General features: G+C 38.1%; 1 protein-coding gene across 1 annotated transcript; it reads left to right on the forward strand.

Moving 5' to 3' along the window:
* Window positions 1-10,844: 10,844 nt before the first annotated feature.
* On the forward strand, window positions 10,845-45,115 carry MBOAT2 (membrane bound O-acyltransferase domain containing 2; the record flags this gene model as incomplete). The annotated part of the gene is made up of 10 exons (XM_008938181.1): window positions 10,845-10,940; window positions 14,622-14,677; window positions 25,338-25,392; window positions 26,209-26,392; window positions 32,306-32,498; window positions 35,336-35,439; window positions 35,785-35,849; window positions 40,634-40,766; window positions 43,269-43,420; window positions 43,972-45,115. Coding segments are annotated over 10 exons (1,261 nt in total), but the record flags the coding sequence as incomplete, so codon positions are not given.
* Between the last annotated feature and the right edge of the window lie 9,753 nt (window positions 45,116-54,868).

The following is a 54,868-nucleotide window of genomic DNA, read 5'->3' on the forward strand; positions in this document are numbered from 1 at the left end:
CCAGTCCCTGTGACTCTCCTCCCTGACCCCATCATCCCCTCTGAAGAGTACCTCTGTAGAAGAGGGCATTTTGTTGTGAGAAATGGTTTAAAAGGAAATATGCAGCCATGTTACATTAACACAAACTCCTGGCTTTCCTTTGACACTGGTATCATTCAAATATTCTGTTCTTGTAACTCGATTCCTGTGGCCTTTCACTGTGTGTGCTCCAGTTTGCAGGGTTTTGGGTTGTTTATTAATCGGCTGGCTGCCCTGAGTGCTGATTCTGGCTGCACAACCACCTTCTCAGCAAATCGCATCCCCTGTGCTTCCCAGCTGCTGCCATCCTTAACACATGCAGAAAATGTCTCCTGGCTGACCGAGCACAAATTCCAGCTGGCATCACCTCAGGACTGAACCAAACTCCCTCAGTGTCTCCCAGCAGCATTGCAGTTGTGCCGTTTCTCTCTCAGGTGTTGTCTCCAGGCCAGGATGTGGGGTTGGAGCAGAGCTTGTGGGGCAGAGACAGCTGGGAATCTGCTCTGCAGGAAGGAGCAACAGCTGTGGCTTGTGGGGATGTAGGTGGGGCAGGAGGGGGAGTGTGCAGCTAGAGCAGGGTGATGAGTCCGTGCATGAAAATAACAGCTTGCTCTTATCTCCATCCAAGGTGGTCCTTGCCAAGTACCGTGTTTACAGCAGTAACGGGCTTAATGATTGACCTCACCGTGGTTTTGCCAGCAGAGAACTTGCTCGGTTTTACTGAGTCCTTGTATGAAGATTCATGGTCCATTGAAACTAAATGATTTAGTCTTCCAGAATATTTTGTATTTAGCAGTTCTAGTTTACAGTTGCTAAACCGTTATGACTAGTAGGGCTGCACTTCAGAACAGTACTTTCAATAGTCCTGTTGTCAATGTCCTGTAATAATAGCTTTATTTCGTTAATATTCTACAGAAGTTGTGCTGCTGCCTAGCTCCTTAAAGGAGACTGTTTCCTGGTTATGTGCTCTACGGGTTTCTGTTATTTTGTGCTGGTGTTTGAAAAAAGATTACTTATGGACTGTGGGAGAAAGAGGAACGATAAAATCGCGTGCTGTGATGCTGAAACATCATTTAGCTAGGCAACTATTATACAGAAAAATGAATGAACAGATGAAAATTCACAGCACTGGCATTTAAGTGTTTACCAAACTTAATAGCTGTTTATTTCTGAGTCGTGAGCCCTCATCTTTGTCAGAAGATGTCAAGAATCTTCTTCCTTTGGGCTTTGTGAGTTGGATTCCAGCACTAGGGAGTGCGTTCTGCCTTTACATATGTCATGTTGTGAATTTGTTAAGCTTTCTTCTTTGTGCGTGTGTTTAAGTTCTGTGTACTGTTGTCAACTCTTTAAAATATAAAGGTCAAATCTGATGCTCTTATCTACTTTGTTTACTGTTGTACTTTCAAACAATTACAGGAATAGGGGTTGATATGACATGTTGTGATTTTTCAAGTGAGAGAGAACTTAGGTGACCTCTCATGTCTTACCTTAGTTTAACATGAAGATTTTGGACAGGGTCAACTTCAGCACTCATCTTTGCATCTTATAAAGGATAAAATCAGTTTTTCTTCCTACTTTTCCTGGTTCCACATTCCTCTTTGGAGACGTAGAGGAAGAATGAAATGGGCAACGTGTTTCTTCCATCCCAGGGAAGAAATGAAAGCACCTTCTTCCCTACCCCAACTTCAGTTCTAGATGATGTTTCTCCCTTGTATTAGAGCCTGAAACTGACCATCTCATCCTTGAGATGTTCTAGATTTGGAGTGCGGTAGGAGGTCAGAAAGTGTAAGAATATAAACTTAGGGACCATGTGGAAAATGCAAGATTTTTAGTTAGCATTTTTGACAAGAATATCTGTTATATTTGTCATATATTAATGTTGCAATTGGAATATGGCCTGTAGCTATAAATGGAGTGATTGTTTAATTTAGCTTGGTTCAAGATTTACTTTACCAAGCCATTATGTTGTCATTATGTAGCAAAACTTCACAATACTTTAGGCAAGTGATAATGTGTGCATGGAATCTGTAGTGTAAACAAAACTAGCAAAACCAAAGCTTTTCACTTCTGGCTGAGCAGAACACAGCATAGACACTAGCCAGGGCCCGGAGGTGTGGGCCTGACATGTGGCCAGCATGTGCTGACCAGCCCAGGAAGCCATTGCGTCGTACAACAGGCAGGCCAAGCAAGTGGCGTTGGAGGCCACCTGCAGCCCATTGTGCCATACGTTGTGTAGCGCTGTTGTGGTGTCTAAATGTTGGAGAACTCTGTCTGTTTGTTAAATTTGCTTTAAAATGGCTATCAGACACAAAAATCTTCAACTGAGGGTTGAAGAGGGGTGTAATAGCCAGATTGCTGATTACCAAAGCATGGTGGTATGAATGCTTCCTGCTCTGGAAATGGATGCTTAGGCAGTCTGGATTTGTCTTTTTGTGCGATTTTTCCAATGCGTTTTGGATCTCTGCTTGAAGTAAACAGAAGGGACAGACTAGTGCATGGATCAGAAGGCTTCCAGTTGGCTCAAAAACATTACTGCTCACATTTTAAGGAGCGATTGCTTGACGTGCAGAGAGGATTGGGACTTGGTTAAGGCCATGCACTCTGAGTCTGTTACTGGTTCCATCATAAACTGATCCATATTCTAAGTAATGTTGATGATGTATGTCAGGAGCGCTTCCATGGCTTGGACAGGAATCATGTAAATAGGAATTTCTTGATGTAACAAGCAGGTTGGGGCACACCTTGTGACTCGTAGTCAAAACTAAGCTCATTCTAATCAGTATTTGTATTGGCTTGTACTTGACAATTACAGAATTAGATGTTTAGCTTGGGCACTTTGGAACTTTTTGCTTGACGTCTGTTTTTCCCCCTGTAGTTTTGCAAACAAATATTGTATGTTCTAACTGCAGAGAATGGGATTTCTCTGTGTGAACAATGAAAGCTAGTTATATTTATTAGAATTAAAACTGTATAGCTGCCTTTGATAAGAATTCAGTTCTGACCCTGCAGACAACAGTTTCTTTTTTTAGGTTGGCACAATCAGTAGGGAAAATAAACCAACCCAGGCAACAGCTTTCAGCACAGGGCATGGGAAAACTCAGAGGCTATTCTGTCACCTTTTCTAAAAATCAAAGCAGTATAATGTTACATGGTAGACAGGTCTGCCTTTTGAAACTGAATAATTAAACATTAAAAAAAAAGTATTATTTCCTAATGTAATGGAAGGAGTGGATCTTGATTGGACATGAAACCTTTATTTCAAGGGTGAATCTGTAGTACATGCCAGCTAGCTGGTGAAAAAGTGCCCTGTGTTGATTGGTTTATTTAACTTTCTTCCAGCAAAATAGCATTCTGTGCTTTTGCCCTTGCACTGCATGGGAAGAGCCTAAAATAAAAGAAGCTGTTGTAACATCTTCCAAAGTGTGCCTTTGTCAAGGTCACAGTTCCATTTTTGCTGCATTCTGTGCAGAGATAGGTACAGTAGGTACTTGGCCACAATATTTTATGACTAAGATGCTGAGTCTCCCAAAAATGTGGAACTAAACAAAAATGCAACTGCCACTACTGGTTATGCAAATACAGTCAGCTGGTGTAAGCTAGCCTGGGCCTGTGGGCAGCCTGCCTCACCTGTCAGCAGATACAAAGCTCTGGAATCAATCTAGGGATGTTCTTTTTATTTCTTAGCAAGCAACTCAAAATTTCTGAGGGACACAGGTAAAAGCTGAGGGCTCTGCTGTTAAACCACAGAATATAAAGCTATAGAAGCTTTATATAAGCAAGTTCTGCTGGCTCATTCTGTGCTCTCAAATTTGTACATAGTTCTGCTGAAAATGTGGAAATGGACAGATCTTTCTTAAGTGTACTTGGAGCACCAGAGGGTGGTAAAGATGAGGGTGTGCTATGGAGCAAAAAGTTGATTGAGGAGTAGTATGCTGAGGGTTGCTGAATGTGTGTATGCCATGCTTGAATCCAGGTCTTTAAGGTGCTGATGGTTTGAGTCTGGGAGAATGCTGGGAAGTAGTTTCTGTGCTTGTTCTCCTCATCTGCTTTCCTGGGCATCTGTATTTTAGCTGCCTCTTTGGGGAGGGAACAGTCATGGATTCTGGGCTAGATGGAGACTTTGCCTGACCTAGTACTTCCACTCATGGGGGGTCTTTACGTGCTTCTTGGTTATAGGTGGTGTGGTGGGCAGGACAGCAGGTGTATCATCACATGGTATGAACTTACAAGGCAACACTGGATAAAAAGGCTTTGTCTGTAGAGGGAGGAAAAAAAATCAGCTATTCAAACAAAATCAAACCCCTTTGCACTGAAGATGAGCAGCACTGGTGTGAATGTTCTGTTGGGTCTGTTAAACTTCTGAGGGCAGTAAAAAAGAGGGATAGTATCAGGGGTGACTTTGAGGTTTTTGGTATTTGGATGTACCATTTCTACTAAGTCTAATGTAGCCACTCCAGTTTAGCAGTAGAAAGTGTTAACAGAAAATATATATTGAATTCCATGAAGATATTCAGAAACAAAGTTTACGTAATGTGAAAATATTGAAGCGTGTGTGTCCCATGTATGCATATGCATGTGTACATACAGATGTAAGGAATCTTTTTGGCTTTATATATATGCAGGTAAAAAAGCCTTAACATTTATGTTGATTCATGTACTTGACAAAAAATGACCTGACGAGAAATAATGATATAGGGCAATGCATTTTCTTGTCTGATAAGCGATTCTTTTAAATTTTTTTCCCCCCTTATATAACAGTTCTCTTAAGCTCCTTCTGTAGACTTGGAGAGGCTGCTTACTTAGTATTTTCTTTGTGTGCTAATATATGCATTTATAGTTTGTTGTTACATTTTCTGTATAAAATGTTAGAACATACTTTTAAAGAACTTTGATTATTTGCTTTTTTTTTTTTAAAGGAATGATAGAATTTTATGGCTTGAACATTAAATACTATTTTCAGCATTACCCCTTGGATGTTCAAAATAATAAGGAATTCAAACATAATGTGGCAGACTTGTGCAAGAAAAGTCCTCCTATATAATAAGTTATCCAGTATTGTTTGCTTATTTTTAAAAAAATTTTAAATCAGACATTAGACATATCAGACAATTCTACTTTGTGCTACTTCAGTATGGCAGTGTCTCCCAGACATATCTGATTTTGTTGCATCTGTTGATAAAATAAGGTCACTTTGACAAAGATCCTGTGAATTAATCTTAAACCTATTCTAAATAATTGTCTGTCTTTTTTATTATATATAGTTCATTATGGGTCAGTTTGTCTTAAAGTTATTTGTAATAATAACAGTATTGTGACTTGCTTCTAGTTCACGACTGTGAATTATTTCTGTCATTCTGCTCACAAGAACGTTATTCATCAAGTAGCAGGTATAGACTAGCATTGACTTTGAAGATCAATTGCTGTTCTACTGGAGGAGGAAAATTTAGCCTTGGGTAAAACTGTTGCATTCACATACAGCCTGTAATTAACTTTGCTGTAGTTGAGTAAGTCTGTATGGTTGAGCTCTGCAAAACCTTACTGAATTTTCTGATCTAAGGGGTGGTTTTGTGAATGAGTTTTTGAAGAGAGTAGGAAGCATGCAGCAAAACTACTTTTGGAATGTTTTCAAAGCATTTTCAGATTTGTTTCAGATTTAAGTAAACCCAGATCTGTACGAGAGTCAAGCTGATCAGCGAGCTGCGCCACAAACCTCCAGGAGAAACAACAGGAATGATGTTGTAAACCTCTTAAATCTCCTTCAGGGAGAATGTGTTGTTGTACTTTCCTTGTTACGTGACGTGTCTCATCAACAAGGGATGTGATGTGGCATGGCTAAAGTGCAGAGATGGACTTGGAAGATGAAAAGCATGATATGGGTTTCAAGTTCCTGTGTTTTCCTCATCAATTAAAAATTTGATGTCTTCCAAGCTGTGTGTGACTTGGAGCTGGTGGCTGACATAGTTGAAGATAGTTAAAATTCATAGCTGGGTTTGGTGAAAGCAGCGTAGCAGCAAGTTTTACTCCACTGTGAAGACAGCTTTTATTTTAGATTGTAAAACAGGATTTGGCATCTCAGCAAGAAGTTTAGGGGGTGTTTTTTCTGTCTTCCGTTTCTGCACTGTAACTTCAGTGTGGATATTGATAGTTGTGAGAAATCCCACCATGTTGCTCATAATGGTGAGCATCTACCTGGAAGGGTACCTGGAAGTACCCAGGTGGCTGATGTTTTGGTCAGCAGATACCAAAACCAGGGAAATGATGTATAAATGTGAAGGCAAGAGAGAATGCACTCATTTTGTTGCTGTTCTTTCTAACTGGACTTTTCATAGTACAGTTACATTTTGGTTTGGAAGAGGGTGTTGGGAAGGATAGCAGATGCTAGATCTGGTAGATGTTTCTGGCTTTCTTCAAAGCAGTGTGCCAGTTGGGCTTCTGCTCATGTGTCATTTGCTATGACACTTTCTCCTTTAAATATGTTGGGAAAGCTCTGTATCTCGCCATTGTCCCTCCCCATTACTTTCTTTCCTGCAAGGGTGCATTGCTGGCTCATGTTCAACCAGGTGTTCACCAGGATTGGACCCCAGGTCCTTTTCTGCCAAGCTCTGCTTTCCAGCTGGTCGCTACCGGCATTATTTTGGTGCCTGGGGTTGTTCTTCCCCAGATGCAGGACTTTGCATTTCCCCTTGCTGATGGTGATGAAGTTCCTGTCAGTCCATTTCTCCAACCAGTCAAGGTCCCTCTGGATGGTAGCAAGACCTTTAGGCGTGTCAGCCACTCCTCCTGGTTTGTTGTCATCAGCAAGCTTGATGAGGCTTGAATGAATGTTGTAAACAAGATCAGACCTAGTATTGACCCCTGGGCTACATAGATAGTTACTGGCCTCCAACTCAGCTTTGTGTCAGTGATCACCACCTTCTGGGCCTGTCCATTCAGCCTGTTTTCAATCCACTTGACTGCTCGTCCAGCCTGTACATCATCAGTTTGTTTATGAGGATGTCAAGTGTCAAAAGCTTTTGTGAAATCCAGGTAGACAATGTCCACAGCTCTTCCTTCATCTATCAGGCCAGTCATTTAATTGTAGAAAGTTAACTTGTAGAAGTTGGAAGGTGTTTAAGCTGCAGGAACCCACAAGTGAAGAAGTAACCTTTAAGCTGCTCTACACATATCACTCTGATCAGATAGCAGTGCTGCCTCAGTCTGTGTTCCTAGGTGCAGGACACCACAATGTGGTTTAAACTAACTCAGCCACAGATACCATCTTTCACCTTTCATGGAAAACCTGTGGGTAGATCTGTCGCAGTGCAGAGCATCTCTGTGTGTAACTGAAATGTATTGGTGATGTCCTTCCTCTCAACTTTAATAAAAGCTAGGTTTGCCCAAGAATTGACCTTGCATCTCTTCCTTTTGGTATTCAGACCCATGTAATCTTTTGTTTCTTAACTTCCTCATATATGTAGAGCTGATGTAACACTGAGTATCACTAAAATTCATCTTAAAGAGGAATGTAGTTTTTATGAAACGCTTGAATGCATACAGAGTAAATGAGGAGGTGCTCATGGGGAAATCCCAAAGTTCTCAAGTGCAGCATGTGAAAGGTATGCAACAAATAAAGTTACTGGATGTGTCTTGAACTTGAATGCAAAGCTGTTACAAGATAGTAAGAATAATTATTTGTTTCTTTAATGAGACAGGTATTTACAGTTGCATGTTGATATAATGCTGCAGGACTGTATGGTAAAGGCTATGTTGAAAAGAACTGAAGGTTTCCTGACTTCTCAGTGCTTCTCTTCTTCTAGGCTATTTTTTTACTTTTTCTTCAGTTGTACTTACCAGCACAGGTTTTCTGCTTGCAAAAGGAAGTCTTCATAATGTCTCCCTTAAAAACATTGCAAATATTTTATGACATAGACACCAGTTTGCACCTCATACAGTTTTTCTTCCATCTGAGGGGTTATGTACCTAGTACACTAGTGTATTGTCTGTTTCTTGTCCCTGCAAAGTCTGTTGCTCCTGCTGTGGATAGCATTATAAGTTACAAAATCTGTAGTTAGTGTTACTTTTGTAATTCTGTTTATTCTAGACTTACTGCCAAGTGCTGTGTCCTTTGTTTGGGTCACAGTAACCCCGTGAAACGCTACAGGCTTGGGGAAGAGTGGTTGGGAAGCTGCCCAGCAGCAAAGGACCTGAGGGTGTATCGATTGACAGCTGTCTGAAGGTGAGCCGGCAGTGTGCCCAGGTGGCCAAGAAGGCCAACGGCATCCTGGCTTCTGTCAGAAACAGTGTAGCCAGCAGGACTAGGGAAGTGATTGTGCCCCTGGATTTGGCAGTGGTGAGGCTGCACCTTGACTAGTGTGTTTGGTTTTGAGCATCTCGATACAACAAAGACTTTGAGGTGGTGGAGCGTGTCCAAAGAAGGGCAATGAAGCTGGTGAAGGGTCTGGAGAACACATCGTACAAGGACTTGCTGGTGGAACTGGGTTGTTTAGCCTGGAGAAAAGGGGGCTGAGGGGAGACCTCCTTGCTCTCTACAACTACCTGAAAGGAGGCTGTAGTGAGGTGGGGGTCAGTCTGTTCTCCCAAGTTACCAAGCGATAGAATGAGAGGAAATGGCCTCAAGCTGCACCGGGGGAAGCTTAGGCTGGACATTAGGAAAAAATTCTTCACTGAAAGGGCTGTCATTCATTAGAACAGGCTGCTCAGAGAAGTGGAGTCCCTATTCCTGGAGGTATTTAATTAGATATGGTGCTCAGGGACATGGTTTAGTGTTGGACTTGGCAGTCTTGGGTTAATGTATGAACTTGATGATCTTTAAAGGACTTTTCCAACCTAAACGATTCTCTGATTCTGTTGCAATATACTGTGAGTAGGTTGTTGTTAATAAATACTTGATTTTGCTGGTGGGATAAAGTGAGATGATCTTAAAGAAAACGTATTTTAATTTTCTTGGCTTTTTAATATACTATCTATGGATGGGTTTGTTGATATCTACATATAACAAGTTACTTTTAATCTGGGATTGTGTAGTATGTGAAACAAGAGGCTTGTAAAGCTGAAAATCATATCCAGTTTTCAGTGAATGGAAGGAGTGGGACTGATTTCAGTGTGGGCAAACCCATGTAATCCTCATTAGTGTGAAACATGGGTGGTTGGGGTAGGGAGCCAGAGAGTTTCTTAAAAGTATCTATCTATATATAACAAGTTACTTTTAATCTGGGATTGTGTAGTATGTGAAACAAGAGGCTTGTAAAGCTGAAAATCATATCCAGTTTTCAGTGAATGGAAGGAGTGGGACTGATTTCAGTGTGGGCAAACCCATGTAATCCTCATTAGTGTGAAACATGGGTGGTTGGGGTAGGGAGCCAGAGAGTTTCTTAAAAGTATCTCAGGAAAATTTTAATTACAAACTTTTAAAAAAAGAGCTCTACATTATATCATACTCTTGATATCTGTAGTCCACTACATACTACTTAATTGTGCTAAATTGTTTTTCTTGCTGAAATACTTTAGTATAATTATGAGGCAATTATTGTGTAATTTTATTGGATTCTTGTTATAAACACTTTTGTACCAATTAGCCACCCCATATAATTTTGTTTCTGGATTATTAATTTTAATGAAAACAGAATATAAAAAATTGCTAACACCTTGTTAAAAAAAAAGTAACGAGAGGTTTAATGTCGCAGTTAATATCTGTCATGGTTCTTAATTGAAAGTTAAACTATGAGTGTTCTGTGGCAACTCTCAGACTGAAGAATAATTTTGAAAACTTTAGAATTTATTAACACTTTCTTTGCAAAAACATGTGGAAAAGAGCAAAAACGCATGTGCCAAGGTCTTCCTGTAGTGTCCCTCAATACCTCACCTAAATCCTGTCCTCGTCATGATTTTCTTTCTCGCATATGGCTATTTATATTCCAAATGGATTTTGACTGTGTAATAATAGTCTGCTGTAAGGGTTGCATATTAGTCTTGTGAACATGGAACAAATTCTTGATTTCATTACCATCAATGTTTCCTAAGTTATGTGGAAATCTCCAAGATTGTGAAGTTCATAAGAATTAGTTAAGTTCCTGCTGCCATTCACCATCCATTTTGGACTGCAAAGAATATCTGGCAGATTTTGTGATCAGTGTACTGGTGTATGTCTTTAAGAGGATGGACACACAACCAATCCTGTCCTGAAAAGCTGATATGTGAAATTAAATTTATAATATTTGCATGATGTGTTTCTCATCTGTTTTTCTTACATTTGCTGAGGTTCAGCTTTAACAGGAGACATGAAGGTATCTTTTTTTTTTTCACTCAGATTTGTTTTAATATGTGTATTTGAAAGCTAATTGCCTTTTCTTGTTCCTTTGAAAACAACAGCAGTGGGATTTGTGGTGCTGAATTTTGAATGTACAGAAATATGTTCAATGGAAATGTTTGATGTGTAATTTGCCAAATTTGTATACTCATACACGTGTTTTGAACTAAAAAAAAAAGCTTAAATTAATTTACTCTTTTATAGGTCTTCCAGTTTTTGCAGTGCTGTTTGAAATTATAAATCCTATACTGTATTTATGTCATTAAATATTTTGGCTAAAGACAGTTGAATTTCTAAGTTAGTACTGCACACTTTAAAAAAAAAATGTCTGTGCTTACAGAGAATAAATATTACCAAAAAATCCCAATCAAAATGAAGGTGTAATTATACACTGCAATTATGTAATATTCACTAGGAAAAAATGGTAACTCTACTTTAAAAAGTAATTTATTCAATGGGGAAATGTTTATGGTTTTTAACTCAAAAGGTTTTTTTTTTTTTTTCTTCATTTTCCTTCCAGGTATTGCTTTGTTTTTGCTTTGGGATACCTCACTGTGTGCCAAATTACTAGAGTCTATATCTTTGATTATGGACAGTATTCTGCTGATTTTTCTGGGTAAGGAGAAAAATATTCTTTCCATTTTGTCCTCCTAAGTGATACTGTGTCTCTTCTTATTTTGATTTTCTTTTTTCCAAGTTCAATGGGTCAACCTGTTAAACTTTGGGAGAAAGCTGAGCGTATGCATGTGTACTGGCACACATATATGTACCAGTGCTTTAATCGTGCAAACTGAGAATTTTGGGAACGGTTGTTTGTTAGAACCACACATGCATAATGGATTTGGTGGCTGTGGGATTTGTTTTGCTTTTTCCCCTAAAATCTCTGTTACCAACCATGCCAATGTGATGAAACTTGAGTTGTATCTGATATACTTGCACACCTGGCACAGTCAGATACCATTTTGTGAGGAAAGTATGAATGTTTTATGGAATTTAGCTTTCAGCTTCTTTCTGGTTTTGGTTTTATATTAGAAGTTCCCAGAGGAGAAAGCTAAGGAGAGAGGCACCTCTATGGTGGAGTAGTCACACAGCCCCTGGAAACAGAAAGTTTCATCTTTGTGTGTTCTCTTTTTATGTAATCAATTTAAACCTATATTTGACTTGAGCTGTAGAGGAACAAAACAGAATTAAAAAGACAAAGTAAAAGTTAACTGTATTTGTTATTCTTTGTACTGTAGACACAGAGAAGTGAAGCACTTCGTATTTATGTTTGCTATTGTGATGGTGCTTTTGCCGATTTAAAGGAGAGTATATATTTTGGAAAAAAGAGATGGGGAGTGTTTGTTAATCTGCTTAAAAAAATGCATTAAATACGTTTCAGAAATACTATGAATGGCAGTGGTCTTTGTAGTTTAGTATTACTTGTGTTGTGTGGTAGAGTTGTGCTTCTTAGCCTTGTTGCTTCTCAGTCTTCATTGGTAAAAGGCATGTAGTCTAGAAACTTAACTTGTAGGGTGAAGACAAAAAGGTTTTATGGTTAAGTTGATATTTTTTGTCATCTTTAGCTGGGTCTTGCCTTCTGAAACATTTATGCCTACATCCAAGTGTCTGCCTTCAAGCCAGGTATCTATGTTCCACCTGTAGTGGGTGGAGATCTGATCAATGTAGACAGTAGAGCCTGGAGGGCATTTCAGCTGACCCACTGCTAAGTAGCTACCCTAGTATGAACTGGGTCGCTTGCAAGATACCCCTGACTCTATTGAATAGATTTCCACTGGCTATAATGAGAACTTGCAACATAGTCATATGCATAATGACACTTTAAAACTAGGTTTATTTTATTTATTTTCCATTGAATTAGACTTAATGATTACCAGTGGAACTGTAATCCAGATGCTGTCCCTTCCAGTTCACTGCAGGGACAAGGTACAACTTTGGCAGTGCTCAGAGATCTGAGCTGACTCTGGAAACAGTTTAACTGGACTTGTTTGTTGCTGCTCTCAAAAGTACTAGTAGAACTTGAACACGGCATTGCTCAGATGTAACTGTGCTGTGTTCATGTAGCAGCTCTCTTTGTGGCTCTGTTGGTTTGGTGTTAGCTCAGAGATTTCTGATAGGTCTAAACACACCCAGAGATTTGGGAGAGTTGTGCTCTGGATAGAACTGTTCTGAAGCTTAGGCCCAACTCTCTGATTGTATGTTTGAGCTGTCTGGTTTAAACTGTATTCTTTCATGCACTAGTTTAGGAGCTTGCTGTGTGCGTATCACATGAAATCTCTGACACAGCTCTAATCTGCTCCCTTGAGACCTGAGGCAGAGGTTACTTTCAAAACAGGAGAAAGCAGATGAAAAGAAGGGGCTATTTTCTGCCTGTTTTCTCAAGTTTCAGGGGAAGAGAATAAGCTCAAGAAAATGACAAGAGTTTCTTAACCAGCTGTTACAACTCCAGCACCAGCAACTTCTTCAAAAGATGTTGGCGTGGATTCATGTAGTGTTTAAACCTAGAAGAGCTCTGAATGTCTGTTTACCTAGGCATTTCTCCTGGAGTGCCATGCCCATCTGAGGCATCCAAGCCCAGACAATCTGCAAAAAGTTTGAAGGAAGGTATCAATTCACTGACAGCAGCAAAAGCCGAGGAGACCTCATGCTGGAGGTGCAATAGCTTGTGCAGAGCTGTGTGGTCCTGGCTCAGTACTAACAGCTCCTTGCTGCCAGTGAGCCTTCCATCACTTCCTTTGCATTTCTGCCAGCACCTAAAAGGAATCATTAAAATCCTGGTTTGCAGCCTCACTGTTCCAGGAAGAACTCTTCTTTTACTCTCTAGATTGTTGCTTGTCAGCCAAATCTTTCAAGATACTGGAATAGCTGCTTGAGAAGAAAAACCATACCAGGGGCTGCTATGATAACAATGACAGATGTATCAGCTAGAATTAATGTAAGGTCTGACCAAGCTCCTCCTGGGCTCCATCCCTGCACCAGGCAGGATCCATGCTGTTAGATGTCTGCTTACAAAAAGAAAACTCATTATGTTCAGAATCAATTGGGGATTTCTGCCAGCACTGGGCATGTCTGCAGCTTAAGTGCTAGAAAGAGATGTGAGGGATTTCCCAGACTGTCTGTTCTCATTTAGTTTTCTTCCTTGCTGACCCTTGCCTGTCATTCTAGTCTTGATATCAGGATTTTGGGGCACTGATAATACAGTAGAAAAAAAAGTTTTTTCTTTGATTGCATTTTGAGGATTGGAAGTGTGTGCTTTTGAAATAACCATAGCCTAGAAAAAAAAGTAATTTGACAGACTGAGCCATCTGGCAAAATACTGGTATAGCTCTGTCAGTGAAGGAGGACTTGATGGCTCTTGGATTTGTTGTTCTGGGCCAATTTAAATATGTTATTAAAAGGCAAAGTGCAGTCAAAAGACTTGAACAGAATGATGTGCCCATCCTACAGCATTATTATCTTGTTGTGGTGGCTAAATACAGTTAAAAATGTCCCTGATGTATTTTTTGAGATCTGATTTCAAAGTTAAATTTCTAAATTCTGGTAGCCTGCTTTATGCTCTCCCCCATCCCCTCTCTCCCCCTAGTTAGGGGGTTAACAAAAAAAATCCTAAAATACTACAAAAATGTTATAATTTCTCAGTATAAAGCTGACTTGCTTAGCAAGGAAAGAATATCTCTTGGACACTTGAAGATCCACTGAAGTGCACCAGATTTGAAACAAACTAAACTCTGTTGGAGCCAGCATAATTATGCTGGGCTTTTGTTTCGTCAGCTATGCTTACTTGAAGCAAATAATAATCTGCTTGGAATAACAGATAGAAAAGTTAAGCACAGGACCAGGTGTCAGTAGAAACAGTGGAAATGGTCTGCATATCAAATAATTTCTAGTACTGTTGAACTTTGTTACAAAGTTTGTTTTATTGTCTTTTGCTTACTGATGGTTTAATTTACAGTCTACATAATTGTGCTTTCTGCCCTTCTCTACTTTTCCTACTGTAGAAAAAAAATGTTAGTAGAAAATAAATGTGAAACACTTGGCTGTGCTTGTGGAATCTGATGCATCAAGAAAAGGCATGAGCTATCAAATGCTCTATCTAAGGATTAAATTATTTTCATTGCATTGAAAACTCTGTAGTGGTTTGAGCTCCAAAACATAATCACTTTGTCCTTACATTGAAAATTTTCCTGTTGGGAGTAATTAATCTGGACTATTAATATAAACTTTCTCTGGTATTTACATGTGAAAGAAAATCCTGAACTTTTTTCTAAATTATTCTTTCTTCCTTTTTTTGTAACAGTCCAATGATGATAATTACACAGAAGATCACTAGTTTGGCATTTGAGATTCATGATGGTAAGATTTCTTTAACCTATGTTTAATATTCCATACAAAATAAAAGGAGCAAAAATTAGTCATGAGTCAATGAGTTACTTTAGTCCAGATTCCATTTTAGGACAAAATATATTTTTGTTTCAATTGATTCTTTTGATATTTACTGATGGAAGTACCAAGAAAAGTTGCTCAGACACTACAAAAGCTCTGAAAATGCTTAACATTGTGCAGAAGATGCTACTTATCACAAGACTAATGACACTTTTGCTACCAGTGACCAAAGACCACTGACACTTTTTTGGGCTGGGATGTTGATCATCAGAGTTAAAGTTCTAAATTCAGAGATCACTATTACTTCCAGATGTGTAGAAAAAGTACATATAATTTCAGCTGTTGAGAACCTCTTGTTTTAAAATGCTAACTGTTAATCTTGCTGTAGTTTATGCCATATATGCTGATTTTTTTATAAAACTGTTCTATATTTTTTTTAATTATCATAATTGCACTTACTGCTAGCATATCAGTGTGAACAGGGGGATTATCTTCTTACGTTTCTGTCTTTTCTCCTGTCAGATTTATCCAGCAGATAAGTGGTCCCTAGTTGTGACAAAAATGAATCCTAATGTTGGTGTTCTGTGGGTGGGGTATCTAGACTTTTAGTTACCTTTACATTTGGAAGAGTAATTTTAAAGTTTGAAAATGGCATCCAATAGACCTAGCCAATAAGCTTGAATCACTTGGAGCTACAACTGGCAGTTGAAGATTTGGGAGCATAGCCCCAGGCACCTGGATCAAACCACCTGTTTTTCTGAAATTTCTTTAGTGACATTATGTATGGTGTTCAGTGTATTTTTGTCTCTTATGTGTCCTACCTTTAGTGCTGTTGGTGTTGCAGTTTTTTCCATCCTTGTTAATTTACACTGTCTAGAGAAGCCTGTAGGCAACAACATTCATGAATATAAAAAGTTGTGTAAAAAACTTTTTATAAGAATTCTTGTATGAATGAAAATAATGTTGGGCATATCTAATTCATCAAAGAAGTTGATGTCTGACTTCCAGAGACAATACATTCACAAATATTAGTGTCGTGGTTTGGCTGGGATAGTGCTGATTCTCAGCAGAAGCTGGGAGGGGAGCACAGACAGGGGAACCAGCAGATAGGTTATTCAATACCATGCTGCTGTCATGCCCGTGACATAAGTCCTGGGAGTGGGCCAGGCTGAGGTGGTGGGCTGGCAGCTCTGAGCCTAATGCTAGAGGAAACAGCTTATTGTAAAGAAGTAGCAGTTCTAGTATCAAAGATAAATGTTTCCTCATGCTGCTATTTTGTGAGGGGAAAGAGCTATTCTTGATTTGCTGAGCTCACACACAAATAGTGGAGTTGTGGTATGGGACAAGCATGTGAGTGTTCCTGGTAATCTTGAGACAACTGTTTCTTCTAGTCAGCTCTATTCTTAACTTCCATCAGAGCTAAACTAGATTTTTTTTTTTTTTTCCTTCTTAAGTTGATTCAGAGAATTTGTATTCTCCTCATAAACCTATTTTATTTTCTTCTGTCTGAATTTCTTGTAGATATCATTGGATTCTGAGTATTCATCTTGAAATTTTACTTCTTGTTAATGTCATATTGGAGATTCTCTAGAATTGCAGCATTGTTGGGGGAGTGGCTGATTTTTCCAGGATAGTGAAAAATTTTCTTTCTGGTTGTATTGGCAGTTTAGCAGAGCTCTTGATGATCAGGAGTTGGATGATCACCATTGCTGGCAGCACAGTGTGAACATGACACACAAGTTGATGTGACCAGTGTGAACTCGGGAGCAACTGCTAATCTGGTGTTAGGAGATGCTAAGAAAAGATGCACAGAGGAAACTGGGATTGTATTAAAATAATGATTTTTAACCATAGACAACTTAAAAGGTGCCCACCATGAGACATCAATGAAACAAGTCTGCTGTCAGTGTGATTCGGTTGACTGCATAAGAATCCATGTTTCCACTGGACAATAGTTTTAGAGATATACTGATAGGGGGAGGAGGTGGTGTGGAAAATAGTTACACTAAGTACTTTGAGTCTATGGTCACACCAGCTTGGCTATATTAATCACCAATTACTTTATTCCCCTCCCTCATTTTTTACCAGTATGTGCAAGGAGAAGTAATGAAAATAAGCAGCTGAAAGAAAGGTTTTGGTGTGTTGGAAAATCTTCGTAAGCTTCAAGACTCTAGTAGTAGTTAGGTTGGTTTAGTGGTAAAGGCAACTCTTCTGGACTTGATCTTTTGCTGGCAGTCTGTTGTGTTCAGCTGGTTTGTGTTACATTTGAAGGTCCTGGAAAGAACTGGACATGAAGGCCCCTCCCTCCTGCTGCATACTAAAGAGTCTATCTAGTGATGTGGGTGTGCTTGATTCCAAGCTGAACGCTAGTGTGGAACCCTGTAAATAAATAACAAATACTCCTGTAAATAGCTACAACCCTCTGCACTTACTGTGGGCTTGTTTTAAGCAGGAAAATCTTATGCAACTTGCATAGGACTAATTTAAGCTTGCTGTGTAACACTGACTTTGAAAAGGTTGCATGGATCACAAATGTACACTTGAGCAAACCTGGACCATGCCTTTGGTGTACTCTGATTTACATATTGAACTTAAGTCCATGCTAGTTCTTGCCTACTTACAGCTCCTTGTTATTCAAATGAGCACTGCCAAAAATGAGTAGTCAGTATGTTAAAATTTGCTTTGTATTTCTTGCTGATTATCTTTGGCTTCTCGCATGTATCTTCTAGAGGCAGAAATGTTTTTACATGATTTGGAGACTGCTTCTGTCCTTATTCATTATTTATGACAAGATTTAAGTTTATTTATGCAACACTTTAGGCATATGATGGAGGTAAAGGAGAAAAGAAATTTTTTTTTTGTACTTCAGTTCTTATATTCTGGAGTACCTTTTTCAGTCAAATTTAAAACCAGGATGTTTTGGAGAAGGAAAGATTCATTGCAGTTACTCTAGAAGCAGGGGGCTTGTCTACAAATGCAGTTTAGAAGGGTTATAAAATGGAGGATTGTACTTGCACAAGAAATTTCTAGGTAAGAGATGGTGGCAAGTAGAGAAGCTTTTGCAGTTGTAAGTTACTAAAAGTTAAGCAGTGGAGAGGAAGAGAAACACTGTCACTGCTGAACTGTATATTGCAATGAGTTCATACAGCATTCTCCCTTTTTTTGATTATAATCCACTCATCCCTGCAGACCCTCACTAATTTTGCTGCAGTTCTATGTAAGATCAAGGATTTTTACATGAAAGACCCATATCCAAACCTAACCTCACTCATATGCTTTGGCAGCTTGTTTTCTATTCAAGTGCTTAATCTTACACAGAGTCTTTTTAAATGTTTGTATTCATAACCCATTAAGGTTCTGGAGTTCACAGTCTATTATTAAATCTCCAAGAGATTCATCCAGCAAAACTAGGGAATGTTGGACTCAGTATTTGATGTTATAAGGGGGAGGGAATACCACAGCTTCTTCCAACCTTTTTTTTTAGATTTATTTTCTCTGATTTAAACTAAATAATACATAAAACAGGAAAAAAACGGTCATTTTAAAAAAAACCCAAAACTTAATACCCATCTACTAAGCATGAAATCTAGTTGAAATCTTCCAGATTATTTCTTCTTATTACTTGTCCATAAAAATGTGTGGCTAGGTACAGGTAAGAAACCAGAACACTCTTCTGTCAGCTGCTTCTTGGTTCCTAGGGACTTACCTCACATGCTTTCCAACCACAAAAAAATAAGCTTTGGCCCTTTGTGTACCCTTCTTCCATCCCTTATGCCTGCGGTTTCAGCTGTATAGTTGCTAATTTTTAAATGTACATTTCCTGGAATGCTGCTTGCCTTTTTTTTTTCCTCCTATGTATCTGGCACTCACCATTTGTAAAAGCAATGGAGTAGACATTGAGGTGGATGTGGTGAAGCACTTGTGTTCTTGCATTTACTGCAAGAACAAAAAAGAGAGAGTACAGTGAATATGCAACTTGAAAATGTTAAAAAAAAAATATTTTTTTTACATCTGCATTTTAGTTTGAATGTTATATTGGTGAAATATAGCTAAAGGCTAATCTTACGCCACTGTTTTAGGTCTCATCTGCTTTGCTCCAACAGCAGGCTGTTAGGACAATGGCTAGATTATTTTAGCTTTTGTACAATATGGCCCCTGAGAGGAGAGCGATTTCATTGGATAGATGAAAAGCATGGAAAATGGGAAGGAAATGAGGAAAAAGCAACAGTGGCAATGTTGGAGAAAATTATGTGCAAATGCTCTATTAGTTGCCATGATCTTCATTATCTGTTGCTACCTGCCTGATCGGGTTGTGGTACTACACCATACACTTGGGAGTTTTTTTAGATGATTTTTTTTTTTAAATTTTATTATAAAATTAAAGTAAATCTGTTGTTCACTTGCAGCTCATGAGCAGTCTCATGCAAACTGCAGTACTTGCTACTGTGTCAGTACTAATGATTGTTAGCTTGTTCTTGAACAACATCAGAAGTATTGAAGAATGCTTCTTCACTTAGTTGATATAAACATTTCTTCTTTATTTTCAGTTAACTAGATTCTTTGTGTTTTGGTTTTCTTAAGAGCAGATAATTCCCATGTTCAGCACTACATCTTTCTAAAGGCTTGAAGACAACTCCAGTATTGGTCTCCTCTGGCTTTTAAGGTGGAAGTGTGGATGTGCTGAAGCACTGAACAGATTGTGTTTCTGCACATTAGATGTGATATTTCATATTTGTTTTAAATATCTACAAAACCAGAATAGGATTACCAGGCTGAATTTCTGCTTGTCACAATGTGACACCGTGGTAAAAGGGAACATACTGTGATGTGGTCAACTTACCTTTGCAATTCAGGGCATTATTTTCTGTTTTAGTGAGAGCCAGTTAAGAAAGTTATGTTTATGAAAATAAAAGTATCATAAATTTCTGATTTCAAATAGGTCTGTTATTATAATGTCCTTTAAAAGTGTATTTCATAGCATCATAGACAGTTTTGGGTTGGAAGGCACCTTAAAAGGTCTAGTCCAACACCTCTGCAGGGAGCAGGAACATCTTCAACTAGAGCAGGTTGCTCAGAGCCCCATCCAGCCTGAACTGGAATGTTTTCAGGGATGGGCAATCTGCGCCAGTGTTTCACGACCCTCATTGTAAAAAGGTTTTCTTCCATCTAGTCTAAATCTCCCCTCTTTTAGTTTAAAATCATCACCCCTTGTCCACCTGTAACAGGCCCTGCTGGAGAGACTGTCCCCATCTTTCATATAGGCCCCCTTTAAGTATTGAAAGTCTACACAGAGGTCTCCCTGCAGCCTTCTCTTCTCCAGGCTGAACAACTCCAGCTCCCTCAGCCTGTCTTCATAGGAGAGTTGTTCCAGGCCTCTGATCATTTCTGTGGCCCTCCTCTAGACTTGCTCCAGGTTGATGTTTGTCTTGTGCTGAAATTTGGATGGTTGCTGTTTTGAAAGTATGAGCAAGAGAAAACTGAAAAACCCTTGAGACAGAGAAATGTGCATTTATGTCCATAGAATTAAATATTCTTAAGGATTTTTGCTTGGCCATCATGACCTAGTTCCACTTCATAAATGCTGGCACTGTGAAAAGTTGCAGCTGTTTAAATATGTTGTTTTCTAATTAATCTGTGAATTATGTCAGTAAAACTGTCATAATGTGGTGGTGTATGGGTGTGGCGTTTTGTTGTTTGGTGTGTTGTTTCTTTTTCTTTTTTCCTTTCCTGGTGTGGTGGTTTTTTGATAACTTGATGCTTTTTTCTTATGTCTAGGAATTTGTTCTAATGCTCTTTCCAATAGTCTCCTGATCTTTTTTTTTTTTTTAAAAGCACTCCCTCTTGTGTTAGTAACAGCATGGTCTTTATTGTTTCAGTCATATCAGTTACCCAAATCTGTTTGATAACAGTATATGTGTCATTAGTGTTTAACGGAATTCTATTGTATTTCTTTTTTCCTAAGCCTTCAAATGTTTGGTTGGTTTTTTTTTTTTTTTTTTTTTTAAAGCCCTATGCTTTGTTGCAGAGCTTTGAGGATATCAAGACTTCTGAATTTTCCTCCTCTTTGTAGTTTCTTTACAATTTTACTCAGCTGGCATCTGTGCAGCTTTTGTTGCTGCCAATGTGCTAGTAACAACTGAGACTGTTATTGTCTGTCTCTCTTCTTCAGGTCTTAAAATGTTTTAGTAACAGCATGTATTTGGGCTCAGCTGGTGATCCATTTCAGAACCTTGAATTGAGATTTACTGTAGTTACAACAGAGCCTGAGATATCATCTCCATGTTAAGTGTTGTTAATGTGATAATAATGAAGCATGTCTATGCATAAGTCTGTGTAAGCATTATCAATGAGTCACTGGTTAGCCAGATTTCATGTAAATGCAAAGGTGGGTATATTCAAGCAGATTAACAGCAAAGCTGGGGTTGTTATGATATGATTGTAAACATTGTGTTATTGTGCTGAGAGCATGGTAGTAGTCATAATATGCCTTAATAAAGCCTGTAGGCAGATAGTGGTGTGTACCTAAAGCCATTGATTTTGTTACCTTTAGGGTGTGATCTGAGGAGGAATGAAAAGATGTAACTTCCTCATGACATAGAGAACTGGGGTTAAATTTTGTTACTGATGATTTACAAAAGTCTTTTACCAAGGCAGGAACATAGGATTATTTCCTACTTTACAGGTGAGAACTGAGTTATGATTGCCGAGCGACTAAATGATTTCACCTCTCTTACAGAAAAGCCCATTTTCCCTCATCCCCACCATGTAGCCACTAAAAGCTGTAGCTGTGGAGGTAGTCTCCAGCTTTAGGACAGTCGTAAGCGATTCTGGTTATCCCTAGAGAAAAGTTACAGAACTTCTTGAGTTCACTAGCAGGAGCATGCTGCTGAAGTGGGGTTTCTTCATCCCCAATGTGGAGAAGGTAGGGAATAGGTATGATTTATGAGGCGTCTGTTCCCATGGGCAGATACACTGCTGGCAAAATATTGAGTGTATAGATAATGATTCATCTCATATTAGATAAGCATCAATGTAACAGGACCTTTTCCATGTGTATTTTCTGTGAACTTAAAAATAATAGTAGTAGCTTCCTGAAAGCTTTCAAGAGTGTGACAGAGCTCAATAGTTCTGCTGTTTGTGTGTGATATGTGAGGTTGCTAAATGTCTTCTCAGTTCCCTGAAGGCCCATTTAAAAAAAAAATAATACAGGGAAATCTAATGAACTGACCTCGAAGAAGCTGCTGGCTGGAGGGAAGTCTTAGGGAAATTAAAAATTAATGGAGGCTTGCTTGTATGTGTTATGTTTGAGGCAGAAAGCATATTTCTCACCAGGTTATTTAGGTTTAAGTGACTTCTCATGTATGTATGTATATAACTTGAACTCATTTTAAATATGCTAATTCTTTGTGCCTCACCCCTCCAAAACTATATTTCAGTAGTTAGGTTCTTCTGTTTCAGGTTTAAACGTTTTTTCCTCCTTTTTCATACAACATAAACGATGTGAAATCTTTCATTTGGCTGATTACCATTAGCCATATAGTGGCTAAGTCTAGCTTTATGAAAGTTCATTTTGGCACACTTGGTGACTTTCTTCCTCCTGACTTAAGGATAAAATACGTAGAATGTAACAGTGAAGGAGGCTCCTGCTCTGTACTACTTCCTTACACTAGTCATGTCGTGTGAGCTACAGCTATAATCTTAAGGCCTTAAAGGTTAAAGGACCTTCAAAATGCTCCTCCCACATCTTTAATTCAGTAGTTATCAGTGTAGTAATCTCTACTGAAGCACCAAAGTGATGTGAAAATGTGATGATGGTGAAGAGAAAGTGCTGCATGAAGTTAGGGGTGATGCTTTGTGCTTCAGGTTCTTAACCTTGAGTGGGTATGAATCAGGGTGACTTTCTACTGTGAAGGATCAGGATCAAGGAAGGTGTTTTTCCAGGTCATATTGTAGAATCATTAAAGTTGGAACAGACACGTAAGATCATCAAGTCCAACCATCAAACCAACCTTGACCACTAAACCATGTCCCAAGTTGCTACATCTACATGTTTTTTTTTTTTTAACACACCTGGGGATGGTGACTCCACCACCTCCCTGGGCAGCCTGTTCCAGTGCCTCACCACTCTTTCAGGAAAGAACTTTTTCCTAATAGCTGACCTAAACCTCCCCTGGCACAACATAAGCCCATTTCCTCTCATCCAAACACTAGTTATTTGGGAGAAGAGACCAATACCCACCTCACTACAGCCTCCTTTCAGGTGGTTATAAAGAGCAATAAGGTCTTGCCTCAGCCCCTTCTCTAGATTGAATAATCCCAGTTCCCTCAGCCAGTCCTCATAGGACATATTCCCTAGACCTTCACCAGCTTCATTGTCCTTCTCTGGACCCACTCCAGCACCTCGATATCTGTCTTACTCTGTGGTGCTCAAAACTGAACCCAGTACTCAAGCTGTGACCTCACCACTGCTACACCCTGTGTACAGGGGCACAATCACTTCCCTCCTCCTGCTGGCCACACCATTTTTGATACAGGCCAGGATGCTGTTGGCCTTCTTGGCCACCTGGGTATATTGCTGGCACGTGTGCTGTCTAACAGCACCCCCAGGTCCTCTTCCACTAGGCAGCTTTCCAGCCACTCTTCCCCAAGCCTGTAGCATTGACTGGGTCATTGTGAGTCAAGTGCAGGACCCAGCACTTGGCCTTGTTATACCTCATACAGCTGACCTCAGCCCATTGGTCCAATCTCTCCAAGTCCCTCTGCAGAGCCTCCTGACCCTCAAGCAGATCAACACTCCTGTTTAATTTGGTGTCATCTGCAAACCTACTGAGGGTGCACTCATTCCCTTTATTCAGATCATTGATAAAGGTGTTAAACAAGACTGGCCCCAAAGCTGATCCCAAAGGGGGATGCTTGTGACTGGCCACCAACTTGATTTAACTGCATTCACCACAACTTTCTGGACTCGGCCACCCAGCCACTTTTTAACCCAGTGAAGAGTCCACCTGCCTAGGCCATGAGCTGCCAGCTTCTCCAGCAGAATGCTGTGGGAGACGGTGCCTTACAAAAGTCCAGGTGGGCAACATCCACAGCCTTTCTGTCATCTACTAGGCACGTCACCCAGTCACAGAAGGAAGAGAAGAGATGGCAAGTTGCCAACCTCTTGGTATTTTCAGCTCTGTTGAAGACTAAAAATGCATTTTTAAAGTCATAAGTGTGTATAGGTCACAGTTCCTGAAGTCACATGAAGACTAGAGTTAGCTTTAGATAACAAGCATTTCCATGAGTCATAGAATTAAACGACGTTTGACTTCCCCCCCCCAATCTTTTATTGTCCTAAACCTGACTGATTCTGATATCTAAAAAAAATAAAGCTGGTTCCAGTTAAGTATTTAGTTATACTGGGTCAGATATAAAGGCTCTCCTCTGTGGATTCACTGGCATTGAGGGGTGGGGCTGAAGGCAATGCTTCTGTGAGTGGAGGAGGATCTTCTGTAGAATCACCTATTTTTATAAAGCACATTGGGATTTCGTATTTGTATTATCCCTACTCTTTCATCAGACTTGGTTAGGAATTGGCTGTTGGGTTTAGGCACTGCTGGGGAAGAAGATAATTGAAGTGGGATTCTGTAAACTTTGTTTCCTTTAGGAAGCTATGCTTATAAAAATAATTTTTAGTGCTTACAGTGGCAGAGGACACTTCCACATGTGAGTAGCAGGGAATGGATGAATGTGCTGATGCCTGAACGAGCGGAGAGGCTGCAAAAGAAGCTAAAGAGGTCATTTTGGCAAGCAGTGCTGGCTGGTGTAAACCAGTGCTATCTGAATGAAGGAGCTCTGCTGCTTCTGTGCCCCTGAATTAGATTAGTACTTTATAATAATTGAAAGTGTTGAAGGTCATATTTTCTGCTTCTGTCCATTATGGGAGTACAGTCTTTGAAGTCTGTTTTTCAGGGGTAGGCCACGAGTATTTCAGAAGGGCAAGAAGGTAAATTCATTCTTGCTGCTGGACTTAGACTTGGCCTGCCCTCTTCTGCTAGCAGGGGCTTAGGCTTCTTGCTAGTGCTTCTGAAAGAGACTTGATCATGCTTTACTGTTGTGCCTCCTTCACTGGGCCTCGTTTGCTGTCTTAACTTGCAGCATGAAGGTGCTCTTGAGGTATGCCTCAGGTTTTGAATTGGTTAAATCTATCTTGGACAGTGTTCATTGTGTACAGCAAAAGTACAATGACTACTGTAATGTCCCTGGGTTACTACAGTGTCGAAAGGGGTTTGGAGCTTGTTTCCAGGACTGGTAATGAAGGAGCTTAAAACCTGTGGAATTTGAAATCTTAACCAAAGTAGAGGAACTGGATTTGTCAACACTAACTACAAGTCTTCTTAATGCTTCCTGAAATCCATGTGATTTCAGGTTTAGGCACTGTTAGATGTAACGAGAGTTTGTAATTTTGTCAAAAGTAAGAATTGTTTGGTCCAACGCCAGCAAAAATATTATGACATAATACCTCTTATAACTTGGGGACATAAGAAATTGCATTGCAGCATGAGGCTTGTTCTACTGAGCAAAGAATCTGCTAATTAGTATCGGAGGGTTTAACTCTGTTATTTATTTTTCCTATCCTCTTCCCTAGGAATGTTTAGGAAAAATGAAGATCTGACACCATCACAGAGGTGCTTGGCTGTAAGGTAGGCTTTCAGACATCTTTGAGAATCTAATTTTGGGGATGGGAAGGAGCTGGTGTTTTGTGTGCTTTGTTAATGCTCTGTGGAACTGCTGTAGTTCACATTTAAGACAGAGAGTTTACAAACTCACATACAACAGATCCATGCTTTTTATATTTGTAGCTTAATTCATACATCTGTTCTCCTGGAAAATATCACTAGAAGTACGTTTTATATTTCTTGAAGTAAAGCATTCTAAGATGTATGCAGTCTATGCAGATTAATGCCATATGAGACAGTAGACTAGTTAACATTTAGTACATATATAAAGTAGCTGGTTTATTTGTATTTTTTTGGTATTTAACTTACCTTTTCTCCTTTCTTTATTCAGGAGACTTGAAAATAGTTTGTTGTCCTGGGTGAAACACATCTTGACTTGAAGCATTTTCCTTAATTGAAATTATTGCCCATTATCACAAACCTTTGCTTACTGATATAGCTGCTGAGGAGAAGAAAACCACAAACCATTGAACAAACACATAGGGAAACACCTTTTCTTCTCCTTCCCCAGGCTCAGCTTCAGTCAAACACCTTGACTGAATGAGGAGGGAGTCACCAGAGTTCAGGAGTTCTGTCTGAAAATGCTCAGCACAGATTGGAAAGAAATACTATGTGTACAATGTCTTAAGCTGTGATTACAAAAGACACACACTGCTTTTCTACACGTGGGGTTTACTGCAGTTAGAGTAAACAGTAAAATGGAGTATTAACTTTTCCTGCTGTGGAAATTCTGTAGAACTACATGTTCCATCTCACAAGTTGCTTGTCTTTGAATTACAGACGCATGCCAAGTCTACTGGAGTATTTAAGTTACAACTGTAATTTCATGGGTATCCTGGCAGGCCCGTTATGCTCTTACAAAGACTATATTACTTTCATTGAAGGCAGATCATACCAACTGCAACAGTCGGAAGCAAATGGGAAGGAAGATACAAAATATGAACAAATGGATCCTTCTCCAAATGTAAGATGTGTGACTCTTGCAGTGCTGATGCTCATGTAATCCTTGCATGAAAAGCTTGGTTTGCACTGTTCACTTACAGGCATAACCTCCAAGCTGTATCTGGAGTACAGTTGTCAACAGTGTAGTTCCCTATTCAAAAAGTCAAATACGTTTTAGGCAGGTTTCCTCCTTGTTTTCCAGTCTGGATCTTGTGGATAAAAGCAGATTAAATTGGAGCTTCCGAACAAGCTTATGTGGTAAAAAGCTGTCTTTAAATTAAAAGCATTCATGCATGTTTCTTTCAACGCATATATTATCCATAAAAAAAGTCCTGGTAAGGATGAAGTGCACATTTTGGCATTTGAAAGCTGATGAGACTTAAAGGTTCCAGCAAGGTTTTCTGAATGTTCTCAAATTCTACTGTTTAAAGTCATCTTTCACTGGGCAGAAAACATTCATATGCAACAATTTGAAAACACTCATAGAAATTGCTTTGTTTTTCTTGCTTACATTCAAGTAGAAAGGTATTAAAGATGGATTTTGGTCTAAAGATGTAGTAAAAGAGATACTAGCCATAACACTATGGCTTGTAATCTGTGCAACATATTTCTTTGTTGTTGTTGTTATTCTGTTACTGGAGAACAGACCAAATACATACAGAATAAAGTCCAGTTCATCATACCTTACAAGATATATTGTATGACTTGAATTAAAATCAAAAGATTGTGAGTCTTGTTATTTTTAAAATTTAATTCAATTAGTTTAATGCCCAGCGTACTGAATATTATCTCTTCACTCTTTTCATGTTCTCTTAAATGGGAGCGTATCAGACTTAAATTTGTGAGTGCCTAAGATAATTATTACAACACATAAAAAGCAAAATTACTGTAGCTGACTTAAACACTTCAGATAAAATGGCTTTCTCTGGTTTCAGCACCAGTTACTTGTTTTCCTTTTATCTTACCAGCTGTTGCTGGAGCGCATGATGTTTTTCCCACATGGAGCTGCTTGTCTAGTCCTACCATCTAGAGGTTACCATCCCCACAGCTGGGCTAACAGGGAGTGTTTTCCATTCAGTTTCATCAGCTCCAACTGCTTCCATCCTTTTAATGTGGATGAGGATTCTTTGCACATTTCATTCTACCCATGTTGTGTGGTTGTATTAACTTGCACCACAGGAATGTAAACTAATGGCTAGAGGATGATAATGCTTTAAACTGCTCCCTAAGCTGACAAAGCCTCTAAGCTCATAGAAGTGTGCTGTTGAGCAAGTAGTTAAAAAGGGCAAAAGACACAGCAGAATTCCTTGCATAGATTGGTACCTCATAGTCTGTAGTCTGCACTGATGTGTTCTATTAGCAAAATTGCAGGTACTTCCTTTGTTTTCAAACATTGTTTTGGCACAGTAAAGGCATCACATTTTATGTACTAAAATCTTATTTCTACAGGAAACATTATGTAGTAAAATTATTGCAAATAAATGGAGCCAACCAAATCTGGCAGTATCAGTACTTCTGGACATGCATCTACTGATGCCTGATAGGCATTCCTAGCTTTTTGCCACATAATCTTGGTAGTAATCTGAACAAAGTCAATAGAAATAAATGTAAACCTATTGTGGATTCTGCTTTCAGGTAAGCAGTTTTCCTTAAAATGAATGGCTCTTAAGATGCTTAACACTTTTTGCAATTTATGCTGCAGTAGCTTTTCACATAAAAATAAAGACAAGCTGTGTATGTTGTTGATGTTTCATTTCCCAGCTAGTGTTTGAGCAATCTGGCTGCATTTTATAACACAAGTGAGTATTGTGTGCTTTTGGAGAAATACGGATGATACAATTTTACTGCATTTGCTGCATCAATTAAAGAATAGTCTTGTTCTAGAAGGTTTAAATAACATTAAATGAATATTAATACTTTAAATTTACTCCTTGATTCTCATGTTATTTCAAGAAGAAAAATTGTTAGGTAACTCAAAAAATGAAATCTAATGGGGATCAGCAAATGTTAATGTAGTAAATGGACAAAAAAAATCCTTCAGCTAAGTTACAGTAAGTTTTGTTTCATGTTAAATACAGTTACATAAAGTAGTTCATGCCAGCATCCTCCTCTATAATGTGTTGACTGCATGATGTTAACTTGGTTTAGCATTTTTTTGCTGTGTCAATTGCATGTTAAATGAATCAAATCAACAATTAAAATTTATTTCTTCTACCCCTCCTATTGTGCCTTTTTGCAAGCTATCAATTGTTGGTGCTCAAAGTGGTGTCAGCTCTCAGAAATTAATATCTGTCATTGTAAGTTTCTTTTTATTATGGCTACCCTCAGAATACAAGATTCCTATCAGCACATATCTGCTTTCTTGCTTATTATCCAGACTCTTCCTACATGTTATAAAGTTCTTGCTTAATTGCCTGTAATTTTTACCTGAGGTGCTGACCTCCTCGAAATAATGTTCTTTATGGTAGTTCAAAGTTATACTGAGCTCCTTATTGGTTCTTTGTCAACCAAGAAAAAGTTAATTCAAATAAGTTTTAAAGATCCTTTGCTACTTCTTAATCTATCTTTTTATATATTACACATTTATGCAGTAATATATTTCTACAAATCCTGAACTCAGTGAATGCTTTACCTTTATTGCTTTAATTAGAAAGCTGTTCCTGAACTTCCTTCTCTGATTAGGTATCTAGCTTTCAACCTAATTATATTCCCATCTGATTTATGCATGCTCGGTTTTGCCCTGGCACTGTCTTTCAGCTTTAAGTACCTTTTTTTCCTTCCCAGTATTGACTATATTTGATATTTTTGTACAGGTATGCCCAGTTTTTGTTCATCAAAACTAAAATGAGCCATCATTTTTGTTATAAAATAAATTGTGTATTCTACTTCATACGAGGTCAAAGTTCTCCTGCGGCTTTTGGTCTTATAATTCCTTAACAGAACAGTTATTTTGATACATTGAAAGAGAGAGTGAAATCAAACTCAAACTTTAAAATTAGTTACTACATCCTTGTAAAAGCTGACCAACCCTTCTGTGAATATGCAATCCATTGATTACTCATGGCAAAGAAGCTTATATCAATGACTTGGTTAATTCTACGATAGGAAATGAGTTTGTTTTGCCAAATGCATTTCTGTAGGTAATTGAACAGTAGATTATATTGGTGTCAGGTGAGGACTTCTATTTCTGTAGAGTTGTACTGAAAACTTGAGTGCTATAAACAAGCCTTAGGCTGTAGTTTAATCTGTTTAGGCCAACCAAACTATAAACTCTAGCAGAATATAGTGTGTCCTAGCTGGGTCCTTTGCTCATCCTAGCAGGGCCAATGTGCGTTGCTCTGCCTTCTGGTCTGATTCAGATTGTTTGATCTATCTTAAAATTAACTTGTTATTTGAAAAACAAAACCAAAACAACAACCACCAAACCCAACTCCCTGTAGAAAATAATCCAAACAACAAAAAAAGCCAACCAACCAAAATGCACAAAAAACCAACAACCACTCCGAACAACTTCCCCCTACCACACCCCAAACAAAAAATAAACCACCCACCCAAAACACCAAAAGTCTAGTTTTTCAACTGATTTATTTCTCTCATCTAACTCATAGAAGGTGAGGAGACAGGGCAGGGCTGTTCCTTTGCTTTGTGGCATGTGTTTGGATTTTCATTCTGAAGGACTTATGCTTAAAGCAGTCCTCAAACTGCAGCTCCCAGTCTTTCTAGAGGCAAGAGATTATTTCCTTCACTGTTTGCTAAGGACACTAGTATCCCTGATAGTGATTCCTGTAAGAGGCATCAGCATACTTGTTTTGGGGTCTGGGATTTATAATTATTGAGTGAAGTAGTGTACACTTTTTTCTTAAAAAAAAAAAAAACAAAAACAAAACAAAACAAAAAACCTATTTCTGGATATAGTAGTTATGCTTGTCCCTACACCTAAATGTTGCTGCTAAAGAAAATTGTAGAAATCCATCATTTAAAAAAATTAAATCAGCCTCTTCCTATAGTATTTTTCTACAACTAAAAATTGAAAACTGCAGTTTATTTTTTAGAAGTACAGTTTATGGCAGAGTCCTGTATAAGTTTATTTTTTAAGATAAATTTTGTTAAAATGCTGATTTTTTTTGTTAAAAGAAGGGCTTTCACTGCCATGATTTAGTTAAAAACTTTCAAAGTGCTACTAAGCATATTTTGGGTTGAATAGGCAGATCAATGATTTCTGTTTACCAAAAGGAAAACTGGTAAGTAGTGGAAATGTCAAAAAGGAGGCCTTGGAACAGATAACAGTGCTTATAAGTTGCAAAAAATATTGAGACTTTGTAAAGATCTTCAGATGGAAAATACCTATTTTAGATGTTTATGCTTATGTTTTAAGTTGCATGTTTATATTATCAGCCTATAGATACTCTTTTTCATACTAAATTGAACCTGACTTATTTATGGTTTCAACTTTAAAGTTAAATCCTTGCAACTGTCTTCAGAACTTTGGGGTCGTGCCTCTTGGTATTTACAAATATCTAACTTTTGCATGTATCAGATATTGCGTACCAAAATTAAAGATTCATTAGCATTAATAACAACTGATTTTATGAACATTTGTTTCTATTTAAATTCCTGAAGAAATTAAGCCAACTGAACTTTCCCTCTGCTCTGAAGAGAGATGGATTCATAGTTGCCAGAAAAGCAAAGGAACACTTTCAGAAAGTTAATGTCCTTTCCTTTGAACTCTTGTAATAGAGTAAAATATTGAAATGAAGTTTGTTAGAAAACAAGTAGAAACAAATAATTAAACACCAGCTTTAGCTGTTAGTGGGCAGTGGCCTTCTGAATTATCCAGCTGGTTTTTTTTAATTAGCTGGGTTTTCTGATCTTCTCCAAAATATCTTCTGATATGAGTGACAGGAAATACATGCAATATCCAAAGTTACCCCAACTGTTTTACAGCTTTTCCAAGTCTTAATATTTTATCAAGTTGTACCACTTCTTACATCTGTGTGACTGGGTGAATCTTTGATACTGTGTCTTGCAGAAATGTGTGTATTCAGTTGGTCATTTAATGCTTCATACTGTGTCATGGAACAGAATTACTCTTTATTTTGGAACTAGATATGTGAAGTTGCACTCAAACTGAAGCAGGACATTATCTTTAAAAGTTTCCTTTAAAGAGCATTATTGCTCTGTGTGTTTTATTATAGAACCTTATTTTCCTGCAATTACATACTCTTCAGTGTGGTGGTTACAGCAAAACTGAGTTTTGAGAAAATCTGGGTCCAAGTCCTACCTGAACAATGTATTTTTACATGTCTATGGGCTTGTTATTTGATCCTTTATAGCTTGATCACTCTAGTGGGGAAAACAGGTCTGAATAGAACAGAGGTATTTTGGCTGAAAATTTATAAGTTATTTCAGTATTTTAGTTGGTTTAGAATTTAGATACTGTAATAATAAAACAGATGCTAGATATATTGAGTTGGGCAGCAACTGATTATCTGCATTATACCAAACATTTTTGGTAATGAACTGAAGCTTTTCCATTGCCTTTGGAATCCCTGCAATAATTGTATCCATCTTGTCCTAGATTATATGCTTTGTGTGATGATGTCTTAACTTAGTTGCTTCAGTAATTTTACAATGAAGCAAAAAAAAAAGGATTTGCAAAAGGTGCTTCCATTACTGAAAGGGTTTTTAGAACCTGACTGTAGTCTGATTGGATTTGCTGTAACTGCCAGAAGAAGTGGTACTCACAAATTAATCAAGGTAACATTCTTTGGGTCTGTATAAAACATTGCCAGCTACTTTAACTTTGGTACTATATATTACTGAAAAATTGGCAGGTATATACCTTTGTTTAGGGAAGGAAGATTATAACTTGGCTTTGCTTTGAGAAGATTAACAAGAAAGGAAGCTTACAAAGTCTCCATGTTAAACTTTTCAGATAGCCGTGGCACAGAAACTCTTAATCTGTGGACTGTCCTTACTCTTCCACATGACTATCACAAAAACTTTGCCTGTGGAATACAACATTGATGATAACTTCAGAGCTACAGCATCATGGCCTGTAAGGGTTTTCTACCTATACGTGTCCCTTATGGCTGCCAGACCCAAGTATTATTTTGCATGGACTTTAGGTAAGTATATATATTAAAAAAAATAAAAGAAAGTGTACGTATTGAATTTCATTTGAGATGCTACACACTAAGCACGTATTACAAAGTGACAGTGCCCTCTGGAGGTTTTAGGAAAACATTATATGTAAGTATTAAGAGATATTGTTGAAGTATGTTGAGTGGTGTCTCTTTTGAGAAACAAAACTTAGCATAAATCTAAGCACTGTGTTGTAACAGTGTTGCAAATGATATCATGGTGCCCTGATCAAATCCCAGGGAAACAGTTTTCTGGACAGTGCTAGTGTTTTCACGAGCAATGACTTTTATGATTTTTAAAAACTGTACTAAATCTAGTCTGATACTTGTTTTGATTTTTTATAATACTTTGATTTTGGCATATCTGAAAAGTTATTCTAAGCCTCATTCTGTGGTTAGTTATCAGTAGTTTGCTTGATGTTCTTCAAGGAGAAATGAATATATTGAAATTCAGGTATATCATTGTTAATAGTAAATGGCATTCACAGTATTTTCAGAATTTGTTGGGTGACACTTCAGTTTTTGTTTACCAGAAGTTCTAATGACTGACAGGATAAGCCACTTACAGCCACTGATTTAAGATACTATTTAGTATAAAGAACGTTTTGCTTTTTGCTTCACCTTATTTGAAAAAAAAAACAAAACAACATATAACCACAAAAAAATGTTGTATTTATATAAACTGACATCTTGGAAGGGGCTCAAAAAACTTATTTCATCAGCTTCCTCCGCCTCTTGAGTTTTACATATTTGTGTCATAATTCGTTTGAGAGAGAATCTGTGGGAAACAATGCAATAAAGAAAGCTTTAGTGTAGCAGAGCAGCATGACTCATTTACAGCTGCTGGTTTCATTCTTGGTCAGTGAATGAAGTGCTTTCAGCGTGTCTGAATATAGTAATTCTGGGGCTTGTTGTGGAATGAAATAATTTTGAATGTTGTGTTTTTGTGCATCAGTATCTCTAAAGAGTAGGAGTTGGTATTTTCTCTGTAATACTTCAGATGGATTTCTCCTTATGTGCTTGCTAGCATTGTAGAGTTAGCATTCCTTTTGGTAAAATAATCAAGAAAATAAACTATATAAACTCTGTACTTTTAATTTTCTAATTAGTTTTTTTTTTTTACCTTTTTCCTTCTGCCTTACCTCATCTAAACTTCTGATGGTATAAGTAGAATGAGGGGGGCCCTTAACAGTTTTACTGGATGTTATGCTTTTAAGTTGTATGTTACTATTCTTTACCCTGAAGAAAAATAAATCTGTTACTAAAATGCATTACTTAAATATTTGCTAAAGTTCTGGGTAATAGAATGAATACTTACTCTAGCCATAGTCTTTGTACTCTATGGCATTCATGTCTTCAGCTGTTTCTAATTGAGCATTAAGTCACTGTCTAGTGTTTGAACTCGACATCAGTGCTATCAGATGTATAGCAGCAAATTTTCTTGCTTTTGAAGTTTTTTTAATATTTTTTTAATAAAAGAAATAAAAATATTATAAATTGTCCAGTCTTAAATTAAATGTCACAAAGTCCCCTTCCAGACTGGATAACTGGAAAAACTGAACTTCAGGAAAGGGAGTGTTTGAGTCAATTGTTTCTTTTACTTCCCAAATACACTGGATTAATACCTTGAAAAAGTTATTGAGAAGAAAGGAAAATGCAAAAGATACAAATTGTTTTTTACATATTACTATTGTATGAAGTAAATTCTTTTTAATATGGTAATACAAACTGAGCAATTTGTTGCCTTGCTAGTTGTAATTTAAAAGGTGACCATCTACTTTCAGTGCTTTAGATGAATTCTGAGCTAAGAGAGGGCTCGTGCCCTGTAACTAGAGGACTAGATCTCTGCTGCTTCTGCAGAGCCCTTTGCCTGCCTTGCTTCAGGCTCCTCTGCACTGCGAGAGGAGAGGGAGCTGGCGTTCTTCTCCCCACGGTCACTTGTTTATCCATGTAAGTGGATACATGGTTAGGCTCATTCCTTGTGGATGCGTGTCCGTGTTTTGGTGCATGCAACCAATTGCCTGGCTCAAGAGAAGCAATATTTGGGAAAAAAAAACTCATTTCCTTGCACATACCCATCCTAATCTGAGAAGTACAGCCAAAGACGTTTTAAAGTCTGAGCTAACCAAGCTGAGGCAAAGATGATTGAGAGTGATGAGTGATATTCTGAGATCCTTTGTATTTTCCTCATTGTCCAGATGGCAGTTCACAGCTTTTTCTTGCAGGTAAAAATATTGTTTACTTTGAACTATTTGACCTTTGACATACACTGTAAACACTTGGCATTCAGAAGTGTTGTTAACAGGGAGGGGCCTAGATTTGCAGCACTCTGTGGTGCTGTGACTGCACGTGCTTGAGGAGAATCGTGCCATTTTATCTTTATGTTTTAAACATCACTTCACTGTTGCTGCAGAACAGAGACCAAGGACATACATCTGAGTGTTGAGCTGCAATGTCAGACCAATACAACCAGCCACTGTTTCACAGTCCTGATGCAAGTTATTGAGCTTGGTCTTCTCTCATATGGCCCAAGCAAGTTTGAGTAGGTGGTATGAGAGAGTGGGGGCATCTGTACTGTGAAGCAGATCTTGCTGTCTTTCATTCTTTTGCTTTTGTACTTGTTCTCGAATTGGAAGCTGGTTTGTTGCTTGGATTATTTTCTGTTTGTTCGAGTGTCTAATACAGTGATACTCAGTATTTTAGAAAGTTGAATCTGTAGCCTTTACAATGTGATAAATATTTTGAACAAACTGTATGTTGTGTGGTGCACCATTTGTAATAGGCAGTTTATAAATAATTTGTTTGGTTTTGTTTCATTGCAGCAGATGCAATTAATAATGCAGCAGGATTTGGTTTTAGAGGCTATGATAAAAACGGAGTTACACATTGGGATCTGATATCAAATCTGAGAATCCAGCAAATAGAGGTTTGTTTCTGGCTCTTTCAAATAAAATACATGCCTATGTAGGTAGTTGCTTGTAATTTCAGTAACTTCTCCTCTGCATTTTGTTCCTCAAGATAGTGAATATGTTTTAAGTCAGAAATGACGTGTTCACACCCTTAGGAAAGGATGGAAAATAGAGTCTGTTTTGAATATGTTGTACTTGTCAGATGACTTCCAGAATATTTTGCAGTTATAAGTAGTTGAGTAAATACCTTATTCAAGTCATCACAAAGTCAGGGTTTAAAAAATAATCTATATGTCAGAATTTTGAAATATTTGGTACCACTTTACCATTACGGAAATAATTAGTTTGTTTTTACTTTACAGTTTTCCACAAGTTTCAAGATGTTTCTTGACAACTGGAATATCCAAACTGCTCTTTGGCTTAAAAGGTATGTATTTCTTAAAGAAAAGCTTTTTCTCCACTCACGTTTCTTAGATTAATATTTCTTTCAAGGTAATTTAACATCTAAAGCTAAACCCCACAAAACATCTCTTGTTTAGCAACTGCATGGGATGTTCTTCCTGCAATATTTGAATTAAAGCCTCTGAATTTAGGACTTCTTTCTTAATGTAAACTGTCAGGTTATGATAGAAACTGTTTTTTCTGTGCTGGTCACAGGGAATGTAAAACTATTAATCTGCAGAGGTGCGTCTCTTCTCTTTTTCTCTCTTAGCATTCAAAGCAGTGTGTGTTGCTGAGAGCAGCAGGCAAAATATACATCCTAGCCTGTGGAAGCTCTGCAATATTTTTAGCCCCACAGTGATACAGGAACTTCCATATATTCTCTGAGAGAACTTTCTGTGCTTCGTTTATGATGAGTGCATGACAAATACCAAACCCTACAGTGTGCTATCAACAAAAATTGCAAATGAATATCCCTCAGATGCGCTTTTTTCCTTGTCTGGAAACAGATACAGTGCCTGGTGAACTACCTCATTTTACCTTTACTACTTATCTGTCGTAACTGAAAAGTAAAAAAGTGTTCTGAGTAGTGCATGGGTGGCATTTCCCTTCCCTAAGTCTCTGTTTAGTTGATCTTTTATCAATAGGTGCAAGTTTAACAGAGACCCCTATCTTGGGTTCACTTGGAGGACTTTATCTCTTAATCTAGGATGGCTGGCAACAGGATGTTTCTTCCATCAAATTTCTTGATGGTGTATTTCTTCTTCTATAATTTCTTCCATAAATACTTTTCTGACCCAATTAAAAACAAAAGTGGAATTTTATGTGACTATTCTAGTTGGCTCAATAAACAATAGAAGCTATTGCCAGGGCAGTCAGCAAGGAAGAAGTGTGTGCTTGCAGGTATTGAAATGTATCATCTAATGGAGTAAATAAACTATTGTGTGCTTGCAGGTATTGAAATGTATCATCTAATGGAGTAAATAAACTATTTGGCTCTTTTAAAATGTGTTTTAACTTATTTAGAGAACAGTAGTTTATCGGCATTAAAACTCTGTAGGAAGAAGTTGTTTCAACAAACTTCCAAATCTCTTAAATGCAATGGTTATAAATAAAAACTCCTTTTATCAGAGAATAGTAACATTTCTGTTAAGAATTCAAAGAAAAAAATGCAAATCAGTTGCTCTGGGTAACATTAAAAGATGTGAAGAAAAACCCAAGCATCTTCTTTAATAGAAATTTTTAAGGACAGTTGCAGAAGAATTTTTGAGGTTAATCTAAATCTATATCGATTCTCCCACAGTCAAAGGGAGAAATGTGGATATTTTCTTGAAGTTTTGTTGCAAGGAAAAGACTGTTTTAATGATGAAATATGTAAATATATATATATTACCAGTACAGAATATATATATTACCAGTCATTTAGTTGGTTGCAGTGCTACAGCAGTTTAGCTAGAGGAAAAACTCATTTACTAATTTAAACACCTACTTTTAATACCTCACTTGTATGCTGAAGTACCTAAAATCTTAGCCATTTACCTCACATGAAATACCACACATCAGCCTCTGTTCTGTTCTTTTCTGATACGCCCTAAACAGAAAATGAACCATCAGGATTATGCTATAGATTATGCAGAAGTTTATAAACATTTAATTTAGATCACAAAATACAGCAGTTCAAAGGTATTACTGTTAAAAGCATACAAGTTAAAATATGTATTTACATAGTAGCATACATCAGCAATATGTATCATAAGAATGTTTCTTGACAGGGGAAGCTGGTTTTCCCCCTTTGCCTCTTCATTCTTTTTTCCGAAGAAAACATCTAATTCCATTTGTCATTGGTCATGATTACCAAACCTCTGTGGTTCTTGTTGCTTTTTTCTGGCATCTTTCCAAACTTTCTGTATTCTTACAGTGAATGTAGTATTTCTGCTAAGACCTTTCTTAAGGGTCTTTCCTTGGCTTGTTACAGGCAGAGTTGAATGATTTGAGTGGATTAATTAACTATATTTTCTTTAGATAACATTTTTTCTAATACAACAGTGTTACGTTTATTTGATTTGCAGCAGCAATCTACTGCTGATTCATGGTCAGCTGATACTCAGTGTTTCATACTGTGGATCCATATTTATACTCAGCTACAATTTTTCAGTAACATTACAGGAAAGGGTACTGGTTTGTATATTCCACTTTTCTTAGTAGGCGTTCTATACTTTGGACTTCATCTTGTTGATTTTAGAAGATCATTCAAGTCTGTTGAGATTATTTTGGATTCTAGTGCTCTCTATCTGCTAAAAAAAAATGCCAATATTGTCCACCCCACCTCCTACCCCAAAAAAGGAAGGGAAGACAAGGTGGAAAAACATACTTCTTAGTCTGCAATGCAAGCTAGTAATGGAAGTGTAGAACCAGACCAAAGGTAGTGCCTTGCTGAGCAGCTGGTGCATCTTCCCACTTCTAGAGCAAATTATGGATAAAATAACCTGAATTACCCATATTTGAATAGATTTTTCTCAGCCTGTTGTGATGACTGTATTTCCTTGATCTACTTTTAGGAATGTCAAGTGAAGCATTTCAACACAATTTATTATTGACAAATCCATGGAGGAGTTTCTTTGAAATTGAAGCATGATGATTTTTTTTTCTGGTATATCTCTTCTCTGATTTGCATTGATGTAGCTGAAATTTGGTTAGCTCATGAATGCTTTGCAGGGGGAAATTTAATTAAACTAGGTTAACCCAACTAAAGATTGAAGCCATTTATCAATTTATGAATATAGACATCACTAGCAACCAGCCAATGAAATACACATTCAGGATTGATATTGGTACTAGAACAGTTAATGTTCTGTAAGTGTCTAGTGTGCTGGTTTAATAAACATTTCTAAACACTCCTCTGTATCTGACCCCGAGGAGTTTGAAAAGCACAATGTTTGCACACAGCTATATGCAAACCGTGCCTCCCCTCCCAGGGCCCTCAGGGATACCAGCCCACACCTCCCCCGGCGCGGGAGCCCTCTGCTCGGACCCGCTGCCCGCTGGAGGTGGGGGTGCCTCAGCTCCATGCGAACCCCCAGCCACGCGCCGGTTAGAGCAGCGTGCCAGGAGCTCACGGGCATGCAGCGGACAGGGGTGAGGCTCTGCTCCCTGGGCACTGCACTGGCAGTCCTAGCTGCGTGCAGGCTGCTCAGGGTCTGCCAGGGAGGGTGCTCTGTCTTGGCCAAGAGAGATTGTGATGCCGGCGAGGCGACTCCTGGTAGCGTCAACCCAGATTTTGATGACTAGTATTTTGCTCCTAGATGTGCCTGGCTTGTTACAAATTTTCCTAATGCTTCTGTATTTTCTAGGCTGACATTCTTTGTCTGAAAAGTCTCTTTGAAATTCCATGGTGGTTGTTTAGTCTGGCCAGTGTTGCTTTCCTCTTTAAAGTGGTCTATTCTGGGCAGATGTCCTCAGATAATTTTGTGTGTTACACATGCATGCACCTGCACCCTTCTTAGGTCCATGTTCTCATCTTAATGGCTGTTGCTAGCAAAGCCCTTTGAGAAGGGGAGAGGGTTGTGCTGGTACACCACACTGACAGTCTCATAAAACTTACTACATCTATTTGATGGGAATAAGCTAAATTAGCTAAATATGCTTCTGATCTTTCCCTGTTCAGATCCTGTCTTTTTACCTTCTGCTCTTTAATATTGACTCTATCACTTGCTGTCAGCGATCTTTTGTATATGTGGCTGTTGTAGTAGTTGCATTAGTAGTGAGTGTTTCAGCCCTCTGTATGGTTAGCTTGCCATCTTTGAGTAATAGGTATGCATTCTCTCTCTGTGACTTGCTGTGTGTTTATAAAACCTTTTTACATACTGGTGTCTATGGCCTTTTTTAGTTAAGACTAATTTTTGTATGTTATCCTTAGATTTGTGTTCATGCTTGTGCTGTTTATTTTTGCTTCACGTTTGTGTGTTTCTGGTTCCATATTTCCTATTGCTTTTTGGTTTTCAGATCATTAAAGACATTAAAGAACTCTTGATGAAGCCATATCAGGACCTTACCATGTTTCCTATCATTCTTCCACATCATGATGGTTTGTCACTGTGTCATTAAATGTCGTCTCCTAGAAACTACATTTCTTGGATTCCTTTTTTCCTTCTTCCTTCTGCAATTTCTTACTGTAGGACCTTGCCTAATAGTTCAGAGTCTCGATTTTTAAATAGCAGAAATCAGCACTCTCCTGATTTGAAATTCTCACATCCCTAGAGTCATTAATTATAATTTTGTTGTCATGCTCACCTAACTGCCCTACACAGATACATTTTCAACTGTAGCCTATTACTCAAAATTGAAGGTGGTTGTTGCTTTTCCCCTTCTCCTGTAAGTTGCTTTCTTTTTATGAAAAAATACATGTGATTCACCACAAGAGTTTACGTTGTGGTCTGTGCCTTCCACTGTAGCTTTTCAAACACATTCCTGGATGGCTCAAGGTGTCTTATTAACACCAACACCCATTTTCAGATGCTTGTGTATTGCTTCATTCTAAATATGTGTCATGTGAGCTGGCTCTGAGCATAGGAGGGGTTAAATCAGGAGCTGTGAATAGCTGTAAGTATTTACTGTAAGTTGTAATATAGTGACAAGATTATTAAATAATAGTAAACTGCAATTGCATTGTGAATGAAGTCTTGGACATGAACCTTCTAACAGTATAAATGATAACTGGGAAGATTGTTGATAATTTGTTTTATTTATCTTGAATTGTCTTTGCCTTGCTAGAGTGTGCTATGAGCGAGCCTCCTTCAGCCCAACGATCCAAACCTTCATCCTTTCTGCCATCTGGCATGGGGTTTATCCAGGATATTATTTGACATTTTTAACAGGAGTGCTAATGACACTAGCAGCACGAGCTGTAAGTACCAAACAAGCATCTTTTTAAATAATAAGTTTCGTAAAAGAAAATTTATCATTTTCCATAGTCCAAAGATGTGCTTTGCAGTTAGTACCCAGATGGTCTGGTAGTGGTGCAGAGCAGTGGGAATGATTGCAAGCATTGATCGGTGGAAACAAGCAGCTTATAACATAGCATGTCTTCTGAGAGAGCTCTTCCTCTGTGTTAACTGATCATGTATCACTATGCCAAGCTGAACAGGATGTTGTTATCTAAGATGATTTTGAAAAAACTTTCTGATGATGAAAAAATTACTGATAAGTAGCTTAAAATTTCAGTTCAATGCTGTATAGAGTCTGCTCCCTCCCTAATTTATGTCCAGTACTACTGGAAGGTGGTAACTAAAGAATGCTCCCTCTGAACCGGCAGAAAAAAAAAAAAAAACTCTAGTGCAGTGACAATTCAAAATTGGCTAACCATCAGTGCGGTCAAATTAACAACCTTCTGCAGCTGCTTTTCAGAGCCATGTGGAACCAGAAAATCTGTCAAGAAAACTCTCAGAGTTCTGCTTGAGAAAGCTGCATAAGTGCTGAGGCAGGTTTATCAGTTACTTGGTGGGAAAGAGGAACAAACAAATTAGATGTCAGCTCAGAGCAGCAGAACAGACTGCTTCTGTGTTCCAAGAGCCAGGAGAATGAGCAGTGAAGCAGGCAGCTCTTTGCTGCCCTACTAGCTAGGGGAAGATGATACTTCAGATTTAGATTGTTACTAACTGTAATAAAACAGATGCTTCTTTCTTTCACAAAGATACGGGTGCAGTCCTTGTTGGCTAGAATTGACTCCTTTCTTCACAATGGGTACAGCTCTCTTCATTCCAGACTCTGTCACAGTGAACTTTTGACATTTATCAGCCAGGGGCTGGTGCAGAAGCCAAGGTTCAGGGACAGCTCACAGGTAGAAGTTGTGTTCTCTCACTAAGGCAAGTCCAGTAAATCAGAGTGCTCACTGCACTTCATCCTGGGCTTCGCTAGCAAGCAGCATTGTATTCATATTTCATATGTATCAATAGGCTATTAAATAAACATATTTTAAGTTACTCTATTAACAGGTACTTAATAGTAACTGATAAGACGTGTTAGAGGTACTTAAGCATATTTGTTATTTAACTCTGCTAGATTTTAAGTGCAGAGTTTGGCAGCTCTGATTCATGCTTTCTTCTCCTGTCATGCCTAAGCATGTATTCAGTTTGATTTATTCCCCTTAATCATTACACATTTCATAATCGGGGGATTGCTAGAGGCAATTGTAGATTAATCTTAACAGTTGTCCTTCAAGTCCTAAAGTACTAGATTTTTGTACAAGAAATTCTGTGAAACTTCATGCAAGTTTTACAGAACTCAAGAATAAGTCATTGCACGTGACCATAGGAGAAAACTGGGAGGAGATGGCAGGATGAAGGGTATGTGGCTAGAATTACTTGTTTTACTTAGCTTAACGGAACAGGGGCTGACTGGGAATGCAGTATCTAGAGGGGAATTTGTGTAAGAAGGACAAAAAGGATAAAAAACATTTTTAATGTAAAGAATATCAACAGGAGGTAGCTTTGGACATGTTCCTTAGAACCTAGAGTTCTAAAGAAACTGAAGGTTGCAGAAGCTAAGCTGTGTACTTTGGTGTGCAAAAAGAGGACTACCTCAGGGCAGATGACTGCAAGGTGGCAACTGTGATACCAAGCTACACAGAGTCTGACCTGAGCCCCTTTTGGCTTGTCAGCAAATACATGTGTGAGCAAAGATGGCAATTCAGTGAAAGGCAAGAGGGGCAAAGATCTACTGGTGTCTCTTTTGTTATAGATTAAACAAAACTGAACCAAAACCTGTGTGTATTTTGGATTTGGATGTTTTTTGTTTGTTTTGGGTTTTTTTGTTGGTTTTTTTTTTTTTCTTAAATACCTTTAGTATTCTATTGTTTGAACGGAATTTTACAAACAAAAGAAAACAGCATAAAAAACTGTGTTATTTTGTAATAGTCCCTCTTGATATTAGTTGGTATTAAGACTTCTGAAATGCATCATTAGAACTGATACTTTGTATATTCTGATGTATACCCTACTTGCTCTAAAATACATATTATTAGCAAGTATGTGAAAATAGCTTACCATAGAGAAGCTTCAACTGCTCCAACACTCCGTATTTACAGAATGCCTTGATAGAAGAGAATGTCTCATTCAGACAAGCAGTCCAAAACTGCCTTGTATTTAGAGGGGCATTCATTTATGTAAATTCTGCTTAAAATCACAGATACTTAAATTCCTGTGCTGGGTGAAGCACACTGTCCTAAGAGGCAGAGATTTTGAACTGACTTGTTTGAAGTTGATGGGCATTTTAAATAGTTCAAAGGTATTTGACCAAACTGTAGCATGTAAATTCATTCTATGCATTTTATAAAAGTGCAACAAACTGTGCAGTATGATAGCTCTCAAAGTTTATTCCCAAACTAACTTCCTATTATCTGCTTTTTCAGATAAGAAATAATATCAGACACTATTTTGTTGAATCTCCTGCTGTTAAATTGTGTTATGATATTATAACATGGATGGCAACTCAAGTAGCAATAAGTTACACAGTGGTGCCATTTGTACTGCTCTCTGTAAAACCCTCTTTCACCTTTTACAGGTAAGCACATTCTACCTGTTTCCTTTTACTTTTCTTTAACTATGAATAGAAGTATTTTCTGTGGCATAAGATTTCTGAAACTAATTTAGTGGTAACTGCAAGATTGGTTTGTTAGCTGAGCAGACTGTACTTTGTGTTCAAACTTTGTGCTTTGTATGGGCAATGGTAAAGTGCTCTTGTTCTCATATCATAACAGGCTTGTCTTTCCCGGTGCAGAGAAAGAAAGAAAGGAAAAAAAAAAAAAAAACCAAAAAAAACCCCCACCAAAACCAGAGGGTACTTTTGAGATTACTAGCTAATGACTTCCCAAAAATAACTTGTGAAAAAAAGCTGAAAGCAGACTTCTGTGCTTTACATCTTTGTTACAGCAGTAAGTGTTGGGAAGGAACACTTCACTGATTTCCCCCTCACTGCTTTTCTTCAAGGCAATATTAACGTCTTTCTGTCTTACATGCAAAGTACTGTATGCGAGTAGGTTTTGACAGTTTATTCCTTAAGTGTCCTGTGCAAGCGGTCGGTTTCACTGAATTGTTTTTTTGTTTATTTTTTAGCTCCTGCTATTTCTGTCTTCATATTGCCAGCATCCTGGTGTTGTTGGTATTTCCACTGAAAAGAACTCAAAAAGGATGTAAAAAGCATGAAAGTGTCCAGCCCACGTGGTCCAAAAAACTAGAAGAAGAAAATCTTTTGCAAAAGAACAGTTATTCCACAACAAATAATAGTTTTGGTCAGAAACAAGAAATAACCTGCAGATATCAAGCATTAAAACAGTGATTGAGGAAACACTATGATGAATATATTTTGTATGTTTTCAGAAACCCATTTTTAGCACCTTTTAAAGGGGTTTGTATTTGTTTGCAAAGATGTTTAGTAAGAAAAGAATGCATTACCTAGGGAAATCACATACAATAGCAAGACTGGAAACAAAGCAAATTAACCCCTCCCATGCCATGTCCCTGTGGGTCACGCCTTATATGAAGATATTACCATTATTTCAATGGGCACTCAGGACTTGCAAATATGTCCATAGGGTCATATGTGTGCCCTTTGCTGAATGTACGTTGTGTATCCCAAGGCACTGATGGGGTGGAAAAAAATTGTGTCAATCTGGGATTAACAAATGGAAATTAATTTTTCCAAACGAACGACTTGCCTTAAACCCTCTATTTACTGAAATATTGTTTCTAAATGGGTGTTTTCAAGTTTGATTTTATGTGGAAAGCATATTTCAAATATGTAAAACTATATGCTATAAAGAACATTGAAATAGGAAATGCAAAGTCATGAGAAGGCTTTTGAATCTTTAAAAGGGAATTGCAGTAAGCATCTCAGTATCTGGAGGGTTTTCTTAAAGTATCTCAAACTATTACAGTACATTTCACAACTGTAAACATTACTGATGCCAAATTATAGTTAGGTTTCTTTGATAAAGAGTAATTATTTACAGCCCTTCTGAACAGATTAAAACAAACAAACAAAACAAAACACCTGAAGGTTCACCTTTTCCAGGACTTGATAGCTCTATTCTAGGTTCCTTTTACTTTAAAATACCTAAACCCAATAAAACACTGCCAAGTGGGCTTTGCACCTAGAGAAGGAAAGGCAGCTATAGGACACGGAAGACATGTGCAAGCAACAGGACTTCAACAAGTGTGTTTTTAACCATAAATGCTTGTTCAAAAATAGAACTGTTTTTAAAAATTATTTTTATTACTTAAAGTTGTTTTGGATTTTCAGGCATACAGTAGTCAGTTGATGATGCTTTCAGTATAAAATGGCAAAATTACCTTGAGCTCTTGAGCGCATAGGTGGTCAATTCTGGAATTACTATCATAACAAATTTCTGTATGCTTGATAATTGATGGCCCTTTATCCAAAGAAGTGTATGAATTTGAAGAGAAGCTTTTTCTTTAAATGACAATTTTCAATGCAAAGGTCACATCGTATTTGTGGGCAATGTAATGAACGAAAGAAATCCTTCAGAATATCTAACTTACTGAATTACGGAATTGTGTCAAGGGAATAATTATGCAGTGGTTATATTTTTCCAGACCATTTATTGTGACGATGGTCCCTACTGTTAAAGGGCTACATTTTAATTGCTTGTATTCTGTATTTTCTTATAATTTTTTTTACGTAAATGCAAACTGTTTATCCCTATGGGGTTTTTTTAGCTTTAAAACTGGCACAAAATACTACCAGAGAAAAAACGCAGCTGGCTGATTAATAACCTACAAATGAATTGAGAAAAATTTTGTCATAATATTTTGAACCTTAAATTTTTCATCAAAATATCTGGCAGTAGCAGGGTGGATATTCTTAGCACCAGAAGAGCAATGATGGTCCTCATCTTTGGTGATACTGCCATGCAGAAATACCCCCACTAGTGCTGGCTTATTCTCTAATGAACCAGGTCGTCGGTCAGGTCAGAGCTGTTTTCGTGCTGTGACAGTTCTGTGTCCAGCCATCGGCTCCTTGCCTAAAACTCCAGGAGGACAACATACCTTTTCCATAAACACAGGTTAGCACTAATTAACCTACACTGTCTGAAAAGGGGAGCTAAACATGAAATGAGTGGATGAGTGTTTAGATGAATAGGGATGTTCACAGCTTCAGTGACAGCTGTTTTGTCTTTAAGATAAAATAATCTGAGTTCTAAATCCTTATTTTGATTACCCAAGTAGACTTCCCCTTACACGGAGTCGTGACTGTCATATGCCTCTTTGAAATGGTATTATGATTTTTTTCTGTTGCTTAAAAGTAAGGGCACACTAGTTTCTTTGTTTGATTATCTTTATGAGATACGGAATCAGGAAAGACTCTAATCCACTTTCTGTTCTTGAAGGGACATTAACATAAAATAACAAGTTACAATTGCACATTTGCAGGTGGGTGAGTAGAACTAGGTTGATTCTTTCAGCATTTGTTTCTGTTGAACTTAAATTCATCTACATATCTACCCAAGCAAGCACTTCTGGATGCCAGTGAAATGTCTAATGTGCCATTTTCCCCAGTAATGTTCTGGTACCCTTGTTTTCTTGTTTTGGCGTGTGTGCCCCCATGTGTGGTGGAGGCTTCCTAATTCTTCATTATGAAATGTGAACATAGTGGTAAGCACTCCCAGAAAATAAGCAGGTTTAGGATGTTGAAGACTGGTACTTCAGTGTGAGTGAATTCACAGGTAGAGTTTTGTTCAGAACTTCTGTATATGAAGAAATTTAAAACAGCTAAGAAAATATGTACATGATTTAGTGAGACACAGTTGGCAAGATATGGGTTTCAAAATGGGAGGTGACTGGTGTCTGTGTGCAATACAACTACTGTTTTCTTTCATTATTTGAACCCCTTAAATAATTGCAGCACAAATTACAACAATTAACTAGTTCTGCAAAGAATTTAAGTGTAGTGTCTTAGAATTTATTCTTTAAATGTCATTGCTGAATATAAAAGTACTTTGAAACAAAAATATGCCCTTCATGCAAATGCATTCTCTTGGACTGTGGAAAGAGGTTTTTTGTTTCAATGGCAGTATTGTGGTTTTAGTCAGACTGGGGTTTTGTCGTTGCTTTCTCTCTGCTGTACTAGTTTTCTGCTTTGCTATTGCACTGGATCCTTTTTCTCCATTCAGTCAGAAAGTCAAGAGCAGCCAGCCCAGATGGTTCAAATAATTTTATTTTACAGACATTCTGTAATACTGAATTTGAAAGGATGGCAGTAATTTGCTATGGCTTTTGCTGAGAAAAATAGTAGAAATTAAATTTCCTAGAAATGGTGTGGGCATGAAGGAAACATGGTTTTAAGTATTCTTTCATTTAAGAACTAAAGTATATCCAGAAGTTAAGTGTTTTCAGTATTGCAGACCAGCACGCTATGAAAAGTAAATACAACATATCATTCATAATTTTATGGTGCTTTGCAGATATTTGCCTATTGTGAACAATTCATTCAGGCATTTGGCGAGTTCACGTTAGTAAATGTGGTCACCCTCATAGTAACTATTTGCTTGGTTACCCTTTTTAAACCTTTATGAGTCTGTATTAATGAAAGTTATGTATTTAAATAACACTTTCAGTGGTGCCTACGACTGTTGTGGTCGGGAAGGCTTTGTTAGCATTACAGTTACAGATACACCCTTCCTGTTCAGGAAACTTCCTCTTCCGTGGCCATCCCTAAAGTTGACTTGTCAGCAAGATTTCAGTAAGAGGTGACATCTTAAAATATATTACCATGTAAAAATACTGGTGTGCATTTCAATATGCTCTTGATAACAAATCATATTTTAGCGAGAAGACTTTACAAAGAGATCTTTGTCTTTGTATATTCCCTGTTCTACACGGACTTGTGGGAGGAGTTTTACCAGTGTAGTATATTATTTATTAGAAGAAATTTACACTTAACTTGTCCTGTTTCCCCTATGGGAATAACTGATATGAATATAAACGCTATGCTTGTGTGACAGGATGCACAGTAGGTACTCGTGCCTCTTTTGATGGCACTGATTAGGTTAGTGGTAAAATGTCCTCTGATGCAGAGGAGACCTTTATGAGATCCTCACCTCCTGTCAAATTCATATCAAAAGTCCTGGATTTTCCTCTTGGAAGCTTTGCAAACAAATTGTTGACAATTTGTTTAAATATATGATCAAATGTGTCCCCATGTTTGTCTGCAAATGTGTCACTGTTGCTTACATGTAAACTTTCACATGCTCAACTTTATAAGTTGGCCTTGAATGATAAATTTAAAAGCACAAGTTAAAATAGCTTAGGCTTTCTTTTCCCCTATCCTTAAGTCTTTAATTTGTAATTCTCATTGAATTCTGAAGTTAGGTTTGAGAATTTTTTTTTTTGTTTTCAATGAAAATTTTGCAATATTACCATTTATGTTGAAAAGTGATGTGTTAAAAAACGGAAATAAATTTAAGGATTTTGAGATAATGCAGACTATGTATAAAAAGAAGTATTGATTCTGTGCTGATTCATCACATTTAGCTACATGATTAGCCTTTATGTATTTAAGTCAGTCCAGTAATACTCTGAACAGCACTTGGGAGTATTTTTAAATTTCCTGTTAAAAAAATCATTTGGCTATAAGTACATATGCAAGTATTCACATGCTATGCTGAATAGGTGTTTAAGCAGATACTCCAGTGAATTGAGCCTACTCTCATTAAATTACCAGATCTGTCTAGGTCTAGGCTAGTTTGCACTGTCGGTCTTGATATTCTTTGTAGTCAAGGTGGAAAAGCTGGCTGTGAAGAAGTCTCTGGTAGGCGTGTGTCTCACCAGTGGCTGGGAGGGTTTGCCACAGAGTTCCTGGCTGGGAGCTAACCCTACACGCAGAGCCCAGCAGCAAATCCACTTTGTTGTGCTCCAGGCTGCAGCTGCTCTATGCTACATCTGCCTGGATTTTTAATGCGTTTGCTTTCTGAACCTAGACATTTTGCAAACATGGTGAAATCCAGGCATCCACAAAGTCTCCCTGCAAGGCTACAACTGCCAATATTGCAGGAAAACTTGAGATTTTTTGTATGGTTTTTACAAAATCTAATAATCAACTTTATCAGTCTTCATCCCATTAAATATTTAAACCATAATTTTGCTCACTTTAGGTATACAAATGTGCAGAAGCAAGTTTTGCCACTTATCTGTGCATTAGCTGTATGTCCAGTGACTTAGGCCTGGTTTTAGTTTTGGGCCATTTTAGATTTTCAGAACCGATTTATGTATTCAGAGAAACACTGTGCAAACTTTATGAATTGACAAGCTAGTTGCAAATCGTGTGCATAACTAGACTCCAAACAGGCCCTACGAACACTTCCCGAGGCTGGTGTTGATCCCCCGGCGTACGCTGCCCGCAGCGGCTGGAGGCTGCTGGGCGCGGCTCTCAGGGCACCAGGTTCTCTGCTTCCTAAAGTCAAAGTAGGCTCTGCTGGTCACACCTGGAGTGGCAAGTAAAGGGCTTCTTTCGCTCTGCTGTGAAACCAACCCTTACAGGATTTTCTGCTGCAGGCTATGAACACTAAATTTTACTTCAGATACATGACTGAAATCTGAGTTAGGGCCACTTTTGGAGGAAACTTCTTCCAGTCATACTGACTCGGTCCAGCACCTTACTCCAAACGACCATCTTGGTGAAAGAGACCTCTGCACAGTCCTCTTCCTTTCTTTGATGCTCTGAGGGAAAAATACCCCAGACTGGGTTTTTATTTCGGTTTCACTGCAATATGTCATATGAGCAGGTAGCTGTGGTCCATGCTCTGGTCAGATTAGGCTTCCGAACTGTGACCAAGTAATCTCAAAAAAATACACAGGGTGCCTAGAGACCAGTAATCAGAATAGTGCAACACTACATGTTAAAGGTGGAACGATCTTTTGTCACAAAAATTTGAGGAGTATTTGCCTATGCATATTTTGCCTTTCTATGTTTTCATTGGTCCCCTTTACATCTTTTCTTTGTACCTTCTTTTGTCCAGTGGTGTTGGCTATTTCTGTGAAGAATCTTCTGATGTGTCTTACCGTGACAAAGGTGTCAAAATGATACAATAGTAATTAGGTAGTTATTCTGAAATCCCAGACCTCTGATGTGTTCTAGATCAGTTAGAACAGAACATTCAAAATGTATTGAATGAAAAATAGTGTAAGATGGGTAAATATAGCATTATTCAAAGGTGTTGTAATAAGTTATTCAATTTAAGAATTTGAAATATGGAACTTTGTTCTTTCCTGCCTTGGTTACACATTCAAGGGAATAGTTTTACCTCAATGCAGAAGTAGTTATGCCTCCAACTACCCATATGTTAAGGTGAGAAAACACCCCTAAAAGTGGATAGATACAGTATTCCTAAATTTGCCTTTCCTGGTTCAGATTATAATGCATTGTCAGTGAATTTCATTTTTATTATTCCAAAATATATATTTTTTAAAAAGTGTTATTTTTCAACAGATCCATAAACTAAGTGTTGGTGTATGGTAAAATTAAAATACCACTGTTAGTTACACTGTGATTGTGATATTTTAATAATTACTTATTTCTAATTTGTCTCAGCAGTGCTGCAGAAGCAGTGTGCTGTTCTGTTTTAAAGGTGTTTTTAACTTGACTATAAATGTTTTTTTCTAATTTGTGTCTTTAAATCTGATTAAACTGTAGTTTAAAAAAAGTGAACTTGTTTTTCTAGATTCTTTGGTGTCTGTCTCTAATGAGTGTGACAGTATGTTAAAGCAGGCTGAGACTCCTTGGCCTACAGGTTCTTCACCGTGTGTGTTTACTTTGTTATAGAAAAGAAAGAAAATTGTCGTTACCAAAGAATAGCCATTTCCATCACTGCCTGTCTTGTGCTGCATCATTTTCTCTCCTCCCTTGATCTGGTATTAATTCTGCTTCAGTACAAACCTTGGAAAGCCCATGTAACTCCTTGAAGACATCGTTGCAAAGATCTGTTTCTGCAGGTGTCCCTAGAGGAATACTGCAATGTGCATGTTAACTTTTGAAAGGCCCTACTCCAGTAAAGGTATTTTAAGCCTAATGTGTTTAGAAATCTCTTCTAGCAAGCTGCTTCGTGGGAGATAAAATTACTTGCCTTTTCAAGACAAAGGACTACCAATGCAATTTTTGAAGCTCTGGTGATTGTTATCATTCCAAGCAGAAAGTAGAAACTGTGATGGAAATTGCTTTTTCAAATATACATTCACAAAGGAGTTGGTCAGGAATATGAAAAGTATCTTCATAAACTGAACATTTATTGCTGCATTTAGTGAAAAACTCATTGAACAGACCAAGATAAAACAGCTTTCTGATGTGTTCCATTTTCAGGATGCTTGACTTGGTGAATCTGATTATTCTTATGATGGAAATTTTTAACTTTGCTCTTTTAAGGTACTGAACAGAGAGTCCTGATTAAGAATGTCCCAGAGCCAGCAGATATTTTCCTGTGCCTATAATTAACATAATTCCATTTGAGTAACTTCCTGATAATGTGCAGGATATTTTGATATAGAACACAGAAGTAGTCCTAGGGGAAGAAGTCTTCAACCTTACTAGGCTAGAGTTGGAGATCTTGTACCTTCAGCACGATTTGCCAGGACATCTTACAGATCTTATTAGGATGGTCGTATATAGTAGCAAAGGAGTTATTTCTCTGTGGGTTATTCATTTTCTTTCCAAACTAAAACTACGACAGTAAAAGGACTTGCCACACTTTTATTCCTGTTATTCTCCTGTCATAATAAAAACATTTAAATACAAATCAAGCATGAGATAAAACCCAAAATCCTCCTGTGTCGCACATGCTTGAAGCAATGTTTTCCCAGTGATTGTCTGATGGGGGATACTTAAGTTATTAATTATCAATCAAGTAATTTATTTCATGGGGAAGAATTCCATACCAGCTTTCCTTTTGTCTGATAATATAGTGGCGTTTGTGTGAAAACCTCCTGGCTTGCCCTTCATTGCCTGCTTTACCATTTGGGTTGTTTCACAGCACAGAACGTGGCTGCCCCAACAGCCTCTTCCCATACTAATGTGGTTGTCAGATGGCAAAAATAGGCATGTTCCGTGGTTATGATTTTGATCCATTTAAGCTGAGGAAATTGGAGGAAGAAAATAAAACTGTTTTAAGTATTATAGTAATTATAATCAGGATAATAAGTGTAGTAATTAAAGCACAGCAATAATTTTTGTGTTGGGTAGCTGAAACAGTGGGGCAATTTGTGCCTGATCCAAGCTCGGTTACTACCACAGTTAAACTTTTCAGTTGTTTAAAGAATAAAAGACGAAATAAGATACATCTGTTAAGAGGGAGGTGAACAAAAAACTAAAGAATTACTTGAAAAATGCATTTCATGGTTTTTGGTCGGGGGATGTTTTGGTTTTGGTGGGTTATTTTTTTATGAGTCTTGCTAAATTTTATCCATGATTTTGGTATATTGAATATTAACGAATCCCGGAAACAGTTTCCAGGTACTTTAGGGACAAGAAAGTGATTGGAAGTACCATGGAGTCACTGAGGGGAAATCACACTTGACCAACTTGATTAACTTCTGTGATGAAATGACTGTCTTGGCAGATGAGGGGAGAGCAGTGACTATTACCTGCCCGGACTTCAGTAAGGCTTTTGACACTGCCACCTACAAGATCCTCACAGAGAACCTGATGGTGTGGGCTGCAGGAGCAGACAGTGAAGCGTACTGAAAACAGGCTCACTGGCTGAGACCAGAGGGTGGTGATCAGTGGCATGAAGTTGAGTTGGAGACCAGGAACCTCAGGCACTGATACTGGGTCTGATCCTCGTTAACATCTTTGTTAATCATCTGGGTGATGGGGCAGAGTTTACCCTCAGCAGGTTTGCTGGTGACACTGAGCTGGGATGAGTGGCTGATATGCCAAAGTGTCATGAGGGTACCCAGAAGGGACCTCAGTAGGCTGGCAGAAACCTTGTGAAGTTGAAGGAGGAGTGGAAAGCCCTGCAACTGGGGAGCAGTAACCCCACACATAAATGCAGCTTTTTAGAGAAGAATGTGAGGGTCCTGGTGGTCACCAAGTTGAACATGAACCAGCAATGTGCCCTTGCTGCAAAGAAGGGACTTCCAGAGGTCCTTTTCAACATCAACCATTCTGTGAAATTCTGTAGGAGGTGGAAAAGCTGGAAGAGAAAATAAAATTACTTGGAATATTTTTTTTATCAAACTATATGCTATCCTGCAGCTGTTTCCAAACATCAACAGCTATTACCTTTTTAAAAAACATCATAAAAATCAAGTATTTCTATACTTTACAGGCCTTGGAAAATTTCTACTTGGAGTTAAGTGTCACTTAAACTCTAGTAATGATATGAGAAAAATTTTGGGACAGCTACTAAGAGATTATTTATATGCCTTACCACAAAAAAAAAAAAGTATTTGGTGATACGTGGACTGCTTTGTGTGAAATCCTGACATTCCTGTTTTGACCCTTCAGTGGGACCGTGTTTCATTGTCCTATGTGAATTAATCACTGGTGGGAAAGTTTTACTACTGTAAGTGTAGGGTACAAACAGAAGAGCAGAAGGAAGGATGTCAGGAGTTGCGCAGGTCTGTAGCAAAAGGGGAAGAAAGTGAAGAACTACAAAGAAAACTGTGTCCTCACTGCCTTCATGGTCCCAGTGTGTCCATAGTTCCTCCCTAGGCAGAGGGGAAGGAGCCACTGTCTCTGCCTGATAGATGTGTAGCTGTGGTGTAAGAACACAGCTAACACGATGGGTAGAAACATTCTGGTACTGGAATAAGGGTCTGAATGATGAAGAGCTCACAAAGTGAGAAGTTAATAAACATTTTAGTATAAACTCTGAAAGTCATGTAGTATTTTGAAAACGCCATTGCCAGACTGCAGTTTCTCTTGTATACATAACATATAGATGCTTGAAACATCAGGACCACTCGTCCTTGAGTAGCGGCCCCTTATGCACACAGTCAGGTAGCACAGAGGGACTTTCTAGTCTGACACTAACTGCAGGAATTCATCTGTCCTCCAGCTGTTCATGTTGTACTTCCACTGTGTAAAGAAGAATGTTCTTTATATCCTTATATATCCTTAATTTCTCCCAGTTTTTCAGCTGTATCAGTGTTTTGGTGCAAAATCTAAGTGGATTCAGCTTTTGATTTTTGTAGCTTGCTCTTCTGCCTTGTACTAAAAACCTGTGCATGTAAGGAAGTTGTTTATTTTAGCTGGGTGTGAAGAATTTCTTCAGGCAATAGGAGAAATGCTTCAAAGGAAAGTGAGCAAAAGCACTTACAACACTCGTGCTAGTGTTAAGTATTAGGGATATAGAGGATGCAGTCAAGTTTTTCGTGAAGGAGCAAATGCTGATGGCTTGTCAGAGAAATGGAAGATCTCAGTATTGTAAATATTTGAACATTTTTAAAAATTGTAAAATTAAAAATTTAATTTTCCCGTGGGAAAAACTTAGAAATAAGTACTATGAAAAAAACTTAGAAATAAGCACTATGGGGGCTATCCTGGGTTTAAGCAAGGTTCTCTGATGTCTTGGGGAGATGTTATTGCTGTCATCATTGGAGATCACCTCTCATCCAGTTGTCCAAATGACATAAATTAAGATGATTTTATCATGGATTGGGACTGTACCCAAGACGGAAATCACCTTTTACAATAACCGATGCATTTTATCATCCCAAAGTACAAACGGAAGAACCGTAAGCCACGTTGGAAGCGGCACCAGCAGGTCCCAGACAGAAACTGGTGAATTGCCAGGTCCGGGGTGAGGTGACATTTTTATTCTTTTCTGTATTTATCAAGAGCAGTCCTCATCTTCAGTTTGAAAATGCTCTGTGTGATGCTTTTGTGGGCTCCTCTCTCAGACGGCCTTTTTTTAACAAAACCTTTTCCCCCCGTCCGTTTTTTCTGGGGAGGCAGCCCGGGCGTGCGTGCTCGGGAAGCCTCAGAGGGACGCCCGCCCGA

The sequence above is a fragment of the Merops nubicus genome, unplaced genomic scaffold (assembly GCF_000691845.1).
Source record: "Merops nubicus isolate BGI_N331 unplaced genomic scaffold, ASM69184v1 scaffold1624, whole genome shotgun sequence".
Lineage (NCBI taxonomy): Eukaryota > Metazoa > Chordata > Aves > Coraciiformes > Meropidae > Merops > Merops nubicus.